Genomic DNA, 71035 nt, shown 5'->3' with positions numbered 1-71035 from the left:
TGTATAGCGCTTTTTACAACTGTTGTCATCACAAAGCAGCTTTACATAATGAGAAATTAGTAAAAGACAGAGACAAAAAAAGAAATAACGTAAGACGAAGAAGGATCAAAGACCCCCAATGAGCAAGCCAACGGTGACAGTGGCAAGGAAAAACTCCCTCAGAGCTGGAGGAAGAAACCTTGGGAGGAACCAAGACTCACAAGGGGAACCCGACCCATCCTCCTCTGGTCAGAACTATTTATAAATTATTGATAACAATTACCAAACCATCTATACTGTTAAACTGCACTGAAGGTTCCTCAAAGGTTCCTCCTGAAATTTAACAGTGTTACAGTTAACCTCATCTAACTTTAATGTCTCTTTTGGCTGAAATGTTAGGTGCTCAGAACAAATTTATGTATGATTCCATCTGTAGGAGAGATATGAATGCTACTTGTGTATAAAGTATATTTCTAAGTGAAAAGTTTCTGTGAACTGTACAGAAGAATATCTGTTTATTTACCCTGCTGTGAATCATACAACATGCCAATGCTAACCCCTGTTCACAGTCAAAAGTGCCTACAGTGGGCCCACAAGCTTCTGGTTTGATGAGTTCAGTTTTCTTTTACATTACTTGGATGGTCGGGTATGTGTGCAATGTCCACCTCCACCTCACCTCAGAGAGTAGAGTAGAGTAGAGTGAGCCGCTTTGGTAGCAAGCAGTTTGGGGCAGTGGTGGCTCAGCGGTTAGAGTGCCGGGATATCGATAACAGGCTTGTGGGTTGGATTCCTGGGTTCGGCAAGCTGCCACTGTTGGGCCCTTGAGCAAGGCCCTTTACCCTCTCTGCTCCCCGGGCGCTGGAGTTGACTGCCCACCGCTCTGGGTGTGTGTGTGTGTACTCACTGCCCCTAACACGTGTGTGTGAGTGTGTGTTCACTACCAGATGGGTTAAATGCAGAGGACCTTTAAGCAGTTGATCATCAGCATTAGTCTTTATGATTAGCTTTAGTTTTAGTCATTAGCTCATCTGTTTATTTAGCCACTATGTAACCTCAATCCGATGTGGCTTTTCCAGTATTATTCCATGCAAACTCATGGTCTGGTGATTCGACTGGGCCAATATAGTAAATTCTGTATTTCACAATAAAGTCCATTTTTGCCCATTTATTCACATAGCCCACAAAGATAAACTTTCTTGAATGAATGAATCTCTTAATCTTTTAGCACTAATACAACTTTCCTGTGAGGTTTTCTGGAAATTAATCACAACCTACTAATCTATTGTTCCTGTTTCCCTCAGAAATGTATGGCTGGTGAGTCACACACACAGTAACCTCCAATGAATGGTGCAGTCACCAACATCGCCTGTACAAGTACATATTTAGCAACCACACTCGATTCCTATATTGGAAGACAATATAGAGTGTGTCATACATGCTAAAAACGAGAATGCCTGAAATGAGTTGCATATTGGGGCCACAATGAGGGTACCCTCATGGCACTTCCTGGGCAAGGCTGTTTTCATAACACTGATTCATCCAGAGTTGCTGGAAAATAGTAAGGCAAGCTTAAACCGCTTCTCAAATGAGCTACCGCTTTGAAAAAATATTGCCAATGCCAGTGCACTTTACTGCTATCTCTATATTTCACCTCACTACATTTCAGTTTCATGGGACATTTCAGTTTAAAAATCCTGTTTTCTCTCACCACTGCTTTCTGCTAAATGCGGCATTATTCACTAATATAGAGAGGGGGAAAACTGGCCCGAGAAACTGGACCTTTCACCAACACAGCCTCTGAAGCTCATGGGGCTCTGTTGAGTCATGCTAAATTACTGTAATTGGTTTCTAATTAATGCCAATTTTTTTTATCAGTGCTTTCACTTTTTATACCTAGCATCAGAGAAGTGGTCACTCTACATTACAAGCTGAAAATTCTGGGGTTTTTTTGGGGGGGGCTAATACCCTTTGACCTTTATGGGGTATGTCAACTATAAAAGAGGATTGTTATTGTGTTTACAAGCAAAATTTAACAAATGGTATGTCTCTTTTTACCTAACTGTAGTCAACAGTGTTAAGGCCAGTCCACAATGTCGGCACACTAGAAGAGAAATGTCTGCCTACGGCAAGTATAACAGTAATGGCCCCAAAACCTGCCCTTTAGTCATGGACTTTGTTAAAGACGGAATGGTAAAACTGTAAAACAGTGTTTACACTTGAGGTTTTGAAGTTATTCGGCGGAATAAACAGCTTTCTAAGCAGATCCTCTCGGCGCAGAGGATGGGCCTGATTTAGGTGGATCAGGGCCCAAAGCTGATCAGAGATCAGGTGAGTTTGTCATGCCACTTTGTTGTTTACAGTGCTGTTAAACCGATGCGCTGCGTGTAGGAGCGTGAGGCTCGATAAGCAAAGTCTTGTTTAGCAGGTGGACTGGTAGCAGTGACGTACGGAACGGAGCAGATGCTAGAAACACTTGTCCTTGGGGCTTCGGACGGAAACCTAGGAACGATTTATCTTATGTCGTGTAAACATGCACACATACAAACACGTAAACACACGTAAACAATACACACACGCACACAGTTAGGGTGTCCATTCACTATGGCCTCCATAGCAACGTATACACTGCCTGTCAGAGATTTGGAAAAGCTACATTTTCCAAGGAATGTTTGATTCTCATTGTTTCCAACCTAATCCTTGAAAGAAAGCCTGCAATGGTTTGGTTAACATAAACAGTATATTACTGCTGTAACTCTCTGCTTCCTGTCCATCAAAGTGTCTTATTTTGCCTTTTATCTTCTTTTTTTTTTCCTAAGGAAAGTCGGTTGTGGTTTAAACAGTGGAAAGGTTTCAGTGCTAAAGCAGGCTGACCGCAATGCTTGGGGGTTGGCATTATTCCCACAAGAGTATCAAGATTGGATCTAAGGATGCATGACAACATCAGAATCGTATCAGTAAAGCAGAATGTTAGGTGACACTGGACTAGGACACTAAAATATCTGCTTTTTATTCTTACTGCATTTATTTCAATTATATACTCTTTATTTATTTATTTAAATATTAATGTTATGGTTTATATTATGTATTTATCAAAAATGGTGGCACATTTATATGTTTGTGTATTTTTGTTCAATATTTGAAATGTGTTTCCATCCATCTTCCTGACCAGGCTTGCAGTGAACTTGGGCACAAGCTGGAAAGGGTGCCAGTCCATCACAGTGTACTACACACAGTCCCACAAGTGTGTTCCTGGGTGAAAACCCACACCCACACAGGAAGAAAAAAGGAGTTGGCATCTCTAAATGCCCATTTAGATGCCCAAAACAACAAACTCCTCACATGCAAAAAGACCAGAGCAAGGATCAAGCCCACAACCTCATGTCCTTGGACACACACAAACACCTGCCGCACCACTGTACCACCCTTATGTTCTGCAATTAACAAGAAATTGGGGTTTGATAGGGTTTGATTCCCTGGCCGGGCAGGCACTACACTTTACACTACTGATGAACTTCCAGCAGGTCCTCTGGTGATAAGCAGTAGCTGGGGCACAGCCCAGAGCTCCTGATAAGACACACACAGGGGTGTGGACAGACATATTCAACCTTTCAAGAAGCTTCATTCCCTAATCAATCCCTGATGCTGTTTCTTTGACAGACCACCAGGCAGACAGTTGCGAACAGGACCTGTGGGTCAGTCATGGAGATCATGGCAGTCTCCGGCCCTGTTCTGTTAAGGTGGCAACCTTGAACAAACTTCTGACCTTTCTGGAGGTTTGCAAACAAAACAACCGGTGTGTGACGCAGGAGGGTCTCTGATAAATCTGTGTACAGTAAGTTTGTTTCATGTCTCTGCTGAACATGTGGGTCAACGAGCATGGAAAAAAAAAAAAGCTCGTAGTCATCTGGACAGAACCGGAAGCATAAACTAGTGGCGTTTTAGGAAGGAGAAACTGGATTTGTCCCTCATGTAAATAACTCTTAAATAACAAGCTGGAGGCTTAAAGTTGCACAAAGTATTCAGCATTCAGGAAACAATTCAGTGTGTTCAAAACCTTCAAATGATTTACTTTAATAAGCCAGAAGAGTTCATCAAATGAGACTGAAGTAAAATAATATCATACATGTTCATTCTAAAAAATTCTAAATATTGTTCAATGTTCAATTCCAAGAATAAACATTTGTTTTACCCAAACCCAGATAAAGGCTAATTCTACACTGAAACATTTTCCAGTGGTGATTCACCACTGACACTGCAATTTAGCCCAAGACAAGACTTAATCAGTGTCCAGAGAACTGGCCTTTTAGACAGTGACAATGCTCATGATGACGAGCAGGAATTTCTAAACGCTCCTTTTTTACATCAGTGAGTTGGTAAGATCTAAGAAAATGTCGGGAAACACTTTGATGATGATGATGATGATGATGATGATGATGATGAATGATTTCCCTGCAGTGTATGCATGCAGTGCCACCTAGTGGATTCCAAGAAGACAAGTAGACAACTTGGGGTAGGGCCATTGTTTTCATGCGTGTCTAGAGGAGGGTATGAATAAATTATTTATTTATCTTTCATCAGGGGATGAAGAGCTGAGGACTGAGTGGAATATGAGGGTTTGCCACATCATCCGGCACATTACGCTAAGCAGAGAGCTTCACCAGTCGCAGTCTAGCACGACCCACTCTACCTCAGACATGCAAAGACAGACAGTGGATGATATCTCCAGTGACTCAGAGAGCGGGTTGTGTGTCTTTATGTATAAGATTATTCTCATGCAGTCAAAAAATGATGATATCTGCCACTGTCCCACTTTCTCACATACACATAGTCAAGTATGAGAGTAAAAAAAAGAAATCTGCAGATCATTACCTTCATTACCTTTTTCTAAATCAGGTAGTTTAGAACTGAGCAGATCAGCTCTACTCGTTATAACACCATGCTCACCACTGCATTGTGGTGTATCTGTATCCCCCTCCATAAAGACAGACCCCAGCTTATATACCTGACCAGTTGTTACTGAAAAACTTATTTCTACCGAGACCACGAAGCAACTTTCTTCGCCTTATTATTAGGAGATTTATGTTCTAACAGATCCACTATTCAGTGGATAGGTAAGCATGCTGGCCTTGCGATCTAAGCCTTCAATCGGATGTCTTGATGTTGTACTACACTGCGTTCGCACTGTAGTACAACAGCAAGACATCCGATTAAAGGTTCCAGGTTCAAGGAGAGGGGAAGGACGATCTCAGACTGAAGGTATGTACTGAGGCAACTTCATTAATGTTCGTACAAACATCAAACAAAAGAAAAACTGTCCATAAGCCGAGCCTTCTAGGCCTTGTCTTGTTGATCTCTTCTGTGTTAGTTTCTTAAAATGTGCCTCAGCACTGTAGTCTCTCCATCTCTCCCAGGCTACTCCAACATAGTGCAGAAAAACAGCTAATGTAGCCCATACCACGTGAAGAACATTGCCTGATTAGCCCACCGGCTTAGCCCGAACACTCTCAGCCTGCTGCAGGCCGCTTCTAATCATGGCCGCCCCCCCAGTGTTTTTACACATTTTTTATGTTATTATTGGGTGTAATTATTACAAATGTAGACAAAAAATTATCTTGCTTTTTATTGGTTCCTGTCCAAAAAAATTGTTGTCACCTAGCTTGCAAACTGCTTTTCGGTCCACTCGCCCACAGCTAATTACTAAAGTGCAGTATACTGTGTTCAATGTAGGGCTCATGTTGATATGGACGGAGCAGATATTCATTATAATGCTGCCTATATTGCGAGGTGTTTTTACCTCGAGTTAAATATGAGGGAACGCACAGCTCTTTTAAGCATCTGTGAGTGAAAATCAGAGTGAAAATCAGTTTGGCCCAGCCCTGAATGGAATGATCAGGGGTGATTATAGTGCTAGCTATGTGCGCCGTCTGGGATTTTGGGCTACCTTCTTTTCCTTGTGAAAAACTGGGTGACCGTCACCTATTCGTTTCTCTCTCTCTCTCCAGACATGTGCTCCACCAGCACTACTCACTTAATTCACTGTTGGCAAGTATTGTGTCGCCTGTTTTAGGGGGCATTTCATTTTAAAGGGGGTGATAAGGAGGCTCTATGGGTGTCTGTTTACTTTTGACTTTTTTAGTTTCATAAGTACATTGTAAATACATCATATTAATGAGATGTAAGAGTTTAATATAAAAAATGTTCTAATGTTTTTAATAGCCCTGTTAGTCACTTTCACCCTCCCCAATACAGCACCAGTAGTGGTAGTCCCAGGTGCATACTACACATTAATACTATAAGGTACCAAGAGGAAGTGATGAAGCATTGCTATGCTAACATACCTTTTTGTAAACCATGATTAAAAACCGACCAGCTCTAAGTATGCATAGTGGATTTTTGAGTATACTAAACTTTGACACTTTTATCTTTGCTATACACTCACACTCATTATTACTAGTAATGTGTAATTGGGACACACCCTCTATTTTGTCATGCACTTTCCTGGATTAGGTTGATTTCCTTGACTCCGTCAGAAAGCTGTCGGTTCGTAGTCATAGTGTCAAGTGGGTGAAATCTATAGCACAATCAGGATTTCAGGAATTCATCACAGATCTGGGGAACAAGGGGTTGTTAGAAGTGCGTGAGAAATGGCAAGTGTGGCGTGAGATTGCATGAGTCTCGCAGCCAATGCATGAGAGCTGGCAGGCCTGCATTAGCCTGTGGCAAATGTGTTAGCTTGTGGTTGCAATGCAATGCAATGCACGTCCAGTCACATGTTGTTTCTTTTCTGTCAGCCAGTGAAAGGGGTTGTTAAGCTGCGTCATATTTCATGTGTTATTTTGTTTTGCTCTCCCACAGCACATTTTAGTTGGATTTTGTTACATTATAAACCACAGCTTTTGTTTAGTGTTCAGATGCTGCTAAGGAACCAGTTTGAAAGGACTCCCCTTTTGGTTGGATGCGCTAGGCCATGAGACCAAGCGGTATGATTCCTGTCCTGGAAGGTGACTTTCTTTTTCTGACAAAACACATTTCATTGTTTAATTATAATCAGTTTTTCCAGTGTTCCTTTGCGATGTGGCACTTAAAACATCATGAAAAGCAGATTATTTTTTTACGTGATTGCCCATGCATCAAGAGGCATGGGGCTTGGCTGTTGTCCTGATCATAGAGCCAAAAAATAGAGCCATCTGTCAATCAGCCCTGTAAACACCTAAGTTCTAGTGAAAAATATATCCCTCAGAAGTAAAGATGGTGGCTTCGCGCACACACACACACACACAGGGGTACTGTACTACTTTTCTGATCGCAATAGAGCAAAAACCCTTCTGCCCTTTCCTTCAACTGTATAACAAACCAAGTGACTGAGTCATCACTTTGCGGTTCAAAAATCACAGTGTTGCCAAAGAGAGAAACCTAATTAATGAAAGCATTCGCTTTTAATCATGGCTGAAACAAATAGCTGTAAGCACTGCAGCCCTTCACGGACGAGTGGCCCTATGTAGAATGATCACAACCCATAGGTTTTTGTTTCCCCGTGCAAGCTCTTAAATGTTTGAAAGTTAAACTAGGAGGCCTGTGCCACTGAAAGTTGCAGGTCATAACATGATTGACATAGTTTTGTTCATTGTGTGTGTGTGTGTGTGTGTGTGTGTGTAGTCAATGTTAAACAGAGGTCACACTGAGGTCAGATGAAGCATGCACCCTTTTTCTAAAGCTTGATCACGGGAAGTGACCCAGCCTTTGTGAATCACTCAGAATAGTGTGGTCGCCGATGGAAGAATGCCACGTGGAAATGTCCATGCTGAGGAACCACTTGAAGGTGTGTAAACATCACTGGCGCATATGAAAATAATCATACTGCAAACTCACGCGATCCTTGCACTTTCAGTTCAGAGGTACACAACACAATGCACTGGTTTTCTGTGTCTTAAGCGAGTTTTGTACCATGATAAATAGCAGACATAGTACTTCTACAGCTTCAGTTCAGATTCCACAAGATATTGGGAACATTCCATTGAGATTCTGGTCCATGCTGACACGATTGCTTCACAGCATTTCTGCAGATTTTTCAGGAGCGCTTTCATGCTGTGAATCTACTGTTCTACCATATGCCAAATGTATTCTACTGGATTCAGATCTGGTCACTGGGAAGGCCACTGAAGAACACTGAACTTGTCGCCATGTTCATGAAATCAGTTTTTTTTTATTTGTGACATGGCACATTATCATGCTGGAAGTAGCCATTAGAAGATGGGAAAATTGTGGTCAAACAATTCCAATTCCGGTTCTGGTTTTGGTGAGCCTGTGTCCACTGAAGCTTCAGCTTTCTGTTCCTGGCTGTTGTATTCCATTCATATATATGTTTTTTTTGGTATAATTTCTTGAAAAATGTAATTAAAATTGAATATCAGGCCAGACTATTCCTCATCTGAAAAACAAAAGCTCTTACTTTTTTACCTCATAAAAATATTATATAAAATTAGCTTGTGGCTATCACATTACTGTGTGGTGGTAATGGTCCACTCACACATATTAGCGCTACTCAAAATTTACATTTAACCTGAATGAAAAAGACTAGTATTTCATAAAAACCTGGGAAATAGAATTAATTTTGACATAATATAAAAACACATTTTTATAGTTTTTTTCCTTCTCCTATAAAATGACTTATTGTTCTGACAGCGATGATGGACAGTTTCAGAAACAGGAACGGTCCCTTTACAAACCACTTCCCTAGACACTGATATTGTGTTACTAGTCAAACACAACCTAAAAACACACTGGTGTCTTCAGTCAGACTCTTCACCAGAACAATGTTTTAGTGCTAATCAAGATGACTAGACTAGCGGTGTAATCTAAAAGGCATTGAGGTTGCTTCATGAGTGCTTGTAGACTAGACCTTGCTAACTGCCTGAGGTCATGCTTGATGATCGTTTGTTTGATGGTCTCCCACAAAGTCACCTGCCAAAGTAACTGTAACAGATGTTGTCATCAGAAACAGATTTTTAACATGTACTGTCATTGGTTTTATCAGATGAACCTCATGAGGCAAATAGACTGAAAGCTATTAAAACCTAAAACAGGGGCACATTTTGTCAGTCAAGCTCAAAATCAGCCCAAATATCCTGTAGTGTGGCCCAGGCAGAGGCCCTGGGACATTTTATTGGGATTAAATTATCTGAGTTGCTGCTTTTTGAAAGATCAACCTGGTTTATTGATTTTGTTGAACCGTATGTTTTGTTGGTATGGTATTACGAGTCCAAAATACGTGTTATGAAACCCAGTTTGCTCTGTGAGAATGACTCATGACTCAAACCCACTACACCTTGATTTGTGACACCGCAGAATGGCTGCGTTTCTCATGAGAATGCATTCAAAAGTTCCGCTGTGCTGGGTTTTTTCCTCTCGCTGCTAATTGATTTGTTTACCCCTATTGGCTCCTCCGTACTCGCCATTGCTTAAGCTCCTGCGGTTGTCTTGGCAATGCAAGCGCGCGTGCCGGTGGGGTTGTAATCGGTAGCAAATAATAAATTAGTTCTAACCATAGGATTAGACACAACACATACTTTGGGGTTAAGTGTGAGGGGCCCCGAAAGGGGAAGAACTGCCTGCGGGAGGAACAAGCTCTACCTCACTTTCCTTTTGTCATTCTTCTGTCATCTCAGCACTCCTCCCACCTCTCTCTACCTCATCCGCCTCATTCTCACTCTCTAACTCATCTGCCTCCCTCCCTCTCTCTAACTCATCCACCTCCTTCCCTTTCTCCAACTCATTCACTCTCCCTCCCTTTCCCCTCATATCCGCCCCTTTGATCACGGCAGGTTTTTTTCCACTCTGTGCATATGGACCACAGTGGAAAACTACTGCATAAAGGGCCTACCATTTGATAACTCCAAATAGGGCCAACCCATGAGGCCAGGGAGCCATAAGCCCTCCGTGAAGCTGATGCGTAAAGTCCGGATAGGCTCGACTCCGCCGTGACTCCTCTAGATAAGGACTCCTCCACTTCCAGACAGACAGTAATACACGAGTTGTGAGGGGATGTCTTTTCAAGCCAGGGAAAGGAAATGAAAAAGCAGATGGGAATTTGTTGGCTCTGACTGTTCTTTAAAGCAATCGTGGACTTTCAGATAGGTCATAATAACTTCAACTTAAAATGTAAAAAGAGGGCGGGGGGAAATATTGGGACATTATGGAAAGAAAGTGGTCTCACTTTCAGCTGATTCATCCCATTTATCCCATTCCCAGTTTTCCAGTTTTCCACTGACTGTGCAGGAATGCTGGTTCTTTTGTGGCCTCTCAAAAAAATCTGGTTTGTTGGATTAGGATTAGGATTAGGGAATCCTATAATTAAGTTTGGGATTTTAGTTACGATTCCAGATAGTCTGCCTAACCCATCGGTACCCTAGCCAGCACCAAAGACCGCCCCTCATATTTGTAACTGCAAGTGAAAGCGGAAGGGATTGCATTGAAGCACCTACAGGCACATAGCCAGACACAAGCTGCAACAGGGCAGTGATTAGGCAGGAGTAGGTGTAACATGGCAACAACCCACACGATACTAGGAGCAGACCGAAGACAGGAAAGACTACTGGTTAAGTATATGGCTGGCAGAAACCCATGGTCTGGCGGCCACTTATCATGGCAGCACCGTAGCAACGCCTGAGAAGAATGTTACTTAAGGTTTACCTGCTACTAGAACACACCCAGTAACAAAGGAGTGACGAATCGCATTGAGAGCGGCATGCTGAAGGGTCACACTCATGGCTGGTGGCTAAATGGCGATTCTCACTTGGGTGTGTCCTGTACACCTCAGGGGTGAGTGGGCGGACATGAATAAGTGCATAAATGCTTACAATACTTGAGTTTCTCAAGCTTCTGTTTAAATGAGAGGAACATAATAGAGTCCTTATCTTTGTATCTATACGTGAGAAGGCCGAATCAATAGGACCTCCGAAACGGTTACCACCATTGCAGAGTTACAGAGTTCTCTGTGAATTATCCATATTTCTAATTGCATGCAAGGTAATTTAGCCATTGCCTCACAACAGCCATGTCTTTAAGTGAAGTGTGCTGAGGTAGCTGAGGTAGCAGACCAAGCTGAGTTTGCTACCTTGGCCCCAAAGGCTTCTCTAAAAAGTTTGGTAGGTAAGATCAATTTATCATGGCTTACTGATATGAGTGAAACATATCAAATTAAAAAAAATACATTATGTTACAAACATTGCATTCAAGGTGCCCTAGAATGGAAGACCCTATTTACTCTGGAATAGTAGAAAATTAAGAATACGCTTCATGGAAGTGACATGAGCATAATCAAAATACAGCAAAAGCCCTGCCAGCCCTGATCAAAGCAGGTGAACTCTGCTAGTTATCGGAGATATAGGTTTGCTAGGCGAACCAGACCTCTGTATCCATGCTAGACTGAAAGATAACTCTAGCTGACTGGCTTTACCATCTCCTCAGCTGACAGCTGGTCCCTCTTCTTTTCTGTATACTTGCTCTCTTGGGGAAGTAATTTCCTCCCATGGATTCTTTTACCACTGCTATGCTGATGACACTCAACTCATCCTTTCTTTCCCACCGTCTGACAAACAGGTTTCTACCTGCATCTCAGCATGTCTCACTGACATCTCGTCTTGGATGGCGGCTCATCTCCTCAAACTGAACCCCAGCTGCTGTATATCCTGGGAACTACTAGACTTCACCATGATATTGCCATCTCCTTTGAGAACTCACTGGTCACTCCATCTACAGAAGCTCAAAGCCTTGGTGTAGTCATGGATGATCAGTTATCATTCTCAAGTCATGTTTCAAATCTGACTCTGTCGGGTTTCTAAGTTCAGCCATGTCACTCCTCTGCTGCGTTCTCTTCACTGGCTTCCTGTAGCTGCTGCCCGCATCAGATTCGAAACCCTGATGCTGGCCTACAAAGCCAAGAACGGACCAGCCCCGCCATACTTGATGACAATGGTCAAAAGCAGATCTGCACCAAGAGCCCTTCCAGCTTCAAGTACAGCTCAGCTTATCATCCTTTAAGGTCCACGGAAGACAAGCGTCTAGGCTTTTTTCTGTCCTGGCACCATGGGTGTCAGAACAGCTGTCTTCGCTCACTGACTGAAGACCCACCTCTTCCGAGAGTACTTGGGCTAAGTGTGGTGTCAAGTATTGTGGTCTCCATACTGACGTTTGTATTAAGTAGCGTCTAAGCTTAGAGGTATCTTTTAGATCCTAGCCAATGCAAACTAGCTAAGGGTATTTTCTGAGTAAACAGTGAAGCTCTTTTATAAGTCCCTCTAGATCATTGCCTTAAATGTTATGTAAATGTAATGGATTGAGGCCTTTTTTCATATGTTTTTTGTATTGAACGTTATGGATTGTGGGTGACTAAAATACTGGTAACATACAGTTCAGTCCCTCAGCCTGTCTGCATTATATTTGAAACATTAGTGGCTGCAGCAGCGGAATAGCCAAACAAGACAACAAGAGGTCGTAGGACCATCATGAGGCAGGATGCTTTTCTATCATGGTGGTAAATTGAAGTACAGTGCCTTGCAACCCCTTTCAACCATTTGCCACATTTCAGGCTGCAAACATAAAGATATGAAATTGTAATTTTTTGTGAAGAATCAACAACACGTGGGACACAGTTGTGAAGTAGAAAGAAATTTATTGGATATTTTAAACTTTTTTTAGAAATAAAAAACTGAGGCGTGCAATATTATTCGGCCCCTTTACTTTCAGTGCAGCAAACTCACTCCAGAAGTTCAGTGAGGATCTCTGAATGATCCAATGTTGACCTAAATGACTGATGATGATAAATAGAATCCACCTGTGTGTAATCAAGTCTCCGTATAAATGCACCTGCTCTGTGATAGTCTTAGAGTTCTGTTTAAAGCGCAGAGAGGATCATGCAGGTCCGAGATACTGTTGTGGAGAAGTTTAAAGCCAGATTTGGATACAAAAAGATTTCCCAAGCTTTAGACATCTCAAGGAGCACTGTGCAAGCGATCATATTGAAATGGAAGGAGTATCGGACCACTACAAATCTACCAAGAAAAAGCAACACAGCTCATCACCCTGAACACACCATCCCCACTGTCAAACATGGTTTGGGCCTGCTTTTCTTCAGCAGGGACAGGGAAGATGGTTAAAATTGATGGGAAGATGGATGGAGCCAACTACAGGACCATTCTGGAAGAAAACCTGTTGGAGTGTGCAAAAGACCTGAGACTGGGATGGAGATTTATCTTCCAACAAGACATTGATCCAAAACATAAAGCAAAATCTATAATGGAATGGTTCACAAATAAACATATCCAGGTGTTAGAGTGGCCATGTCAAAGTCCAGACCTGAATCCAATCTGTGGAAAGAGCTGAAAACTGCTGTTCACAAATGCTCTCCATCCAACCTCACTGAGCTCGAGCTGTTTTGCAAGGAAGAATGCAAGATTTTGCAAAGATTTCAGTCTCTCGATGTGCAAAACTGATAGAGACATACCACAAGCAACTTGCAGCTGTAATCGCAGCACAGACTGTACAGTCCACAACTGCACAAAAACATTTTTGTTTAGAGGGTAAAAACTGTTGAAAATTGCTTTATAAACAAAAAGCATGAATTGAATGTATTGAAATGTATGTTTGGACAATTTATGGACTTTATGGAATATTGTACAGTGTAAATGCCGTAGCTGTTCCCTACATGAAGAACTATTCAAGTTCCATAACAGAATTTTCCAATTAAAAAGATTAAGATTTTTTTCATAATTTGTTTGCAGTTGGAAGGTAACCTAAAAGAAAAAGACCATTGAAGTCAATTATACAGTGAGTCTTAAGCAACAGGCCAGCTTGACACACTGGGTTTTTGCTGAATCTTATTCAGTTTAGGAAAACTGAAGAACACTCTTTTTCTCCGGTTTGTCATTTGACTCACACTTGCCTACTGTAAGTTACAGACATTTGTCTTTACACACATATGCAGAGAATAATACCAGTCATCAGAGTTTGCACGCAAATATGTTGAGAGGGTATATTTAGGTAACTCTATACGGAGTGTTCCAGTAAAAACCTCGTCACAAAGCATGAGTTTCAGATACTATAATATGAAAATTATGCTTAAAGCATGTGGTAACGTCTAAACGCTCGTAGGAAACGTCTATGTCACCTCACACCTAATCAGAATCAGTGAGTCTACAACTTTCAATACTCATGTTTTCCCTCCCAAATCAACAATATTTCCTAGTTACTGACTGAGTGTTTCGTAGCGGGCCATGCTTTTTCTTCAAGGACAAAGAACAGTTTGACGCAGGGCTCATTAATCGTTAAAGAGTTGCAGTAACGTCAAATGGAAATACAGCGGAAGCTCTGATGATCAGTCATCCAAGTACACTATGCAGGGCATTTCTAGGTAAGGCCAAGTCCCAGGAATCGGGGTGGTATAGCCCCAGGGTGGTATAGCCCCAGGGTGGTATATTGATGACATCAGACATCACAGCTATGTAGAGAATCCTGAGTATGAAGAATAAGTGTAAAGGTTGTTTAATACTCTAAACCTTCTCAGCTGTTAGGCTTGAAAGGAATTTCCTTTAAGAAAAAAAAATCAGACACTAACACACACTAACACCCACTGTAAGCACACATTAGTTTCAGCAATGGTCTCGGAAATATGTTGGCATACACCGTGAATAATTGCACACCTGTGTCCTTTAAAACCTTGAGCAGCCATCTATTACATCCTCTGTCTGCATGACCGATGCTTGTTTTCAGGGGAGGAATTGGACGCTGTTACTGTAAACCATTTACACTGCCTGTATTATTGATGCCAGTAAAATATACAAAGGAAGTGAAGTCTTCACGCTCAAGAGTGTTTTTACATTAATGAGGTCAATCCTATTTATAGACCATCTGTATGCCTACATTCAATTTGCTTCTGCCGACAGAAAAGGCTGGGGCATTTCAGCTTCTCTTACTTTCGCTGCCAAACCCCTCCAACCCCAAAATCATTTCCAAATGACCCATCAACCAGGTCCAATGCATCAAAAAAATCGAATAAAGATTCATCCATTTGCCCTTGACCCATTCAGCAAATGTTTTTGAGCTGCAGACCAGATTTGATATTTGAGTGTGGTAAAAGGTCAAGCACCCCAATCCTCCCATATTCTTGTAGAAGGCCTCACTGTTGTTGCTTGCACTACAGACTACAGTACTTATGGAGGACTATTGCTTCGCATGACTGCCCTCTTTTGGCCATTTAATGAATGAACAGGGCAAGCCAGTCACCAACATTAATGCGCCTCTCAATGGCTGTGTAATGTAGGCTAACTGGCAGGACCCTCCACAATGGCTTATCTGTTCCCTCGTGCTTTGTCTCTCAGTTCTTGCCTGAGAGACCACAGTGTCTGAAGTGGGCTAAAATAATGTGCACTGTTAGGACACTTATCCCAAAGCTAAACATATAGCTCTTTTTAAAGTCAATTGAACTCTCTGAAGCTCTGCTAAAGTGGCTTTGAACAGGATTCAGCTGTGAATGCCCTCAGTGCTCTTTCTTGTTCTGGTCCACTTTAGAAGTGGTGGAACTACTACTTACATACATGGCATTTGTCTGATGCTCTTATCCAGAGTGACTTGAATAACTGAATAATGTTACACAGGTAGATGAATGTTAGGAGTCTTGCCCAAGTATACTCTCATTGGTGTGGTAGTCAGCCACAGGGAACGGGAAAGTGCTGTTACCCACCACGACATGGTGTTTGGATGCCTCAACTTCTATTGAAGTCAGACCCTAGCTAGATGACATTGCATTGCTAGATGCTAGATGCATTGATTAATATGATATAATATGTTCTACTTTTTAATGTATTACTAAATATTGAATTATATTACAGCTTATTATACTTTAGATTATATTGCTTTTACCTTTGTAACTCATAACTGAATGGGCCTTCTGAGGTGATGCGTTTTGCTGAATGAACACCTCTGCTGACACCATTGCTCACGCTGCTGCTAACTCAAGCCATGTTAAAATAGCACTCTTTAAGCCATTAAGCCGATACACAGCCCAAAACAGCTGTGAAGACAGCGCTGTAGTAAAGTGGCGGCCCTGTTCTTTTTTCAAAGGCACTAAAGCATTCCATCATCGGATGCAATGTTTTGTTCTGTAGTGACTCAGCACAGGTGTTTCTGTCACAGGATGTCTGTGAGGTATTTCACAAAGCGGACGTCAGCGCTGTCCAATAGCGAATCAATAGGGATTCCATCTTGAGCTTAAGTTATCCAGCTCACTCAGAAACCCTGCTCTGTGGGTTTGTATAGCCCATGTTTTGTGGCCTTTTGTATTTTAGGTTGAGGTCATCTAATAGCCTTCAAATTCAAACAACTGAAAAAAGATATGCACACGTCTTAAAAGCTTTTCAACAGATCAAGGTCTGAGGCCCTGACCAACCTTCAGCCCTGACAGTTTACTGCCTAACTTTGTACTATTTGAGGTCTCAGGACTTTGTACCATTGCAAGCTATTCACTACAATTTTAAATGACACATAAATGTCAATAAAAACAGTGGAAAATTGGGAGTGTTCTAAAACTTTTGACCAGTACTGTACATACTGACATTTGGGTTTCAGATCAGACCAGATTTATCAGGATTTCCAGTTTACATCTCCATATGTAAATGCACAAAATAGCAGCTTTGTTAGCAGGCCACCTAATTGTTTGTTAAATAAATGTATAGGGACAGAAAATGACTTTATATTTGTCTGTATATGCTTTAATAATATTGTATTATTATAATTATTATTATTATTGATAATGATAAACTCATTGCATAATGCCAGTTTTGCACCTTGATTATTGATTATTATTTTGCATATGCTGACCACTCATTTACTAATTAACAATAAATCCATACTAGTCAATAGTAAAATATGGTATTTGTTGTTTGGTCTGGAAGAGAGTGTAGGAAGAGAGCCCACTCTCACATTCTGTTACTGAGCTTAGACTGCGTCTTGATGTTCCAGTACTTTTGCTGGTCTCTTGGATTTTTCTTGAGCAAATGTAAAACATTTATGTTCACAAACTTTGAATTTCTCTCACTAAACAGATCTGCCAAACACATTCTTTTGGAAGATTTTCTTTTTCAACAAAAGTTTTATTTGCATTATATATCATCATTAAAAACATGAATTAAAACATATTTTTATTTCATTTTGAGTTTCTGGTGTGTGTGTGTTTTTGTTTGTTTCTTTTTTTTGTTGTTGTATTTTTATCATCTACACTATAAGACTTAAAGTTAATCTTAAGGCTTAGTTTAGTTTTGTGCTTACATTTAATAAAATATCCTCAAGGAAAAATGTATTTTATTTGTGTGAAGAGAAATAAAGCAGATTGAAAGAAAGAAATTTCTGATTTCTGAATTCCTACTCCTATGGGTATTAAACTCCAGGTGCTCCTAGAGAAAATGGGAAAAGCATTAGATCACTGCTAGTAGATTTATAAGAACTATAATAACAATTATAACTAAATTAATAAACATATTTTACACTTTGTTTGTGTGAATGTTACGACACTGAGGGAAAAAATCTGTTTGTTTGACAGTATCAAAAAAAAAATAAAAAAAATTTGTACTTAGAAATTGAACTTCAAACTGACACTGATTTCAAGCAGGACTTACCTTCCCACACCGAGGGAAGGTAAAATTAAGAGTTTTTTAAGCTTAATGTTCCACATGTCTTCTAATGTCTCATTTAATTTAATATACAATTTCCATCACCAATTATAAGCAGAGTTTCTTTAGTATTCAGTATGGTATGTGCTTCTTGTGCTTAAATGACAGTTCACTTGAGTTGCATTGACTCTATTGTTAAAATTATTTTAAATAAATATGTTTGTTGTTTATTTCTAGATTTAAATAAATAAATAAAAATCCAGATTTTCCACTCACACATCTCTTTTACAAAAGTGCTTCTTCTATGTTGTCTTTTTTATAGCCTTTATTGTTAAGTCTGTAAAAACCTAGAACTTTTGAATTGTCTAAATAATTTTTTACATGATTATGATTTTCTTTTTCTTGTTATTGGCTCTTGACTTTGCCAGTGGAGTATGAATGCACATGTAAAAAGTTCCCTTTGTGTGTGTGAGGGTAATTTTCTCATCCTGGGTAATTAGGTGCTACATGAACCAGACTCTCCGTGCATTCCTTGTTCATAAGCAGACGCTACCCTTTTAAACGCCTCGACTGTTCGTGTGAAGCACAATGCCTTATCAAAAAACCCCGAACATCTTTAACTGTAGATGTAAAGCTTTGTGAAGCTAAATTTAACTTCATTATTTAACTTCAGGCTGAGCCCACTGAACCGAATGTGCGATGTGAGCGAGAACCCGATGAACCCGAAACCAAAGCTTCAATAAATCTTTATTTCTTGTTGTTCACTGAGATGATTATTCAGACTGCGAAGGCCTTGCATGAACCTTCAGTGAGCAGTTCAAGAGGTAAAAATGCATTTACACATTCATGTGATCACTTCCAGAAGCCCACAGTCACCTCAAAAATGTTTTAAGAATCACTGAGGTGTGCTGTCTGGTCGACTCTTCACCTACATGCCTGACGGCTGGATCAATTGCTTTGACAGCCAACCTCCAAAGTGGTTCTTATTGAAATTAATTACAACATTAATGTTATAAATTACCCTTGAAGCGTGACATTCCCATTTGTGAAGTGCCTCTTTGAAGGCAAGCCAATTAATGGCATAAATCCCAATTCATAGCATGCCCCCTACAAATTTCATCTTGAGAAAAGCACTTAAACCATCACACTCCAAACCCTCATTATACTTCTAGAGGTAAATTGTAGCAGCCTGCCAAATGCGGTGGGTTGAAATGCTGCACGGTGTCCAAGACTAACAATCACAGCTCTAACCATGCTCATAATTGGCTCAGTTATGATGGTTCATTGAATGGGTCACGATAACACCGCTGACAGCTCTGCACCAAGGCAGTCTGTTCAGCTTTAGCATTTATCTCAGATTGATCAAAGAAGTAAGAGTTTAATTAACAAAAGGTAGGCTAAACAAAACACCCTTGACCAGTTTGAAGGTGAGTTATCATTGGGTGGATGATTGATAGCAGTTCCTTTTTTACAATATTCTTTTATGTCATTAATGAAGGGGATTTTCATTTTCTACCATATTCAAATTAGCAAATTCCTTCAACATGCACCCATTTCTTACACTGCTGCTTAATCATGCACATGCGGTTTCTGCAATCTCCATAGTATAGTACTGAAAATGAAACGTGATGCTCTAAAGTAAAAACACGTCAGCCTAAGGCCTCCATGTCCAGCGCCAAGCATACGTCAGAGGGGTATGAGTTTGAGTGGAGCCTGGGGTCTAGAACTAATCATCTAACAAGCTCTAGTGACCATCAAATCTTCACTGTCATGTTCCAGCATCTAGTGTAAAGCCTTCCCATAACAGTAGAGGCTGTTAGTGCAGCCCTACAATCTACAGGTATACATGTAGGTTTAACCTGATATTTGGCAGCTAAAGAAGAAGAAGAAGTGTGTTTGGGGAGGATTAGAAAGTTGGCTACCATATTATGCAGGAATTATAAAAAATGGCCGGACAACAGCCTGCCCTATCTGGATGACCGCTCTTGCATGTGTCTTACCCACAGCAAAGCTGATGTTTCATTGTTTAGGATGCCACACCTGTGAAACCGCAGCCACTAGTGACATCACACCACCATAGGTGCACTTCCTTTCACCTACCTGCTCAACTATACAGTTACAAAATACTGCTTATTGTATCAAGCTTCTCTCGCGTGACATTTGTGAATTCCTTCGACTCTTCTGTTCAGGGTAGATAAAGAGGTAAAGGGTGACGAGGCAAGCGATCTAGGCATGCTCACTCTAGTGACTCATGATTACACTGATCCGCAAGTGGAGGTGAAAGTTGACTCTATAGAGAACTATAGGATTCTCTAAGACTGCTAATGCGTTTCTAAATCGGGATTTATCTGGTCACAGGTCAGTAACCTTTCACCTAGCGCAGATATTTCTGTCTACGGTGCCTTAGTGTTTTAGGGATCTTTTATATCCATCCAATTAAATTAACCTTGGCTCATATTGGTGGACATGTGAGTTGGTTTAGAGCAAACTATACAGTCGCATGAATCACTTTCGTTCATTTATATTCACCAGTATCTATAGTGCCTATTAAATATTACAAGTACAGTTATTACCATTATTAAATTCTACTATTACATACTGAGAATCATTTTCAGGCAAGATCTCTTCCCTGAGATTTGTTTAGCACTTTTGAAACATCAGGCACTCTGGATATTAATTCAGCTTCATTTTGTAAATGCTCTACAGCTCTATTTGAAACCCGTAAAGGCACACAGATTGCAATATGGTGCAATCATTTATACACAGCCAGACCAGACACACTCATTCCAAACTTTTAAACGGTAGGGCAGTTTACACAATGATGGAGGCTGCTTTAGCATATGAGACTAATCTGGAATTATATTACAGTGCATTTCTGAGTGTGGGTTCCTTTAAGGCCTCAGTTTCACTTCCAAGACATGTTTGGGTCAGTTGTGATAATACCCAAATTGTTTACGTCTGGTGTCTTTACAAGGCTACGCAGCACAGGCAAACAGCAGGAGGAATTCAAAACTACTGATTATCTTACTTGTATTGCTTCAAACCTCATGTTTTCTTATTCTGACATTCCTCTCTTTCATGGGTCATGTTCCAACTTGCCGCTAGGGTCTAATTCCTCCACTTAAATCCTCTTAGGAGCCCTGAGCTACTTCTGCGGACAGCGCAATGTCGTCCAATGTCGTTCATTCTAAGAAAGCCCTTTTAGGCCCTCCCCACACACATTAAAACGCATGAAAGACATGTCGTACTGGACAGTGACCACATAGCAGGCCAGTGGGGGCTAACTTCCAGAGAAGAGACTCTTGCTCATACACAACAGAAAGGTAGGAGCACAGGTTCTTTCTTCTGTTGCCGCTACAAGTTGTCTGGTGTGGAGGATGTCAAAAAAACAGCATTAGTTTTTAACATTTGAATACTTTCAAAGTTGTGGTTGATTGGTAGATCAGATTAGATTAGATTTTTAGATTAGTTTTGACACTCCACATCAGCAGTTAATGGGTTAGGTAGGTCAGGCTAAGGCCTACAGTCTTCTTAGGCCCCCATTCAAGGGTTAAACATAATTTGTTTCATCACTTGTTTCAGATTACTTTTGCTCATCTAATAATAAACCTTGTTCCAACTCATACAGGCAATAGCTTGTGCATGCAACAGTACTTGTTATGTGGAAAATTGTCTGGTTTCAAATCCCAACTGAAACCCAGTTGATTGATGAAGGAGACAGTGGATGACAAGCAGTTTTAAAAAATGCCAGGAAGTTTTGTATTCCACATACATTCTTTAAAAACTCAACATTTTCTATCCATTTGCATCTAAATAAATCATCATGAATTCAGAATTGCTTTAAGTGGTCCTGTAAGTGAATCAACAAGCTCTTAAAGTCATTGACAAGCCTGCATCTGTTATTTGCCACCCTGGAAACCTCACAAAATCTAAATCTATCATATGCTTGTTCTTTAGCTTTGGTGTCTGGGTGGCCCTTTTTAGGCAGGGCTACTTCTGGAACATGTGTGCATGGGTGCAATGTGTCCACACACCATGACCACACTTTTTCCCTACAAATTTAACAGATAAAGGGCCCAAATTTGGACTTGTTTAAAACATGGATAATATACTAAAGGATAATACAATGCTACGACATTTACATAGTTTCAATAGTCGAAGGCCCTTTAAAAGAATTTTATCATAATATAATAAAGCAACATAAAATGTGAGAAATTGTTAGACTGCAATGTCTACTCCCATATATATTACCTAGTTGCTAGCTAGCATTACATTAGCACATTCTATAGCATCTGCAGAGCATGACTGCAGAAAGACATCTCTGCACATTGGCTGGTTCCAATAATGAATTCTCCTTTTCTCTTCTTGATCTGTAACCCATTGCCTCACTAAATATTGGCAGAGCTGACTAGCATGTGTATACACATGGCTACAGATCAGGCAAAACCAAGGCAAGCAGATGGGAAGCTTCATTCAGATTTTGAATGTGGACTCTTCTGCAAAATTAAGCACATAATACACACAGAAATACTTCTCAACATGCTCAGGTGTATGAGACCTCAGAGGCAGCTGTGACCATCAACAACAATTAACAGGAAAGAGTTCCGAGTCATAGTGACAAGTTCAAAGTCAGAGATTAATAGTACCTTAATCTCCCCGGATGTTACGCTCTGGCTTGGGCATGTGATTGTAGATCATGCCATCAGTAAAGATGTTAAATGGGTCAACAGAGGGATCAGCTCAAAGCGACCGGCCCCTTTTCACCATCCCAGTTTACCTGTGAAGTGTTTCAGGAGCAGAATAACAATACCTAGACCAGTTTAGAGGGGTTGGAATGGTAATGGCATTAAAATGAATAACATTAAATGCACTGAAATAGTGAAATATTCCTTGGAACCTGCAGCCGGGGGGGGGGGGGGGGGGGGGTGGGGGGGGTGAATGGGTAACTATGATACAGGCTCCTCAGCACAAATAAGATGCTCTTTTGCTTCTCAGATTCTCTCAATAGTCACTGAGAGGCCGTATCAAAATGCTTAACGGGGTGGTAATTGGACTTAACCTCTTGGACCAAGCTGAGCTGAGCTGGTCCAAGCAGGTATGGCCTACCTGATGACATCATATCCGCTCTTGAGATGATAAAAATCCTTGACATCACAGCAGCCGTTAAAGGGATCCAGGTACCTGCGCCAGGCAAGCTGGCAAATCGGATCAAGGAGTAATCTCCTAATACCTCATCAGCCTAATTTCCTCAAAGAGCAGCAGGCACTCTGCAGAGGAAATGTGCCATGGTGAACTTTGCTGAATTGTAAATGATGTATTACATAATATATTGATGCTTCATGTTGCATAACATCTCTTTACATGTGGATGTATAAATCATGCATCAACTGTCACCACTATTCCTACTGGAAAACGATCAGGACATTTCAGCGTTACAGAAAAGTCCCATGTATTTCACATGTGAAATGTGTAGAAAAACTGAGAGTTTAAGGTTTTTTTAAGGTTACTGTCTGTTTTGATTGGCTGTGCTGTATCTCATACAGTAAGCAGCATGGGCTGACACATTCCTTAGAACTTCAGTGTGAGTGGGCGGGGCTAAACTGCTATAGGCAGAATAGACAATGTACTGTGTGGAATTGCACTTTCCTTTTTTTGTGACACAACATGACCTTGTTGTACATATTATATGAATATTATATATTATATTTTCTATGTATCTATTCTATCTATTTGTTTGTGGATATACACACCCATGTACATATTACATGGAAAATTCAGTTTTAATGAAAAATCTGTTTTAATTACCTTAACCTATTAAATGAAAAATATTCTGTTTGTCCATACAGAAAGCAAAATGTCTGGCAGAGCATTAGATGAAGAGGAGGAGGTGGCTGTGACTCACACGGGTAAGACTGCAATAGTTCAGAGCCACTATTGTGCCAAGCTGGTCATGGCTTGCTGTTGAATAAGGAGCACCAGTAAACAGTGCCGAGCATAGTGATATCCACATTACTGAGGCACAATTCAGATCTACACTGCCATCAGTGCCATCAAAGGAGGCCATGCTCTCCTGCAATGACACGCAAAGCTGCTTTGGCTGTTTCAAGTGTAGTTCAATTGCCAGGGAGGATTTAACATTGCTTCTTTTTTTTTTTAGACCCAAGTTAGCAATGATTCTAGTGGCTCCAATACAGTTGCAGTAACACTCTCTATCAGAAATAGCCAGTGATATATTAAGATCCTGTTTGAAATTGACCTGGTTGGCACGATTGGATGACAGCTGACTAATCAGATTTGTTTGTTCATATGCCCATTCATCCACTGCCTCCAGGACCAAAGGGAGTGATTAATGACTGGCGGAAGTTTAAGTTAGAAAGTATGGATCAGGAGGCTTTGCCTCCCAACAAGAGGGAGCTGCTGAGACAGATGTCATCCCCACATAAGCCAAAGGAGGAAACCTTAGGTAGCCTCAATCGCAAGGTAGGCCTTTCCTTTTCTTGAAGTAGTTTTATGACTCGTGGGTAGAGCAGGAACTCAGATAGCGTTAGAGGGATGGGCAGATAAAATTTCTCTAATCTTTACTGTTTTTTATTAATCAGTATAAATTTAACAACGTGTAATTGTTAATTGTAAAATCCAAATATAGTAGGAAAGATGCATCATGCACAAATTATGTCATTAAACAAATTTGAAGTTTTAGTCATTTTCTGGTGAGGTGTGCTGGGAGCAGGGAAAACACTAAACCATGCAGAACAGTGGACCTCCAGGGCCAGATCTTCGAAAAAAAAAAAAAAAAAAAGTATAAACAAAAAAAATACTATCAATAAAATACAATGCAATAAAATATTGGATCAAACTGATTTATAATCACACTGATAAATAATATAAAAATAAACTGTGAAGCATTTATTTGAACATAGAATTGAATATTGTCTGAATTTACACTGATACTGAAAAGTTTAAATGCAAAACTCTTTGAAATATGCATTACAAATGTGAAAAGCCCGTATTCAATTGTGAGAATAAACTAATTAATGTAAAAAAAGGAACACCCAGGAAACTTGACAGATTTATGCCAACTAAGTCGAAACGTTCTAGAACGTTCTACTAACAAAAAGTTTTCCAACAATGCAAAGAACCTCAAAAATGTTTTTTGAGTTGTGATGGCGCTACCTAGAATCAGTGGCTTTGAACAACCCTTGAAGAATTCCGTACCTGAAGAATCCTGATCATTGAGTGTACTCAATGAAATATATATACTTATCTTTAATATGCATAATAAAGTGAAATATAATGTAAATAGAATAAACCAGATTGATCACAATTATATATATATATATATATATATATATATATATATATATATATATATATATATATATATAATCCAGCTAACATATATATATATATATATATAATATATGTTAGCTGGATTCTATTCTATGAATAATTCTGAGCGACCCCAATGACCTTTGTTTTGAGAGTATAAGGCAAGTTGTAGCATTTGCCCTCGCACACTTAAACAGCTGCACTGTTCACAAGCAGTAGATGCTTAAAGCAGAAATGTGCAGATTGTTAGCTTACAATTTTTGCTCAAATACTCTTTTACTTCAGCTCATATGTCCTTGTCCTTTGTGTCTGTCCTTTCAGATGAGTGTCCAGGAGTATGAGATGCTCAAGGAGGATGATGAGCAGTGCCTGCGAAAGTACCGCAAGCAGTGCATGCAGGAGATGCACGAGCGCCTGAGCTTTGGGCCCAAGTTCGAGGGCGTGTACGACCTGGAGAATGGCGAAGCCTTTCTTGACGTTATAGAGAAGGAGCACAAACTCACCATAGTGGTGGTCCACATCTACAAAGAGAGCGTCAAAGGTTGTGATGCACTCAACAGCTGCCTGAACTGCCTGGCTGCCGAGTACCCCACTGTCAAGTTCTGCCGAATCAACTCAGCCGTCAGCGGCGCGGGGGAACAATTCTCTGACGATGTGCTGCCAGCCGTGCTGGTGTACAAAGCCGGGGAGATGCTGGGGAACTTCCTAGCCGTCACTAAGCACTTCAACGAGGAGTTCTTTGCCACCGATGTGGAGGCCTTCCTCAACGACTATGGACTGCTCCCAGAGAAGGAGCTCAGGTTGGGTGAAGAAGAGGCAGATGTGGAGTGAAGGAAGTTGGAGAGAAGTAGAAGGGATAATGATGATGATGATGCTTGAAGAGAGATGTGAGGACATAAAGAGAAGAAATTTTACAGGCTCTGGCGAGTGGCAGCACAGCAAAATGCTGATCTAGGGAGCAGTCGTCTAGAGAGCAGTCTTAACCTGTGCACTAGTTGTGTTACCACTTTAAGACGAATACCAATTCTTGATCTTCACTAGGTCTTAAACACTTCATTTAAATACCACTTCAGGTAAAAATTGTAATTTATTTTTTATTCTTTTTTAGCACTAACTTATTTTTGCAGGTTGTGGAAATACTTCAAACATCTCATCTCTACAGGAACTGGAGGATTTCAATAGTAAAAGTCATTTAGAGAGCAATGATGTTTGTCTAGTGTCAAGTAAAATAGTCTACTGTCTGCATCTTCTTGTGTTCTTAATGTGATGTTTGTAAAATTTGTTGGTTCAAGCAGCATGTTGAAGGGTATATCGAAGAATCAGAGAAGTCTACAATAAGTTGTACTAAAGACCTATACTTTTAGATCACAATGAGGAAATATAAATGGCACATGAAATACTCTCAAAATTCACAAAAAACAGTCAAACTGAATTTTCTATGAACCATATCTCTTATAAATAAATAAAGCATAACATAGGTCTGACTGAAAATGGAAATACCTTTTGCTACTTGTTTCATTACTATGATTCTGCCATGTCTGACCTCTTTATCTCAAAGCCTTTGTCTGGTGGAACAGCTGCAGTCTTGGCAGTGCGGTATCACACATTTTGAGGTGCAAAAGAAATGGAAAAAGTGGCTGAAAAAAAGAATATGAGAAGAGCTGACTTTTTCCCTCAGTGTGGTTTCAGCAGCAAGACTGCACTTGTCAAGAAGCCTTGCCATCTCAGTGCTTGCCTTTAACATAACCCCATACAGGTTCAAAAGTTCATGCATTACATAAAGTCCCGACGTAGCAAAATAGTGTCTCATTATTTACCCATAATTTGATATGTCATAAACTTAATATATGAGCAGCTTCCTTCTGTAGAAGATGGCAGACTCATGTCAAGAAGCAGTCTATTTGGTTGAACTGTTGTTGAACTCTGTGCAACATAACAGTAACCTGAGTGAATGTGAAGCATGAAGTTGGTGAGATGGAAAAAGTGTTCAACAGTAAGATTCACACATTATTGGTTATACTGGTGATGGTGCAAATGAACTGAAATCAGCTGTAAACATATCAAATATTTACTGTCTGAACAGGCCAAGCATAATGTTTATCGCATTGGATGTGCAAGGTGCGTAATCCCTGTGGACAGGACATGATTTTACCCATGGGAATTTGATTGGATGGTGAAAAGTGGGCATTTTAACTGGAAGCTAGTCTGCAGTCAAACATGGAGGAGCACTCACTTCCTGCTTCACCACATAGACACCCTGGGTGAGAAGCACTGGATGAGGGCTAGAAAGCACTGATAGGGGAGGCTTTGACTACAGACATTACAGAAGGCCATATTTATTAGAGTCTTTGCCTGTGAATGGAGTGTTACCTCCATTCACAGGCAAAGACTCTAATAAATATGGCCTTCTGTAATGTCTGTAGTCAAAGCCTCCCCTTTGGGGAGTTTGCCCCTTTTCTTTGCCCCTTGTACACAACAACATAGCCATATGTCAGAAGCATTATATATGGACAATTTCAAACCTCACAATAGCTCCACCGCCTTCAAGGCTATCAGAAAGGGCCCGTAGGAAACCTACACTTTGTAATCTAAGCTCATGCGTGTTATCAGTGACTGCGCTCACATCAACATGCTGTAAAGCTCTTTGTGACTGTGATAGTTAAGATCTCTTTTGAAAGGCTTACACTGAAATCTTCTTATTGGATTCAGATCTAAGCTCTTGTGTCGGCTACCTCTGCCTGCCTGAGCCTGAGGTCTCTGTAACATTTTGGCGATAGACTTAGATGGATTGGTCTATTAAGACAGATATGCATAAACAAAAACTTAGTAGTTTTGGAGAAGCTTGTTGGTTGTTTATTAATGCTCATTACTCTGTGAATTTAGGATCATTCACTGAGAGCAAAAACACTGTTAACCCCTTAACGCAGCAAGGTGTATTATGCAGTAATTACAGTACTTCTGTACAAACAGGTGGGGCTGTACTCATGGTACTCTGTATCATGAAGGTAGGAGAAACTACAGGGTAAATACTAAGCGCTTTTTAAAATGTCTTTCCTACCCCTTATATATGGGTGAAGCCTTGTCACAGCAAACACCTTATTACCCTAAAACTACAGGCATGACAGCAGAACTGCATTTTTGCACTCTTTCTGTGCACATGTGCAGTTATTATTCATCAATGCTGTATATCATTACACATATCGAAGACCAATTTCTGACACATAAAATATAATCAATTTGATATCACATATCTGCATCAAAGGGCCTTTCAAAAAATAGGCCAATGTATCAACATTTTTGGTAATATCTTCCCAGCCTAATACAAGTCCAAGCACTAATACATAAACATATACGAAGTGGCGCTCTGTTGACGGATATAGAGGAACAAGCAGGCTGTGCTGATAGACATACAAAAGGGCAATAAAACCTGCCTATAAATTGACACTAAAGTGGCAACATGTAATTACCGCAATCCTCAGTTCCTGTAAAGGCTGTTATTAAATCCTATTTCTGTGGCAGTGTTCAGCAAACTTAACAGGTTCCCTAGAGCAATCCTCTTACAGATACTGCTACTCAAATCTGGTACACAACATTTTCATTACCTGGCTCGTCTGCTTACCATAAACACTGGCTCATCTGCTGTATAGTGCTGATATTCTCTATGACTATTGTTTTTAATTACACTAGACAAATAGATAAATGGTCATCTTCAATGTTTCTAAGTTCAGCCATGTCACTCCTCTGCTGCATTCTCTCTTCACTGCCTTCCTGTAGCTGCCACTCGCATCAGATTCAAAGCCCCTGACGCTGGCCTACAAAGACAAGAATGGACCAGCCCCTCTGTACTTGATTGTAATGGTCAAAAGCCGGTCAGTATCCAAGAGCCCTTCCAGCTTCAAGTTCAACTCGGCTTGACCCGCCATCCTTTAAGATCAACAGAAGACAAGCATTCCGACTTTTTTCTGTTCTGAGTGTCTTGTCATTAAAATGTGTCCCCAGTGTGACCAGATCAGATCTGATTTTAGTTTCTCATGCAAAAAAAAACACATCATTGACCTCAAAATCAAAATTTGCAAAACAGTTTAAAGGAACGGTGGGGGTTCTATAAGGTGGTGGAACAATAGTTGTACTAGTTACTTGTGTTACATTTGCTGTGTATTAAGGTTTCTTGTTCTGCTTCTCTGATTGAATCTGATCACAGAAAACACATTCCGAGATCCGTCTCTGACCACTCAAACCGAATGTGGTTTAAGTGATCCGATTATAACCCCATTACAATGCATATTGGCGGTGATCTACCTGGCTTTTCATGCAGACAAGTGAAATTTGGTGACTTTTAAACCAGCCTCACAGTTAGAGCAGAAGGTAAAACCACAGCACACCGTTTTTTATACTATCACTAACATTATTCATGTAGTCTTTAGCAACTAATGTGTCAGTGTTAGTCATGTTCTTATCCATGGTCTTATCCTCTTTATCTGCTATTTGAGTGTTGCAACCCATTGGGATGTAATGATGCGTAAACCTGCATATACTTAGTAAACACTTACATGATAGGCGGCCTACATCTGTATATGTGGTGCAACCGGCTCCAGAAAGCATTGTCTCATCTCCACATTTCCACAATGCACGGCATGTTTGTGCATCCCAGTTTCACGATGTTCCGATACACTGTCACAGTCTTACTGAAAGCTGATAATAATATGCATACCATATAGTATATTATTGACCTGACAAGGAGGTAGTGACAAAGTACAAAGCTTTTTTATATTCATGTAGTGCACAAAAGTCAACTATCATCATTTTCTTCATAAAAACACAGTATGTTATACTATCAAGCGATATCATGGAGGTCAGTATGATCGAGCATGAGCTCTTGTTGTTAGGCCTGAGTTCTTCTTTGGCTAACGTAGCTTTCCACTTCAGCAGCGTACTGCACGTGTTAGGCCTGATGTATGATCATGATGAATTGCCTAAAGGTTTCTCCATCACACCATAGACTAGAAACTATGCAGGCTGATCCCATTTAACAACGCTGACCTGCAACTTCACCCCAACTTCTGCAAAACTTTCCATAAACCTTTTCATTTGGGTGGCCTTTAGCACTTAAACTCCGCAACTAAGCCCTAAAGAAGTTCATTAGCATTAATGTTAGAGGCACGGGCGCATTGAAGCTGCTGAAAAAGTCATGCAAAGTAACGTGACACACTAACACATTTTCTCTAATGCAGACACACCCGCTGAGGGCCTGCGGGTCTCGATGGAGAGATGGTTTTTTTTATGATTATTTTTGTGCTGAACACTGTGCATGTATCACGCCTTGCCTGGGTCCTTCGTGCGACGAGCCGCCTGTGCTTCGAGAAGAGCGTGTTCCAACAGCCTCCACGTATACTGCTCTGACTGCATGGGTGGCGGAGTGGCCCGAACATCTCATCTCTCGTCTGGCCGCCATTTCTCAGGCGTGTTTCTGCGGATCTACTGACACCCGCCTCGCCATGAACTCAGTGAAGGATGTTGGAGAAGAAGCAATGGTGAGGAAAACAGTTGGTGTTAAATTTAAAACGGTACAAATTTACACCTTTATCAGGCAACTGGAAACAAACTCATCCACTCAGCTTGCTCCTAACCATTGTATCAAGGAATTGTGGGTCAAAGGCCATGATGTGTCTGCAAGAATTGCAATTCTCACCAAAGGCTGCACATGTTTGAGACATGACGCACATCACGCTGTGGTAGTAGTTCCACTCCGTTGCACTCACTACAGTAAATATATATTTTTTATTATATATATATATATATATATAATAAATATATATATTATATAGTTCAGTGTGTTTAATGTTGATATATTTATTTCAGTGGTAAACAGTAGTCATTTATATAGTTTAAAGTAAGTTGTTTCCATCCATTCATCTACTTATGTGCTTTTTGCTGGTCAGGATCACGGTGGCTCAGGAGTCTTTGGGAGCCAGGCAGGAATACTGTCTAGATAGTCAGACCAGCCACACTCTGATACTGGCCAACATTCTCCATGAATCCAATCAGAACTAATTTTATCTATTTACCTTCTCCGAGTTAATGACTGCCCACTTACCTGGCCTGACCTGATGGAAGACTGGCCTCTGGGCTCCCCTGCACCTGTGTCAGGACACCTGTCCACCCTCCTGACACTGCTATCTCCCTATCGACTATCTATTATTATTACCACTATTATTATTCTTATTATCACTACTATGATTACGTTAGTTATATTATAGGATAATTATATAAGCAGAAGAACAGTTATGGGGGTTTGGTGGCTCTTTATCAATAATGTATAAATAGTTCTGACCAGAGAAGAATGGGTTTCTCCCAAGGTTTCTTCCTCCAGCTCTGAGGGAGCTTTTCCTTGCCACTGTCACCTTTGGCTTGCTTACTGGGGGTTTTAGATTTTTATGATTCCTGTAAAGCTGCTTTGTGACAATGCCAGTCCATTGCAGGGTATCACACATAACCATTCACTCACACATTACTTTTTTTTAAATTGTAGTTAAACTGTAGCTGAAAGATAGCAATCATAACGTGTTCTACTTGAACTAGCTTAAGTACATAGAAAACTACTGACCTACTAAAGTTTTTTATATGGTTCTATTTAGCAAAAAAATTATTTTATTATTGTTATATTATTGTTATAAAGTCATAGAACCCTTTCTGTAGTACTATACAGAACCCTAAAGTGTAGTGAATATGGAGTTCAGACTATACTTTCAGTTTATGGCATTGGATACGTGTTTTTAATTATTATTCTGATTATTATTATTATTATTATTATTATTATTATATTTTGGTTACTGATACTGAAAACTATGATCACTTTGCTCACTGACATTATGATGACTGCAATGTTGTCCTCTGTCCTGTTGTTAATGAAGTAAAGTACAGCCTGTGAAAAATGGATGAATTTAATTGAGTAGAAATTTAGTCCTCTTTGTACACTTTCAATAATACTTGGCCGCTCCGAGCGGTTAGTGAATGTAATAAAACTAAATTAGGAAGATGCCATTTGCATACAGTGTTTAGCTCTACATGCTTATTCTTGAATTGCTGAACGCCTCAGGTGCTGTAAATTACTGTAAGCTGCATTCAGAACTCTCCCTTTGAATTTAAGCGGTATAATAACTCCACAAATGACCTTATCCATTATGAGCACTTCAACGATAAAATCACTGGGTACCATCATTTGCCATGCTGCAGATTTCCAATATTACAATCATTTACAATAATTGCCAATAATAATGGAAATCTACACCCAATTAGTGAATCTTAAAATATAAGTGCCGGAATACAGTAAAGTAAAGTACAGTACAGTTCGTAAAGTAAAGTTGTACAAAGTGACAGATGCATTTTATGAATTTAATTATTATCAGGACTGCTCAGCTTTTTCCGATGTATGAAAAATCCTGACTACAGAAATGGTTTGAACATAAACCAAACATAAAATGCTACATAAACCAACATTGAGTGAATGGTTTTGTCATTTTCTGTAAAATTACCCTTTTTGAGATATGGGATTATGTAGTATTTTTAGTTGTATTGCTGCACTGCAATACAGGTGAGGGCAATACAGCACAAGTAAATCACAAATAAAAAATCATGGTTGCATGATACTGACATAAAATGTGATATTAAAATCCACAAATTAGAATTTAAAAAGTTCTAAAAGTTTTAAAAATGATAAAAGCAAGCGCTCTATAGCTAAAAATATAATACAAAACAGCAATGCAAACGAAGCATAGGGCTAGCACATTGTTTTGTGCTTTGTACTGTTACTGAGCTGTAAGGGACGAGACTATGACTAGTGCGGGCCTCATTGGCAATAACACAACACTAACTGGAAACTGGAAAGGAAAAACAAAGCTAAATGTTAATGTTACGGCTAAAAACATTTCATAGCTGTAGGCCAGCAGCCTAAGCCAGGGTTAGCCCAGGGTCAATGGCTAAGCAAAGGTTAAATGTAAAAAAAAAGAAATGAAGTAAGTAACGACAGAGCAAGAGCCCACAGGAGGTGCAGTGCTATGCAGAGTAACTAGCAATGCTAAATGACAGTTTTTGGCGCTGGGAAAACCAGCCACAGACGTCAGTGCTAGCTTGCTGCTGAGACTAAGAAAAGCCTGCTGTGATAGAACTGTATAGGAATAGCTACTGTCATATTGCCCAGCCCTACATTAACACATTAGATTTGAGATTAAATGGTGACTATAAGGTAAAAGAGTCTAGCATTCGTTGCATTTTACTAAACAATACTGGAATTATAGGCCTTTTTATAAAGTCTGCCCACATGTCAGAGGATCAAAACTAATTCCACAATTAGCTATTCACATTCTCCTGCATTGCGCACCATAAGTTCACACACAAGTGGACAAAGACGCACACAATGCAGGCATTCTGTCGTTCATCATACAGTTTCATTTAAATGAATGTTAAATAAAAAACACTGAATCTTAAACATGCCTATTCATATAGTGTGAATCAGGACATAATTAAAACTGCTTAATGAGCAGTGTAGCTGTTACTGCTGCTTAACTGTGTTGTGCAAAGTTGTTCTGTTTGTAGAGCTGAATGTTACAGGGAAATAATTGTGTTCTGCAACGCTCTACTTCCTGCACACAAAAGCCTCCCTTATTCAGCTTATGCAATGAACACAAACAGTTTGTCAATATAGTTCAGGACTGCCGCCCAAATCTAACTCTGGCCTCAGTGTTGGAGGGGAGATATGGACAGTAGTTTGTAACAGTATTTAGATTCATGTTGCTTTGTGTAATGCAGAAAATGCAAAAAATAGATAATATAATATGGATACAAAAGCTGTTTAAATTTTAAACCTCAAACTAACTGGACAGTTTATTGCTTTTGTAAAGGTCAGGAAAGCACTGGGAAACAGGTGGCCATCTTTGACTGTAAGTGTTAATAGCCAGCAATATCTCCATCTACAGTACAGTCAAGGTCAGAGTACAGAGTTTTATAAGGTTTTATAAGGAATTTGCCATAAGATTTTTGCCATGAAAGAACCACTGTTGGTTCCATAAAGAACGTATGTTTAATGTTTTAGGGAAACATTTCCATGCATGAGATGTGAGTGGAAACCTTTGTAAAGTTTTTTAAAAATGTAGATGATGTAAAAGTTCTAGGATCTTTCACTCACAAATCTCTTTTTCAAGCATTGTTCCTTAGCATTTGCTAATGTCCGAGTTTTTGTTCACATTAATCTTAGTTTGGTCAGAATTTTGGAGACATACAAGCACCTGGTTACTTCCATGTTTTTACACCAGAAGATCACACCAAAGTCTAGGTCTATTCCTCACATACAGTATATCACTGATAAAATGTATATATAGCCATTATGTCACACAGAAATACTGACCTACGTTTCACCCTCTGATCTAACATCACAGTAATTGATAGCCCTTTTTTGGTCTACATTATAGAGAGTGGTTTCCTTTCCACTTAAGTTTGACATTAACCAGTAACAGTGGTGCTTGAGACAAAATCAAATGCTTCACCATTATATACATTATTATATATGCAGTTACTAACAGCAGATCATGACAGCTGTGAACTCTTTTCATAGAAAACTAATTTATTTCACCATTTGTTTGAAGTAACATAAAAACACTGTTAAACTTTCACAATTTACACTCACTTCTCAGTTCATAAGTATATATATGAAAACTAGACTTCATAAATGGCCTATTTTGATTATTGATTTTTAGGATGTCATGAAAACAAAGTATTTACATATATCCACTGATTCAGCCTACATCAGTTTTCTGAGAAAACCGTAGCATATCGTTGAATAAGGCACAACACAGGGCAGCCAATCAGAACAGAGAACATTGATATACACCATCATATGTCTTAAAAGCATTGTTTACAAAAAATAAATAAATAAAGAGAGTTTGAAAACTTTTTTGGTACATACACCTACATACTGTCGTGAGTGAGTAAAATACACTAAAATGTTAGATAAGACACTAAGAAACCTGCAGCACTAAGATAACTCTCTCAATGTTGTTCAACAGAGTATCTATGTCCATCATTAAGACACTGCATGTTGTGCAATTTCTTCTCATTTTTTCTCAGCACATATAGGTCTAAATCTCTGGATCTATAACTCTGACCTCATTGGATATCTAACAATAAACCCCTCAAAAGCAGAGAAATATTAGATACAATATAATCTCCAAGAGCATTCTGTGTGATATGGGGGTGAAAAGGGGAGTCATTTTTAATGTACTGACAGCCTGGGGCCACAGAGTGTAAGCCCATAGAGAATGAGGAATGCAAAAGGGTAGAGCGGGAGCAGCAGTGACCAAGCAAAGCAAAGAGCTTGCTAACAGGCCACTCTAGCTCTGAGTCACTGTTAGATCTTTAAATGGATTGGTGTTAAGGGTAAGGCATGAGGCAATGAGGCATGAGGAGAGGGAGAGGGGTGTGATGGGGTCGAGGAATGAGGCAACAGGGGGAAATTACAACCCACAAACACACAAACACGCCCTCGCACACACTAGAAAGCCTCCTACATCGCTCCTTATCTAGCGCTCTCACGCGAGCGCATAGCTTCAGAGGTTTACTATTTTTTTATGTGTTGCCATAGTAATGGCCTAGTAGGGAGAGAGAGAAAGAGAGCGAGAGCAAAGGACCATAACAAATGACTAAACGAAAGTTGAAAACACTAATTCCACATATAAACTTTTCCATCAGCAGAAGCACTCGGGATGCTTCGCTCTTTGCTCTGTAAACACATGTGTGTACACTCTGATGGCCTTGTTTGTTTGTTTTAAAGGAATTTGGGTGCTTCCTTACTGTGAAACTAGATCTGAGAATGCAAACGCTGCTAAAGCATCCAGCTAACGGATGCTAGTTGTGGTCAATTGGCATTACAGTCGGCTTATTTTAAGCTATTTTTTAAGGTAGGGTATTGAGTAGAGGTGACCAAAGGCAAATATCAGCCCTGTTCAAACAGTCATGTTCAAAGCATGGTGAGCCAGGCCTTTGAAATGCTGCACAAAGAGCTGCATAGCAGAGAGAGGCGAGGTTACAGTATCTCTCCATCCAGACGGCCTTACTGTAAGTACCTGTCTGCTGCCTGAGGGGCCAATAACTGCATTAACTGCTTGCTCCTTCATCATGTTCTGCCGCTCATTTAGAAATTCCATATTGATTAGTCATCAGCAGACACACTTCTATGTGTTATGACGAGTTTGGACAAGAAGAAAGAGAGAAAGAGAGAGAGAAAGAAACAGAGAGAGAGAGAGAGAGAGAGAGAGAGAGAGAGAGAGAGAGAGAGAGAGAGAGAGAGATGAGGAAAGTGTTAAGAAAGTCAGAGAAATATCAAAGGTTAAACCATATGTGTGGTATCCTCTCAAGAATGCAAAACCAACCAAGGACAGGGTGACCGGATGTAGATAAAACTAGGGGAAATCTCCCAAAATGCCGCAAATAGTTTTGGCAGCCCTAAACATCTTTTTCTAAAGGTCTGTATACCAGTAAACACCTGTCCACCCGTACAGTCACACTGTGCTGTTATAATGCCCCCTACTGACCATCCTCTTTCCACTACACCCACTCTGTAGTTGCCTCACTGATTCTCAGCCTATGGGGAGGTTCACAAAGCAGGATTTCACAGTTGGCTGGATAACTTAATGCTGTTTACAACAACACACACAACATCCAATTGTACAATAACAAAGATATGGACTGCAGTTGTTTTTACTGACTGGTATAGTAATTGGTTGACAAGTCTGCAGCATGTCGGGGGCGGGAGGGGGTGCTATGCTCCCTCAATAGGGCACATTAAGACCTGGAAACTTCAAATGTGACTTTGAAGGTTTCTATGGTCACAGTTCAGACTATGTGGCCAGCTTATCCCATGATGATGCCAAAAACCCAGTGGTCCTCCACCAAGACTGCATCAATATGCACATGTATTGGGAAAGAGACTTATAGGTTTAGAAGTGTCAAAATGCCAAATCTGTCAAGATCATGTTACCAGTTGTAGTTGAGATTACGAGTATAATGCAGTTTAATAAAATTATTAAATTATTAAATTAATAAACACATTTATTTTAAACTCCTCTGAATATTCTCTTTTCCACAGTGTTGCTCAGACAGCTGTAAGTAAAGCCTGCCACTTCTGTAAGGATTTAGTTGCTACATAGCATAAATCTAATATAAAAAAAAAGAAATAATAATAATAAAAATTAAAAAAAAAACATTTTAGTGGCTTTTCATTTTTTGACATAATGTGAATCTGGCAGTTGTTCTTTATTCATTCCAATACACATGCCCAAAAATGATTTCAATTAAAAATTAAGAGGTCCTCATTGGAGATACAAGGTTTTTGCGTGACAGTGACGGTAAGAAACACACTGATGATTGTCCTCCAAGTGTTTTGCCTCATTTAAAAGCTTATATATTGCAGCTGCAGCAGCACTGGCCAGGCAGATGGAACACAATCTTGGAGAGGTGGGATGTCTCACTATAGATGTGTGTGTGTAACATGCATGTGCCAACTTCTTTAGGCGAGAAATCTAAACCAGCAAAAATATAATCATCTACCCTGGCCAGGAGCTGCGGAAAGAGGTCCAATAGCTGGCCTGTGTTTCCAAGAAAGGATCTTAGCAATAAAGACTGCTGATCAAGCATCACACTGCTTCATTAAATTGAGAATAAGAGCAACAGCACCATCTAGAGCACTGGACCGCACACTGCACCCCTGTCCCGCGTGACAGAACAGCACAATCCGTTTCTGAGAGATTTACTGCCTCATTAAATAATAAAAAATAATAATTCAAAAAAATAGTCTTTAAATAGGATTTTGGTTTGTTTAAAAATGACTGACATGTGGAATCGGATCAAAATCTCTGAGATAGATTGGTAATATTGTAACTATACTGGTAATCTAGCGTTAAATTACACCACCTCCACATGTGAAACAATGCCCAGAAATTACTTCGCAATTCTGTCTAGTGCAAATACTAATTCAAGATATTTCTAATTTAATGTACTTAAATGTCGCATTTTAGCAAAGGTTAGGTGCAGTTTTAATTTTAGAAGAATTATATTATTGATATTTAAATTACAAAATATGTTACTAATGTAGATCTCTGAAATTGTGACTGTACTTTTGCAATGAATTGTAGATATCTGGAACTTTTTCAACCAGTAAAATGCTTATGCTTATTATAATCAATGATAACATGAGTAGTCAAAATTACTTTAAGCACGTGTCAATAATAAAACTAGTCAGGACGTCTTTATAAATCAGTGGATCTGATATTATTACTGCACACTTAATAGTTTAGTTCTAAAAAAAATATGTTGAAAACCTGAATCGCTGGTGGCGTGTTAGGCCTGCGCGGCTCGCCGCAGTCAGAGAGGCTCCTGTCCAGTAGGAGGTGGTGAGCGCCTCTCTGTTTTCACAGCGACCATAAAGCAAAGCAGCAGAGAGGAGGCGCTTTCAGATGGAAAATGGCGGCAGTACTGCAGCAGATTTTAGAGCGGGCTGAGATCTCAAAACTTCCCAAAGCTGTTCAGACTAAGCTGGAGAAATATTTTGCCGACCAACAAAGTGAGACAGATGACCTGAAAGCCCACCATGAGCAGTTCCGAGTAGACAGCGGTAAATATCAGGAGTGTGTGAAACGCCAGCCAGCCAGCCAGCCAGCCAGCCAGCCAGCCACCACACAGCTAGTACACATAGCTAGCTTGCTAAAGTGTGAAGTGTTATTGACTGAAGTTATGCTGCGTTAATGCAGGTCTGGATTACTGATCATCACAAATAACTGTGTAACTCTGCATGACCGAGAGAGAGAGAGAGAGAGAGAGAGAGAGACCCAACATTGCAGTGTGCAGATATTCGTCTAATAAGCGGGTTGACCAAACTAAGCAGTGTCGTTGGATCGCTTGCTAACTTAGCTAGCTGATCTCCTCACCCTGAAGTTAATCAATGACAGCCTCCTTTTGCCTTTACTAAAATGATGATAATCGCATGCTTTTTTCGTATCCGTTTGTGCTGTAAATGATCACATGTTTGGGGAAACATAAAAGTTTAACATGGAGGAAACAACAGCTGTACAAAATCGATTGGCTCAGTGCTGGACATCATGGGGTCAATGTTGTCAGGAAAGTTAACGATAAGGTTGCGGAGCTTGAGCACAATTTAGTAAATAAATCCTTAAAAACGTTTTTTTTTTTTAATTAGATGAGTAATGAGTGTTGTAAAATATTAAATTAGCTCCTGGATCTGTTTTGCATTATAATAACTTGCTTTTTTTTTTTTTTTTTAAGATTAAAGGGTGGTAAACGTTAGGAGTTAGCTAGCTAGCTCCAGCGCGTGGTGGATGTTGTGACAAGTAAACATGATTAGCGTTAGCGGGGTGAGTTAGCTGGTTAGCTAGCTAGGCTGTGTCCGCAACCAAACAGGTTACTTTACCATACATTAATACTACTAATAGTGCTGGTATGATTGGACTTGGCTACTATTTAGCTAGTATGATGGTGACTGGTGGACGGAGTTGTGTTTTTCTGCCGGCAACCATGGAGCAGCAGTATTGGCTAGCTAGCGTTAGCGCTAGCTCACTTCTGCACTGAGAGTTGTCTCACTGGCGAAGTGTTTATCCTCAGTGATGTGTACGATGTGATTCTAGTATTTAACATCTTTATGATTTATTATTTATGATTCTAGTTTTAATGGAGTGCTATTGGGGATTTGTTGTGTATTTAGCGTATCCTTTCTCTTTCGAAACCTGAAATTCACAACAGGCTGACCACGATGACCATAACAGAAACACCATTTAGATAGCTAGCACAAAAAAGGATTTATTAAGTGAACAGAAGGGAAAGTATTGTAGAGTATATGTTTAAAGGTGTTGATGATTGGTACTAAAGCAGTTTGTTTTATTTGTTCAATTCAGAACAGCAATGCTTTGACCTGGAGAAGCAGTGCACTGCAAGCCAAGACCAGTTTCTGACGCTGACTAAAGAACATCACAAACTCAAAGAGGATTTTGTTAAGCTTGGTAAGTGTTTCATTCTGTTGTTTGGTGACAGAATTGACAAAGTGTCCATAAATACTGTGTGCTGAGAATTGCTTTGTGTTTGTAGATGAAGAGCTCAAGGATCTCCGTGAGAAGACCAAGGAACAGGAATCCTTGTATTCAAAGCTGGAGTCTGAGAAGGTAGCTAAAAGTACTTGGGCCTTGTTAAGCTCAATGATGTCAAAACTATATATTGCCATGTAAAAGTTTGGGCACCTCTTGTTAATTGTCTTGTTTCTTTTAGTTTGAAGAGTGAGTAGAAGAGACCATCACCTCCAATAGGGAACAAAGTTAAAGATACAATTGTTTCTTTGCAATGTGAGAAAGTAAAAAAAGAAACCATACAATGTTTAGCTTGTAGGGGATCTGACTTGTTCAGTCAAAATGCTTGTCAGACCTTCTTACACTGTGACGATTAAAATAAGTGATAAAGCAGCAGAAAGCAAGAAGGGGGTAGCAAAGTGTTTTTTTTTTTGTTGTTGTTTTTTTTATGCAGCAGTTTCTCCGTTCTTTAAGTAATTTAAGAATTTGCAGTTAACAAGAACTGTTCTTGGTCTGATACTGCTTGTAGGACAGCTAGAAAGGCCAGTCAGAACCACTGTTTGACCATGAAAGACCTTAAAGGTTTAGCAGACTCTGGAATGGTAGCGCACTGTTTTACTGTGCAGGGACATTTGACCTTAATATATATCTTGATGAAAAAAAACCTTTCCTTTAAAAACCCAACATCACAAAACAAACATTCAGCTTCGGATGTTTCAATCTAAACAAGCCTGATCCCAACTTTTCTTTTGTTTTTGTTAAATTGTTAATGTTAAATTTAGCAAATAAACAGTTTAGTATGCATTGGAAAGTGCAGATGTGAAATCTGTAGAGGTCCCACAACAGCTCTGAGCATTCAAGGCATGGACTCTACAAGACCTCCGAAGGTGTCTAGCACTGAGATGTGAGCAGCAGATTCTTTAGGTCCTGCAAGTTGTGAGGTGGAGCCTCCATGAGAATCAGTGAGTCTTGGGTGCACCAACAAGACCTGCCTGAAGACTGATGCCACTATAGATGAAGATAATCAATGTTTTTCACATTACCTCTCAGTTAGGGCCGGGCGATATGGTAAAAATGCTATATCACGATGTTTAAAGAGTTATATACATAATTTTTATCACAATATATGTAATCACAGACTAAAAACATCAGTAGCAACAGATTCTTATAAACTGCCATTCAGATCCTCTTCTGTACTGAATACAGTGATTTTTATTCAACATCTGCTGCACTTCATCTAATTAAACCAGTCTTATTACACTGTTAGTAATGAAACTTGCAGCTGATCAGTGTTTATTAAACACTTACAGAAAAGCATAGTTATCACGATAACAAAATATGAAACGTCAAAAATGTCGTATTGCCCAGCTCCATCATCAGTGGTGCTAATGTTCTGGCTGGTCAGTGTATGTATATGTGTGCACACGCTGTGTTAAAGTACCAGAACACTCTGTATTCTCATGCAGAATCAACTTTCCAAAGCGAAGGATGAGCTGGAGGCAGAGAAGCGAGAGCTTGTGCGGACGCTGGAGAGGCGATCCCAGGAAGTGGAGAGCCAGAGTGGTATGAATGCAACTGTTTATAAAGTCACCCTATTTACACTGGACTAATTGGCTGATGACCTAACATTTCTTTGTGTTTCTTCTTCAGAGGACTTGAAACGACTCAATGATCGACTAGTGGAGGCCAATGCAGCAAAGATGCAGCTGCAACTGAAGCTAGATGATCTGGAAGCCTCCGAAGTCTCCATTAAGGTGTGCTGTGTTTAGCGAGCATAGAAATTCATATTTTTGCATGGGTAACTGATCGTGTTTACAAGAGTTGATTTGACATGATTCTCAGTTGGAAAATGTTATGGTTCTGAGGCTAAAAACTAAACAGTTATATACCCTGCCTGCAAATGACTGGCTAAAGGCCAAATATTGACCCTGGTGCTCTGTCTGTCTCTGCAGTATAAGGAGAAGCGGATGGAGCAGGAGAAAGGGCTTCTGCAGGGTCAGGTGACCTGGCTGAATGACGAACTGAAGGCTAAAAGCGAGGAGCTGCTTGCTCTCTCCCGACAGAAAGGCAGCGAGATCTTGGAGCTTAAGTGCAATCTAAACAACAAGGAAGACGAGGTATGAAAGTGAACAGCCTCGGGTGTAGAGTTAACTTAATGAAGTAAGTTGTGTATTAAGAAGAAATTGGTTCCGATTGGTCCCAAATGTTAAACCTGTTTGTACGTGTTTTTTGCAGGTTGCCAGATTCCAAGACCAAGTGGCCAGTCTGAAAGCCTCCCATGAGAATCTTCAGAAGCAGACAGAGGACATGATCTGCAAACTCAAAGAGGCAAGTCACTGTTGTTGACCCTGTTACCATGTCACATTTACTACTAAGGGCGTAAAGAGTTCAATCGGTGTTTGGTTAAAAGCCCTTTGGCTTCTTCAGGGGGTTTCATTTCAGTGATTAAAAATGGACAGTTGGGGGCTTCAGTTACTGAAGTAACAAACCTTGACTGTGCTAAGCTAACATGACTATTTCTCATTTAGGCCAAAGAACAGCAAGCCAGTTCAGAGGAGAAATTCAGAAATGAGCTCAATGCAAACATCAAGCTGTCAAACTTGTACAAGGTAAAGCCATTTACAAGACAACACTATAAAGAGTTCACAATAAGTTGAGTTGGCTGTGCTACCTAAGGGTTTGGGGTATGCAGTGAGCATTGGCCTTACTAGGTTTATGATTCTGGCAGTCATGTGTTATGTTGGCTTAGTATTGTGGTGGCAATTTTTCAGGGGGCAGCCGCTGATGCAGAAGCTAAGAGCGAGGAGTTGAACCAGGCTGTGGAGGAACTGCACAAGCTTCTAAAGGAGGCAGGGGAAGGTCTGTTCTATCTACTAAGTCTCCCTAAGTGACTGGTCTGTTAAATATAAATGCATTTGCACAGAAAGATATGTGTGGTTAAACTGTTGGTTAGCTTAAAAATGTTCATGACTGTCTACAGTAGCTCGCTCTTTATGTTGCAATAGCATTAGTTAACTAGAGGATGTCTGGCTGTATTTAAGCAAATAAGCATGGTTTTGTTTTTTGGTCTGGGCAGCCCACAAAGCTCTGGAGGTGAAGATGGAAGAGATGGAGAGTGGGAAGCAGAAGGACATTAGTGAGCTGAAGGAGCAAATCAGCAGCTTGGAGAAAGAGCTGGAGAACGCTAATGAACTCCTGTCACACACAAAGCACAGAGGTGAGTCAGTAGCAGTAACTGCATCCTGCTCCTTGTGCTTGGTAACTTGTTATGTGGAAAGATTTATTTGTTTACTTTTGTTTGTTTTTAGCAATTAGCAGCACATCTGTATCCATTCTCGCAGAGGAGCAGCTGACCACCATGTCCCCCACAGCAGTAGCAGTCACCAAGATCAAGCCAGACATGAAGCTCACTGAGGTAGTCCAGCCTGGAACAGATATTTAGAAATAGATGGTTTTAAATGTTTTGCTTGGTGTTTTTCATTGCTGGACACATTATCGCATGCTTTTCAAATAGTGTCTGGAGAGTAAAATGGAAGGTAGTATTGTGTTGATATAAGAAGGCTGAATTGACATGGGTTGTTGAATCAAGTCCTCATAAGTTCCTGCTGTCTGTTTTGTGTGCAGATCTACACTGCATACATGGAGTCCCAGGAGCATCTGCAGCTGGAGAGGCTGGAGAACAAGCGTGTAAACAAGTATCTGGATGACATTGTGCAGGAGGTGGAGGCCAAGGCTCCCATCCTGAAGAGGCAGCGGGAGGAATTTGAGCGCACCCAGAAGTCCGTGGCCAGTCTGTCGGCTAAGCTGGAGCAAGCTGTGCAGGTGAGTCGAGAATCAGTGTGATGCTAAATTAGAAACTGAAAATGCACTGATCAAATACAATTTTGAACGAATACCACCAAGCTTATGGGGAGTGAATTTAAATTGTGCAAGGCCAAAAACTAACCTGTGGACAGCATTATTATTATTGTTTAAAAATAAAATGCCAACAGGTGGTGGTGAGGATTTTAAGGTCCCGCCATTTTACAGATGACTTTACATGACTTATTGTAAGAACCAGAGTGTCTTTAATTCAACTTGATTGTCATTATGCTAATACAGGCTTGTACAGTACAGCAAAACCCTGTTAGGCTAAGTGACCTGTGCGGAATAGGTAGGACATTCAATGCAAGTGCAGTGCAAGGACAATAGACAAAACACTTGACCGGGTGCATAGACAATAAGCATATAGAGTCAATACAATGATATACAAATACAGTAAGTTACTACACGAACAGTAAATGGAATAAATATGTAGCCATGTGTTGTGCATGTAAATGAAGAGTAAAACAGGGAGTTCAGGAGTGCATGCTGAGGTAGGCCCATTCTTAAAATTAAAACCCAAATATTGTAGTTTTATAATATAGTCATATAGGGATTTCTTGAATTATTGCTCATGGACATACATTTCCTGCAAAATGAGCCTGTGAGGGAACAAAAACCATGGCAAATCTTTTAATAAAATTTAATAATTTTATTAATTTAATAAAAACTCCAACAAAACATTTTACATAACCAAAGATAATGCAAAAGGTAACCAGCTGATAGATTCATTAATCCCAGCTGTTTTTCTTAAACTCTTAACTTGTATCATACCTAATGTTTTAGTAAGTCATACTTTTTTTTTTTTGTTCTGGCAGGAAGTGCAGCGCTTGCAGAGGGAGACAGATGAGGCCAACAAACGATCGTCTGTGCTAGAAAGGGACAACCAGAGGTTTGAGCAGCAGTTGGCTGATATGGCTCAGCAGGTAATGCTAATAATATTGAACTGCCTGCCTCTTGTCTAATTGAAATCTAAGGTTCTGTCTTTTCTGTCTCAAAGTGCTTCTCCTTTTATCTTACTGTCAGTCATTATGTCTCTCAAGGTGCGTGTGCTGCTGATAGAACTAGAAGAGGCCCGTGGGAACCATGTGCTACGTGAGGAAGATCATGTGAGCTCAGCGGATGTGAGCAGCACTTCAGAGGTGATCTCCCAACACCTGGTCACCTTCCGCACCGTGGAGGAACTGCAGCAGCAGAACCAACGTCTCCTGTTGGCCCTCCGAGAGCTCGGCGAAGCCCAGGAGAGTGAGGAAATGGAGTCTGACAGCACTAAGTGAGTGACTTGCATATCAATGACCACACTATACAGCCCTGTTCCCGTAAAGCAGTCTTAGGTTTTGGAGGACAGCCAATTAATGTGAATGAGCTGGAACCTGTGCCAATTTAAAAAAGTAGCAGTTCAACTAACCTAAAAGTTTATCCAAAACATAACCATCCTATCTGGTTTTTGTACAGCTGCGTACAGAAATCACAGTTGGAGATTGTTGTTCCTGATCGTTTTTTATGTATAGCATAAATTGCTGTATGATCAAAAAGAAGCTGTCATTAGGAGTTGTCAAAACATCTTTCAAACGATTATTATAATACTGATAATAATGTTTGTGACTCTTTAAAAGGGTGTAATAGCATTGTTATGCTATTATATCAGTGGCATTATATCAGTTGGTTCATTTTGCATGTTTGTGTGCGTGCACACTTGCTCAGGCGCAGTGAGCTGCAGAAGAGCCTTGAGAAGGCCCAGGGTGAACTAGAGCAGCTAAGAGAGCAGCGTGCTCACCAGATGCAGCTGGCAGAGTCCATTGTGCGGCAGCGAGACATGTACCGCGTTCTGCTAGCTCAGGCCACAGGGGTTAGCTTCCCTCAGCAAGGTAAAGAGACCAGCACTCACTTATTTAACACACACTGTTGAACGAGCTGGGCCCTTGGGTTTAGATTGACTGTGATGTGATTTGATGTTTCTATTCTAGGAGCCGCTCCAGAGGAGTTTTCCCTTACCTCCACACCCCGGCGATCCCCTGCAGTCACACCCACCGCTGCCACACCCACTGGACTTGTCGCCACGGCAATGGAATCTGCAGAGACTGTGGAAGCCAAGGCTGCCCTGAAGCAGGTAGGCCCGGGAGAGTCTGTGAATGGATGCATCTTGTTTTAGTAGGAGTAAGGGCAGCAAAAAGTGATAAATTATTATGGTAATAGATGATGATTATGGTATATAAATCTGTTTCTAAGCTCAGTATACACAGTTCCTGTACACAAGCACTGTTTTTTAGCATCATACACGTGTGCTCACACAATCATGTAATCAAGCCCCAATGTATTATAAAAGCTACAGAATCGTTATGTATGCATGTAAGGAATTAAGTTGCTTGACTGCCAAAGCCGTCTCTTAACAAACGGTACTGCTCGTCATTAGTTGTTGTAATTACTATTAATAATTTAGTTATTGAATATTGGTGTTTTCATAATAATGTAAGTTTGATGTACGTTTAATTATTAACTTTCTTGATTTTGCAAAAACTCTGTGTTTTTGTCTGTAGCTGCAAGAGGTGTTTGTGGCCTATAAGAGGGAAAAGGCTGAGGGTGCAAAAGCTCTAGGTGAGCAGTGTGAGAAGCTACAAGACCAAGTGTCAGATCTGCGCTCTCAGAACTCCAAGATCTCCACTCAGCTGGAGTTTGCCTCCAAACGGTAAGTTTCAAAACATCTCCAAGCTTTGTGATACAAACATTGTCATTGGACAGCCTGTGCATTGGACAGGTGGTTTATTTTAAATGTACTTAATGTTACTTTTAAATGTACAGGTATGAGATGCTGCAGGATAATGTGGAGGGTTACCGCAAGGAGATAGCCTCTCTGAGGGAGAAGACCCAGAAACAAGCCACAGATGTCCAGAAAAGTGAACAAACCATCCACACCCTCACACAAGACCTACGTGCAGCTAATGAGAAACTTGCCCTGGCTGAAGTGAGTAAATGCAGCATAACAGCAATAAGGTATCCTATGAAGCTTGAAAACATTTTGAAAATACAAGAAATTACAGTTCTAAAACTCCTTGTGCTGATATAAGGGTTGTTTGAAGGATTTCGGAGGCTTGACCATGTGACTAGGTCACTTTTAAACCATCAGTCTAACAATTGCTAATTGTTAAGCAGTGTTGTTAAACAGTGCTTGACACTAATGAAGAACTCTAATGAATCGTTCAGAACCATTTGTGTGTTGCATCTATTTTTAGTCACGAGTAGAGAGTCTGCGGAAGGAGAGGGACATGCTGAAGATGGTGGAGTCCAGACTGTCCCAAGAGAAAGAGTCCATCCTTTCACAACAACGCAGTCAGAACCTCCTGCTCACCAACCTCAAATCAATTCAGGTACCAGAGTTCCCCACAGTTCTGAAGCTTACAGTAGGTGGGAACAAAGTAGAGCTGGGCTATATGGGGGGGGCATATTTTGCTACTCAAAATATGCTTCACAGCATTGGATTAAATAAGACTGATTACACTCTTTGTAATGAAACAAGCAGTTAATCAGTGCTCTTTAAGCACTGACGATATCCACAATACACTCATAAAAGCATATTACGATAACAAAATGTATCACAATATGATGAAATGGTCATATTGCCCGGCTCTAGAACGAAGTCTTGGTCTAAAAAAATGTGTTCATATTTCTTCTGCTTTCCAAGGCCACTCTGGAGCGTTCAGAGACTGAGACCAGGCAGAGGCTGACTGTGCAGGTGGAGAAGCAGGAGCGAGAGATCAACCAGCTGCAGAAGAGACTGGAGCATGAGGTGGAGCAGAGACACCTGCTGGGGCGCAACCAGGACGTAAGAATAGTTAATTTTGATGTTTCCTATTTTAAAATCCCTGTTTATAGGACCACTTGTACTGTTCTCTTGCTGATAATGGATACAGCTGCATTTATCTTTAGAGGAAGACTTGGTCGATGTAACACGTGTTGCTTTAAGGTAGTGGTTTTAGGATACACTTTCCGTGGTTTTTCAAGGGTCTGTAGCATACGCTTACTACAATGCTGTTTTCCTGTACTTTATAACGTGGCTTTAGCGGACAACCTCCGAGTCACATTTGATGCTCCATATATTAATACATTTCTTGAAAAACACGAGGAAACAATTTTCATTGGATGACAAACAAAATTAGACATAACTGTGATATGATTTAACAAGAGTGTGAACATGTATGCATATTCACACTGGGAACAACAAGGGAAGAAACTTGTGGGCTTCACACCTGGTATCTTCTAGATGAGCTAACCTTGCACATTGATTTACTGTAGCTTCTCTCAGCTTACTAGACATTGTTAAAGGGAAAAAAGAGAAAACCTAGACACAGAGTGTGAGGAGTAGCTGAACTATGGACTTCCTGTGCAGTCAAATACCCATAATAGCTGACACTTAAATTTGAGTAACCTCAGTGTGCTCGGCCATGTAAATCTCATTGTGAGCGAAAGAACATGGTTACGTATATGTGACCTTTTTGGGGGAAACCCTAATTTAAGGTGTGTTGAGGAAATGTGGACTAATAGAGTAAAATAAAGTGGTCAACCATATCAGTCTGAAACCTAAATGTGAGTCACTATTCACAGATGCAGCTGCTGGATGCTAAGAAGCAGCTTGAAACACAGACTGCGCTGCACCAGAGGACCAGAGAGCAGCTGAATGCTGCCCAGCAGGAGCTCAGCACACTGCGGCAGCAGCTGAGCGGTGGAGAGCGTTATCTGGCCTCTCCCACTGCGCACACTAGCCACACAGGTTGGTTTATTTACTTATGACCCAGACTACATTATACTGTTGTGCTTCTGAAAAAAACTACTAGAGTGAGCTGGATCTTTACAATGGGTGCAATTCAATTATTGGTGTTTGTTTCAGCCACAAAAAGCTATTAGTTGTTTTTTTCATGAGCCAGAAATTCCATTCTGTTACATTCTCAGTTTTTGTTAGTCTAATCAACCATCAGTGGGATATTCCACCCAAAAGTAATAATAATAGCTAATAATAAAGTGTTGTGTGTTTTATTTATTTATTTATTTTTCTTTTCCACCGTCTCTGTGCAGCAGGACTGCAGAGTTCTGAATCAGATGGGGAAGAGTTGCGTGTCCGTTTGAAGCAGGCTGAGAGCAAAGCGGAGGATCTGGCTGAGCGGGTCAACAGCACCACTGCCTCTGTAGAACAGTACAGGGCCATGTGCCTGAGCTTGGAGGAAGCCCTTGAGAAAGAGAAACAGGTGATTGGATGGATTAGACTTTGAAATGTTTAGAGTCTAAATGTATCTGTAATAAAATGTTTTATTATTTAACATGTATTCAGACACAAACTGGACAAAAGACCAGCAACTGAGGCTATGTACATATAGGGACAATCTATCTTGGGAAATGACTAGCCGTTTGATCAACACTTGTGGTCTTTCTGTCTCTTTCTCAGGTGACTGAACAAGTGAGGGCTTCGGTCGAAAGCCAGGTGATGGAAGCTCAGGAGCAGCATCGGCAGCTGGAAAAGAAGCTTCTAGAAGCTGAGAAAGAGAAGCAAGAAATTCAGGAGGAGAAACAGAAAGCTGTGGCAGCTGTTGAGCAGCAGGTAAAGCTCTCTTCCAGGTGTAGTACTACTACGTTAAATGGCCCAGGACCGCTTATTTTTGTGCAAACCATCGCGAGTGGTAATCATTAAGATCCCAGCACTGTGCACCATTATGGAGACAGTAGAGCACAAATAACGGGCAACGTTTTTAAGAGTTGCGTCCTTAAAAAAAACATGCAGTGTGTCCATAAGGAGATCTGGAATAATCCCCCTACTGACTGTTTGTCTGTCCCAGGTGAGTGAGCTGCGGAGGAGTCTAAACAGCTTGCAGGGTGAGCATCAGGATGCTCTGCAGAGGGCGGCACTGGCAGCATCTCAAGAGCAGCAGGCCCTGCTGGACGGGCAGGAGCAGGCACGACTGGCCGCTGAGGCCCAGGACAAGTACGAGCGGGAGATGATGCTGCATGCTGCTGATGTGGAGGCTCTGCAGGCAGCCAAAGCTCAGGCCCTGAGAGCCTCCCAGCTCCGCCAGCAACTGGAAGAGAGTGCCCAGAGAGCCAGTGTACAACTGCTGGAGGCCCGGGTGTCCTGGGAGGAACAGGAGAGGATCCTTAAGGTATGTGCTGTACTACTTTTAAAAATTGTAGTTTTAATGCTAATTTATGTTAATATCTGCTTGTCTGAGGTCATACATTTTCAAAAGTTTGAAGCTGCCCTTTTCTGTCCAACAGGAGGAGCAGAGTAAGGTGGAGGCACGCTGTGTTGACCTGCAAAAGCAAAATGAACTCCTACATGAGCAGATTCAGAGCATGAGTGGCAAGATGGCCACACAGCTGCAGCAGGCAGCCAGTGAGAGCTCCCTGAACATTTCTTTGACTGAGGAGGACAAGTCTCAGGAGCAGCTCCTTGAGATTCTCAGGTGACTATTTCCTGTTACCTCAATATTTGGCTTCGGCTGTAACCACCATGTAACAACCACTCATTACTTTGTCCTCCCAAGACCCTTGTGAATAGTGTAATTGCTGTAGGCTATGATTCCTGTTGCATGTCCTGGTGTAATTTTCTTCTGCATGTTTGGGATTTTTGACATTTTAATTAAAAGTTCTGTGTAAGTAAATAAATATTGTACTTTGTAGGTTTGTGCGTCGGGAGAAGGAGATAGCGGAGTCACGTTTTGAGGTGGCTCAGGGTGAAAGCCTGAGGCACAAACTGCGAGTAGAACACCTGGAGCGGGAACTAAAGGAGGTACAGGAATCGCTCAGTGCTGAGCGGGAGAGGATGCAGGTATGTCGGCAGAATATATAATTGCTCCAAATTCTCTTTTAAGTATTTTGTAGTATTCAGGCATTTCCCCCTTCCTCCTTTGTGAAGGTGACCTCTAAGACCTTGGCCCAACATGATGAGCTGATGAAAAAGACTGAGACTATGAATGTGCTGGTGGAGACCAACAAGATTCTACGGGAGGAGAAGGAGAGGCTAGAGCAAGTGCTTCAGCAAGCTCAAGCCAAGGTACAGAAAAGACGACACTGGGACAATGCTGGTTGGCACTGCTATTGTTTGATAAGTCTTGAAGCTTGTTGGGTACTGTAAAGCATTTAGCTGTGGTTACAGGTGTTACATTGACTTGTGAAAAATAGAATATTCTTACTGAATTAAATGATTGTCCAGAAATCTATAGCCAGGAGATTCATGAGCTGATCTACGGTCATGTTTGGGTCTTCCCTCTCTCAGATACACAAGCTGGAGTCGGACATCTTGCCCATGCAGGAGTCCAACTCCGAGCTGAGTGAGAAGAGTGGGATGCTGCAGGCTGAGAAGAAACTTCTAGAAGAGGACATCAAACGCTGGAAAGCCCGCACCCAGGTCAGTACTGTCTTCTAGTTTGATAGCTTTTCGGTTGTTTGTATGATAGTTATGTTTACAAAGTGGTGTAATGTATATCTGTGCAGCACCTGGTAAGCCAGCAGAAGGACACAGACCCTGAAGAGTACAAGCGTCTGCACTCAGAAAAAGAGGCGCATCTGAAACGCATACAGCAGCTCACAGAGGAGACCAGCCGGCTCAAGGCTGAGGCTGCCAGGTACCGTCAGTTCTTTTCTTTTCCCCACCCCCACCCCCTCCTCAGTCCTGGGCTTTTTGATACTTTTTAGATTTCTTGACCTTAAATGTAACTCTCCTGAGTCTTGCTGTTATGTTGAGCCTTGTCTCTCTTCTCATTCTCCTACAGGAGTAGCGGATCAGTTACTACGTTGCAGTCTCAGGTTCATAACCTGCGGGAAAACCTTGGCAAGGTGACTGTGGAGAGAGACGGCCTGAAGAAAGATGTGGATGCCAAGGTTCTTGATCTCCAAGACAAGGTCAAAACAATCACACAGGTCAAGAAGATTGGTCGTCGATACAAAACCCAGTATGAGGAGCTTAAAGTTCAGCATGACAAGGTGAGACTTTGATGTTGTAGGGTTAGAAGATGCATCTCCAAAGCTAATTTTGTTTTATTGTGCAAAAATAAAACAAGTTTCAAAAGACGAAGGCAAAAGGTAGTGTAGGATGCTCGTGTTGGAATGCTTGTTTCTTAATGGCAAAGTTCACCTTAATGGTCAGAAACTGCCCTTTTAGAACAGATTGTTGTGATTAAATGAATTGTTGACTTTTTTTTGGTCTTTCAGATGGTGGCAGAAGTAGCCTTAACTCCATCTCAAGACCAGGAGGCCCAGCGGGCCTCAGCACAGGAGCTGCAGAGCTTGCAGGAGTCTCTGAGCCAGTCAGAAGCCAAGACCAGAGAACTGGAGACCCAATTACAAACCCTCAACAAAGTAAGTCTGATTGAAGCTACACTAGGCTTGTCACAATAACGTGGGTGTGGGGTTTTTCAATTGTCCTAGATATAATTGCGATAAATTATAGTATTGTCATTTTAAGACCAGTTTAGGTTAGTTCAGTGTAACAGCATAATAATGCAATTACAAACTTTTTAAAGAGCATTGAAATGTTTCTACATACATTTTTAAAATAAAAAATAAAAAAATCTACGTACCAGCTTGTTCTCACTTTGGTGCTGTGGAATGCCATGTCAGTCTGACCTTATTGGCTGAAATTGTGAAGTTTTGGGGGAAACGCCAATTAGCTGACTAATTTTCTTACCGGAGCGCTCAGAGTCCAGCATTGTGGTTCAGGCATGGCGTGCGTGTCTGCCTGGAACCTTTTCGCATCATATTTTACAGCATACACTGTGCGTCCTGTGTTCCTACACCAGTAGATGCTGTTGTCTGCTCATTGACTCGTCTTCTCCTCTGACAGACACCACACTGTGCAATATTGAGGTCAGCAGAAAAATGTCAAGGTCATGTCCATATATTGCACGATAAGTCAATGATGTCATTATCGTGACTGGCCCAAGCCACAGCTAATTTCTGAACGACGGTTACAAGGGTGGCTTATGATTGAATTTCAGAACTCCCAGAACTACCAAGCCACTGGTTTAAAAAAAAAAACACAGGACCACTTCCACTCTGCAGAGGATGGCCTCTTCGCTCTCCTTTTGTTGACTACTGGTCTTGGTCACATTAGCCTTTTCTTTTAGCACTTGTTTCTTTCCCAGCTTTTCAAATTGAAAAAGGAGAGTTTTTGGCTTTGCACTGCTCTAAAATGGAAACTTGTGGGGGGGGGGGTTTGCAGACAGTAGGGGAGCGTGAGGTGGAGGCACGCAACGCACAGGAACAGGCCTCCCGTCTCCAGGGGGAGCTGACCCGCTTGCGCCAGGAGCTCCAGGACAAATCGTCTCAGGAGGAGCAGCTCCGACAGCAGCTGGCCGAAAAAGAGGAGAGAACCAGGAAGGCTTTCATGGGGGCCAAACAGAAAATCAAACAGCTTACTGGTAAGAAGCTCAAAACCAGGCAAAGTTCAGTGCTCACAAGGTGCTAAAAAAAAAAAATTGATTGAAGGTCAAGATACTCTACCCTTTCTGTTTCTTGCAGATGGGAAGGGTCAGTTGTTGAAAGAGAACGAGGAGCTGAAGCAGCAACGTGAGGAGCTGGAGGTTCGAGTGAATGCGCTCCGATCTCAGTATGAGGGCCGTTTGAGCCGCCAAGAGAAGGAGCTACGGGACCTGAGAGAGCAGCAGGAACGGCACGGAGAGCAGAGAGATGAGCCTCCTGAGCAAGGAACTAGCAAGGTAAGCTCTGACAGATAGTTTTAGGGCTGAAGCAATTTCAGTAAAAGAATGTTCAATTATTGTTCATGTTCTGTTTGTTTTTCCAGACTCAGGAGCAGCAGAGGACTGCAGAACAAAGACAGATCTCCCTAAAACCCACTCCAGTCACTGAGAGGGGAGGGTATGTTGATCTGGAAAGTCTTTTGGTCACATTCTTTCTATCTCTCTTAAATGCAAAGGTTTGTTGTCTTAAAAAAAAAAAAAAAAAGAAAGAAAAGTTTCATCTTTCATTCATGTTTTTTTTTTTTTTTTTTTTTTTGTATGTGTAGTGCAAGTACTTCTGAGCCTCCCACTGCCAATATAAAGCCCACTCCACTGGCCGCAACCCCCAGCAAGCCTCCGGCCATTCCTGTGAACAAGCCCACTCCAAGAGCAAGCATTAAGCCAATGATCACCCCTGCCCCAGTACCCATTCCAACTCCTACTGCTACGGTCATGCCCACCACCCAGCTGGAAACCCAGGAAAGTAAGTTATAAGTTATAACTTTATAAAATTAAAGTTTTAAGACTTTAATTGCACATGCAAGCAAACACTTGAACTGTGAGTTTGCTTGGGAAATAATTAAGGTGGAAGTCCAGGCCTGGAGGACTGGTTTCCTTCACATGTTTGTAGCACCGCTGCTCAGATACACCCAAATTAAGACTGCAGTTACTTTTAATTTAAGTTTAATTACCAAGCATTTTCCAAAAACCAGAACATAATTTTATTCCCTAATTATGCACCCTACTAGCACTGGTGGGCTAAGCATTAGCTAAGCATTTTAATCTCAATTGCCTCTTTCTTCCAGCCCTACCGTCGTTGTCTGTGCACCCCACCAGCCCGAACGTGCCGACCACGTTAGCCCAGACCATGCTGAGTGTCCAGCAGAGCCAGAGCCAGACCACTGCCTTCGTCCAGCCTACACAACAACAGAGCCTTCCTCCTGCTGAACCAACTAATCAGGAGCCTGCAGCTCCAGTTGCAGTGATGATGGAGGCTGCACCTAGCACCTCCCAAATGGAGAGACCTTCCACGTCTACAGCCATGTTTGTAACAGGTGGGCTTGAAAGCTTTCATTTAGTAGGTGGTATAGTAGAAGAGAGAACTTTTTGGTTGTTGCTTAATAAGCGTTTGAGCAAATGACCCTTTTTGGAGAAAATTTGAGGAAAGGTCAAGTTTTTCAGGGTGTTTAACATACAGTAACACTTGACTTGTGCATTCTGTAGTGTCAGCTACTCCTAGCAGCTCTTTAAGCAAGCGCCCTCGGGAGGAGGAGCAGGAGACTGTGCCTGTAGACACAGAGCCTCAGGAGGAGCCCACCGAGCCTCCCATATCCAAGAAGCTCCGCATTCAGAGAGTTGGATTAGAGGTGAGTGGTCAAGAGAAGCCTGCTCTACAACACGTGATGCTACTGCGATCATGTTTCAGCTTCAGAATTAATGAACTTTTTTTTTTTTTGTGCCTTTTAGGAGGAAATGCTTGCTGAGGACAGCACCGAAGCTGAGTGTGTCGTGCCAGGAGAAAGCCAAGAAGCCCCTGATGCCAGTGAAGTAAGTCTGATTGTGCACTCGTGCCCCACTCTGGTGCCCCATATAAGTGTGCTGTAATAAAAAAAAAAATGCATGTTTTGTGTGTGTGAAGGAGCTGGAGCTGAACTTCCCCATCCTGGAGAGGGGCAGTGAAGAGTTTGGAGTGTCTCAGGAATTCTTCCTACCTCAGGAACCTGAGGCACTGCACACACAGAGCCAGGATGAGCCCGACGAGCCTGTAATTGTTATAGTCAGTGATTCAGAAAGTGACGAAGAGCAAGAGGAAGAAACTGATGAAGAGGAGCAGGTAAAAGAACTCGAGGGATAATTCTTGAGGGATAACAAACCTGAGCATCTCCACTGTGGCTACCTGTAGTTTACCGCCATGATACAGAAAATGTAGAAGTGCAAAAAAAATGTAGGGGTTGCTTATTGACTTACAAACTTAAGCCCATAGAAATTGCTGCTACATATGCAAAAACGTAGCTACCATTGCATATATTTGCTGGGGTGGAGGTCTTTTCTCCTTAGCTTCACTTGGAGGTGGAGACGTGAGTCATTGACTCAGTCTGCTGCAGTGTTCTTTGCAGTAAATCATTAGACTCCTCTGAAATGCTCTGCTAAACACGCACCCCAGATTCGACTCTCATAAAGGGACAGTTTTGTGCTTTTCCTGCTCAGGTAAAACTACAACTAAATCTCATTTGTTGAATGCCTGGTTTGGTAGGTGTGATGGAGCAGGGAAATTGGCAAACTGAACAGAACTCTGGCCCCCACACCTGATGTAAATGATAGGATATGGAACTACACTATTCTTCTGCCTTGGGTACATTGTTATAACTTGACATGTCGGTGGTTTTTCCTTGTCACAGGATTATCAGGAAGAAGAAGAGGAAGAGGAGGATGATGAGGATGATGACGGAGGAATCGGAGAGGAAGGAGAGGAGAGCAATGAGGGAAGCGGCAGTGGTGATCCTAACGAGGCCTATGAGGGAGACGACACTGAGGTAGAAACGCTGACCTGCTTTGAGCCTGTAGATGGACTGTAGTGGGGTTTTTTTGTTTTGTTTTTTTTTATGTGGATGTTATACCATGTGCTCCATGTGTTCACTATTATTCACAACCACACGGCATAAACATCAAGAAAGGATGTGGTTGGGGTACAAGGTTAACACGAACATACTTCACCATTGGACACTCCACCCTGTGTGGAGAAAGATTGTAAGGGAACAGAATGGGGAAACTGATTGCCATTACATTATTGCACAAACACAGTAATGTATCATTCTACTCCATCTCTTTTTCTCCATTTTTGTCAACCTCCTATTTCTCTCTTGTGGTCCATTATGCCATTTATAGATAACAAGCATGTTTCTCACTTTGTCTCTTAGGGTCCTGATGCCACAGACCCAGGTACTGAGACAGAGGAAAGTCTTGGCCCATTGGACTCGCAGGCTTTTGACAGTAAGCAGTGATAATTCACTTTTATATCTAGTAGTTTTAGCCTGACTGGAGAGCTAGTCTCTTAGTCAGTGACCAGTAATGAGTACCTAATTATTGTAGATGCTGATACTATGAATTCTGTAAAAGAGATGATCAAAGATTATCACCTGAAGCGTCGTCATGGCGTTCCTTCTTAATCATTACTAATGTCTGACTATATTTCCCTATCTGCATCTGATTCTAACCCTTTAGTGGCAGATGGCCTATCTGAGACCTTCTCCAGTGACCAACCAATCAGCAGCTCTGTTCCTCGCCCTCCTCCCTCACCACGCAGACTGCAACACTCGCTGCCTCCTCAGCTCAACATCCTTGCCCCGCCCACACAGGAGCTGGGTCCACCAACTCAAGTCCAGGTACATGGTTGCATCAGTAACCAGAGCTTCAATAGTCAGAAACTGCAGAGTTGACAGTTTTTGTGGGCGCAGGACTGGTTGTCTTCAGTGAAGGGGCATTAAAGCATGTGTGATGGTCAAATGAGTGTGTTTCCACAGCGCATCCCTGTTCGGCGGCAGGCACCTGCACGAGGCCCTCAGCTAACTTCTGGAGTGGCCAGTAGTGCAGTGAGTAGTCCTCCCCTTTTGTATGTTTGTGCATGTTCGTTGATTTATTTGGTTTTCACTGTGCATCTACACTCATGCAGCATTTTACTGCTTCCTTGTCTTTATGGTGGGTGTACTTGGTGCAGTTCAGTGGTTTAAGTTTCATGGTTCTCCCCTCCAGCAACTGCAGCAGCACTTTTATGAGGAGGATGATCGCATGGTTCCTAGCACCCCCACTCTGATCGGACCTCATCGGTCTGACTGCTTCACGGAGTCCATCAAGTAAGTTGTACTATTAAAGATAAGAATCACATTTCTATTGCAGAGCTTAATGCTCTATTGCTTTAATGCAGAATAGCAGAGTTGAAATAGAGTAGCCTTGGAATGATGGTTGATGTCTGTTTCTACATTCTGTAACACTCATGAGCTGCTTAATAATCATGAGATTTCTGTGATGAAGCAGACATAAGCCGAAGTAGAGTGTTGCATTTAATCACAGCCGTGCTGCTGTTTCATGATAACAGTTGACCTTTAGTGTTCTATTGTTTTTATATTGCAGTTTGGGGCAATAACTAAATTCCCTGGGTTAATTCCTTACCAAGCAGTTTTGTCACTGCAGTTCTTTCTTCAGCTCCTTACTAAGAACCAGCAAATCCTATTAGTTTTAGGTCTTGTTTTCTTTAGCGCAAGGCATTTGCATTACTCCTTGGTTTATTATCTGAACCAGTGACCGTGATTGGTAATGGAGAAATTACAGCAGTTTTGTGTGCGTTTTTACTGGTTTAGCTTGATGGAACGTGATGGTTAGTGTAAATATTGAAGTATTAAGAAATGTTAAAGGTTTAAATGTATGCTTTTGTGTCTGTTGGAAAATCTTTAATTTTACCACCTAATAATTCTCACATTTGCTTAAACCACATTTGCTAGTGCATGAGGTCACATGTCTTTGTGGCTTCTGATACTAATGTACTTTAGAAATATATAAAACAAGTCTCATAGCTTAAGAGTAGTCAGCTCTGTCTTGATACTTGACATCTTGAGTTATAAGTATTTTTGTCCATTTGTATCTAGACAAGAGGTTCTGCAGTCATTGAGCAGTCTTGTTTTGAAGAAGTCTGATTGTTTCTGCGATTGTTGCTTATTGAGACCATATTGCTGTGTTGTAAAAGTTCTCCGCAGGTAGCAGGCGTGCCACGTTTTGGGTTGAGCCTTCCGGATGACGTCCCACAGTCCTCTCACTCAGAGCTGGGCCAGCTGGCCTCTCAAGGAGGTAGCCTACACACTCTGACCCCTACCTTCTAGTGTATATTTACAAAATGAAGATGCAGATTAAATCTGGTCATTGTTAGTCCAAAAAGATCAGGCCAATGAATTCTTTTGCTCTTGAAGCCACTGTGTTGAAGATGCACAAATATAATATGACCGTCTTTGATGTGGCTTTATTTGCATCTGCTTGAGCAGTTGGCCTGTTAAAACCTATTGACCAGGAAATCTGTGCTCTCATGCTTTTTCACAGGTCTTGGTATGTACGATGGCCCCCTGTTCTTGCCTCCTCACGAGGAGGAGTCAGGGGGGCGCAGCGTTCCCACCACACCTCTTCAAGTGGCTGCCCCTGGTATGTGTTATCAACAACACTCTTGTCCACGCTAACAACATTTTTTTTTTTTCTTTTTTTTTTTTTTCTGCTTTTTTGAGCCTTTGCCTAGACCCCAGAATGGCACTAAAGCATACTAATGCACATCAGAAGAAAACAGTAACACTGTTCTTTGTAACCTAGAGCCTCTACATAACATAAGGGAGAGTGGTATGGTATGATTTGCTTAATTTGGCTAAAAAGCTGCCAAAGAGGCGAGATCCTAATTTGAAAGAAAACATGTTAATGTCATTGAGGTGAAATAACACTGTACAACCTACTCACCAGTTCTCTTGATTTTTCTTTTCTCTACTATCAGTGACTGCATTTTCAGACACACTCCCCTCAGAAGTAACAGAGCTTGCCTCCCAATCTGTGCCCATGGTTAGCACATCCACGCCAGGCCTAACCACTTCGGCTGGCCAAAGTACTGCGGAGGAACGAGATGACCTCCTTTTGGAGGCAGGAGAAGATGGGTGAGCTTATATCAGTTTCTACAATGCATTTTCTCACATTAGAACACTCTGAATGATATTTTTCTGAATTACAGCTGGTATATATATAAAAGGATTATTTGGGAGGTACAAAAATGGTCACCGTACAAATAGTTATACTCTGACTGGCTAAAGTGTGGTGAGAACAGGTTAAGTCTTTTAAAAATTAGTCACTGATTTAAAATTAGTTTAATGATATGTTCTTATGCAAAGCTGCTTGCAACATTAGGTGCATGTAACATTGAGTCTTACCCCACTGACTTATTGGGGTGTCTTGACTACACATGCATGCCAAAGCTAGAAAGGGCACTAAAATATTGATGAATTTTCAGCTGTAGTTGGTTTAAAGCAAAAAAAAAACAACTGCATATCGTGCGCTCCGAGTGGGACAGTGTGTTAGCTTGAGGTTTGCTAAAAGTGCTTTGATCCTAAAAACTGTGTGTGCAGGAGCAGTGCTGAGGCAGCGATGGAGCCTGCATCTCAGACAGAGGCTGAGGAGCCAGCCCAACCTTCAGATGAGGCCAGTCTTCCATCCACCAGTCAGGAGCCCTCTTCCAGCTCGGCAGGTATAAAAACACCCACGCCTCACTTTGGCCAACTCTGGTTTCTCTTGTTAATTTAGTTAAGTGATCTCAAATTGACTGGCTGTTGACTCAGGATGGCAGTTGCTTTAGCCACATCATGTTGCAATGTGTAAAACCTTCAGGCCAAAGAAAACCTTCATTCATCCCACCTGAATACACAACTTTTGCTGACTAGCACACTCCCAGGCTCAGGCTTTTATTTTTAAAGGGCTGTCCAGCTGTGTTGATGTAACCAGCTTGGTCAGGTGGTTTTGCTGTTGACCTTCACACTTAATCTTATTTAAAACATTTTGCCCTTCTTATTCTGTCTCACTTGTGTAAACTTTGATTCCATCTCAGACACAAGCAGCAGTCAACCACCCAAAGCCAGGACTGGATCAGGCAGGCAGTGGACTCGAGGACGGGCCACTAGAGGTTTCGTTAAGAGGGGTAAAATTGCAATAATATTATTGTTAATAGAGGCAATAAAGACAGAAGGCAGACATATGTAAACCGGCCAAGATGCACTTGAGTGCAGTTGTATATGGTTTAATAATTACAAAACTGTCAAATAAAAAGCATTTTTATATACATGGTTTTTAATAATCAATGCTGTTTCTCTATGCAGATGGATTAGGGGTAATGGGAGTGCGAGGTCGCTTTGCTAGATGAGGCAAATTCCAGATGCAGTGCTGTTATTCTGGCCTCTACTGCAACACAAACTGGACGACAGCATTGGTGTTCCCATGCGTCTTCATTTGTTGGGTTATAACAATATTGTTTTTTATGTGGATACAATAAAGACTTCTTTTGGTAGAAAAACTGATGGTCATTCATATTTCTATGTTCATCATCGCTCTGCCAAAAAAAAAAAAAAGGGTTAATGAAACTCTAGCGATTTTCTGGGCATCTGAACCAGCTCTTTGCTGGTTTTTGCTTTCCTGGTCCACCCCTGGGAGTTAGAATCACTGGTGTATCACCCTCCATCTTTAAACTGTAGTACTTGGCTGGAAAAAAAGAGAGCACCAAGTTAGCAATAGTAGTACAAAGTGTAAATTAAATCTTAAATATTAGGAAATTAGGCTATTTAATCAAAATCAATTGTTTGTTACAAACCCCTTAAAAACAAAGTAGACCCGGGGTGGAGTGAATAACATGGAAAGATGTAGGCTATGGGCCTTCTAAAACTAATATAATCAGGCCTACATATTGCCCATGCGTGGGTGAGAAACATTTGGGGTATTGCCATGCACTTTTGGAGAGCCTGAGACCAAATTATCTTGTTTTGTTAGTGACCGCATGACCAGACACTATTGGCCCAGGTTCTTAGAAGCTGCCAAATTTCTGACCCCACCCAAGCCCAATGGAGATCCCAGCTAGACATGATTTCAGAAAAGGTCTGGTACAACCAAGGCTGTGTGTAATGCTCATACTAACTTTAAAGTAGTCATGTTTGGGAAACCGTAGCCCAGTTGTGCAGACCTAGAGTGGAACTTACTTCTTGAGAAGATGTAGTATTTGTAGCCGTCCCCTCCTGTAGAAGCAACTGACACGGCAGACGACACCATAGTGGGAAAGCCTCTCCAGCTCTTCCTAATGTCGATCTCTTGCCCGAGTTCAGGCTCTGAAACAAGTTTTCATTAAAGAGCTGATTAAACAAAATTTCTTTTATCCATAACCTAATTAGCCTTGTCATCTTGATGTGGTTAGGTATTTATTTGTATTGTATCCAAGTCACCATTTTTACACCTATTTTCCTGTCCAAAAGATGCCGTTTTTGTTTTTTAACCACTGTAAGGTATACTTGCTTGTGTACTGGATTATTGTCATGTTGCATGACCCAACTGTGCTTCAGCTCGCAGACAAATGACCTAAAGATCTCTTGAAAAAATGTCTTAAGACAAAGCAAAAATAATAGTTCCCTCAATGGTGGCAAGTCATCCCTTAACCTTCACTCTACCACCACCATGATTCATAGTTGGTATGTGGTGTTAAGCTTGTGCCAGAGACAAAGCAGGCAATGTTGGACAAAAATCTCTCTAGATTCATCTGTCCATAAAACATTGTTCCAGAATTGGAAAAACATTAGCTAGGTGTTTTGTTTTTTTGTGTGTGTCTGAAATCCTTCTTAGTTAGCAATGGCTTCCACCATGCTAGTCTGCCAGAAATTCCTATTCTTGCCCTGTGTTTTCCTGGTGGTTGAATCATAACCACTGACCTTAGATGAGGCAAGAGATACAATTTTTTTGTTAGTTTTTGTTTTTGCCATAAGTAGAATTTTAGCATAAAGACAGTGGCTGAGAGTGTTTAATTTTATTTAGTGACCAGTATCGTGTTACATTGCTTCTCTGTAAATAACCTGGTTTGTCCAAACTTTAGACTGGCAGTTGAGAGTACGGGAGGGCACAGCAGCTGCAATGTCTTCTTTCAGTGTATTTGCCTCATTTGTTTACCCAATGGCTTATCTACACACATACCTTGTTCACTCACTTTTGCAATAGTGCCCTCCATTTCAAATACCTCTTAGTTCTTATTGAATATGTTTCCCTGAAGCTGACTTGTTCTAAGAAAAGCACTGGCTGACCCATGTGTATTTACATCTGCTTTGAATGAGAAAGGAATTGTATGGGGAATTTAATTACCTGCTTGCCTCTTCACTTTCTTCTTTGTTGTGTACACAGCAAGGTTGCGGCCACACTGGGGTGTAATGCGGTAGCTGTATCTTTGAGCCAATCCACCTGCAGACGACAAAGACGGAAAATGCTGTTACCCCACCATGTATTTTGCTATAATATAAAATGTACCAGTGGTTCCAACACAGAGTGGCTTAAAATGCCACAGTGTCCTCAGTAGTTTTCATAAACCGGGTTCATAATGGCAGGATATCTTAATATGACACCATTGTATACAGTTCTGGATAAAGTATCCCTTTAACCCTGGTTTTATAAGTGTATCACTGATGGAAGTAAAAGTGTTGTTCAAACCTCTTTTGAAGAAGAATACAGACTCCTTCCTGCTTCGGTACTGAGGCATGGACAAAGCTGCAGTGATCTGACCCCCCAAGCCAAAGCCTGCACTGACTGGTTTAGGGAAACCAGGGTCCATAACATCATTCTCAAATCTCCAGTAGTCATTCCCCTGTGGGATACATGTTGCGTACACTTAAAAATCCAGGAGACATTTATTGTACACGACCTGCTGTGACTACTAACACTTATCACAGATGATGGCGATCGTACCTTAAAAAAGTAGGTCTTGCCCTGGCAGTTACAGCGTGTAAAAACAGTATCAATAGGAGAGGGAATTCCCCACACATCTGTAATTCCAAGAGGAGGCCCGGGGTTCCTTCTCGAATCCAGCATCCAAAAGTAGTGACCTTGTGTAGGATAGAGTAGAACAGAAAGGGACACTGAGCAAACCTGAGAAAACACTTGAGATTCATAACAGCACAGCGACCAAGGCTGTGAGGCAACACTGAATGTTGCGCTAAAGCTTAAGGGCAGCTGCCTGGCACTCACCTCGGAAAACCATGATGGTGCCATTTCTAAGCGTGGTTAAGCCATTGACAGGGCGCCCGCTGCAGAGATTTGTGTCGTTGTTGGCATCTATAGAAAGGGAAAAAAAAATTCCCCCAAGCTTTCACAAGCAGCACTATAAAGTGTGGGCAGTTTAGTTTTTATGATGTTTCCTGACACATTTATCTCAGATGTAACCAGGTTTTGAGTAGTGGGTGCCCTTCACATGACCGGGCTTCGATTCCTTATTAACAACATACCATAGCTGTATGCAACACCAATAAGAGTCCTGGACTGTTGCCAATCTCTGTTACCAAATATATTTCAGTGGAAATGTACGGCATAATTTACAAAACCAGATGTTTTGTCTCTGTAGATCTTTTATTATGTCATCATGCTGCTAGCATTGTATGTTTCCATTTAATGTAGCACTAAATTTACACTGGGGGCAGGGGTGTGCAGCCCTCCCGTTTCACGCCCTCATTGCTCACTAGCAACTTAATGGTTTCACAAGGTTGGGAACAACGTATGTATATTAATAAATATTATTATAAAAAAAAAAGATTACAAAAACAAAATTTTATTTAAAAACATTTTTTAAATGCACCAGACCATCCAAGCAAATTGTAAGTGGTAAATGTGTCCACGGTAGCTGAGTCATGAAATAAGTCGTGAAATGGCAGTAACTGTATTAGTGATATTTTATATTATCCAAAATTATTTTAACACATACTACTAGACAATGATTCAGTGAGTAATGCCACTGGTCAAGTTTTGATGACCATCACAAACAACTGGTAGCTGCAGTAGCTTCAGCTCAGCCATTTATGTCAAAACATTAAAACTCTACTGTTAAATAGCTATTTAGCTGACAGCCTGAAAGCACCACAAAGAGGAGTGAAAGAAACTTGAATCCCTTACCTGCCTGGTAATCCTGAGGGTTGCCCCCATCAAGAACGTCTTTACCGTCTGACTTAGGTTTAGTGGGCTTTTCTATGTCCCCCTTTACAGAAACAGGGGTAATGGAAGAATCTTTTGTTGTTGGGGGATCCTTTGTATTTTCTTGTGCCTTTGTTGTTTCGGGTGTGCTCGGTTTTTCTGTTGGGTTCAAGTTGTTGGGCTCCACTCCTTTCGGGGGTTCATTTTCAGTGGGCTCTGACTGAGACTGATCTGTCTCGGGTCCAGGGGTGTTTGCCGGGGCCAGCGTGTCTTCGGGTTGGGTGGGGTTAGAGGGTTCAGGCTCAGTTGAGTTAGAGGCAGAAATCTCAAGATCGGGAAGTGCAGTGGTTGTAGGAATAGCTGTGGTCTCCAAGGTACTCTCAGGATTTGTTAGGTTCTGGTTCTGGTCAGGCTGCTCAGGCTGCTCAGATGCTGAAGTAATGTTTGGATGAGCTTCGTGTGCTGGACTTGTGGGGGCTGAAGGCAGGTCTGTAGGTGTTTGGTTGTTGTTGGGCAAGGTGGGGGTTTCCTCAGGAGGTAGAGTAGGGGCTGAGGAGCTGGTTGAAAGCACCTCAGATCCAGATGCGTCAAGGTCTTCCTCAGGCACAGGAGGATCCTTCTTACCTGCAGGGGAGAACACTATTACAGTTATATTTCTCACAGCAGTGGTTCCTGGGAACCCACCCCCTTGTGTAGTTTTGCCCTATTTGACTGTAAAACTGTGTATATTAGAGTCTTAAGGAGTACTGACAGGAGGATATAGTGCTGAGCAAAGGTCAGAAACTACCCTTTATTTATTTATTTAATTTCCAACCAAACAACTGTTAAGAGCACATTCTTATAGATTTGGGCCCCCTAACAACAATGCTAGATCTTGTAGATCCCCTAAACCTCTTTATCAGATGAACATCATTTAGTTTAAATCTGTCAGCTATAAGAGAGAGGAGAAATTCAAGCTCCACTCTTGCTCTGAACAAAGTCCACATGTGTTTTTGTCCATCCCTTCACTGTGAAAGGACACTGTGGATGTAAAGGAACATGGAGCTGATAAAGAAAACATTTTCAATTGAAACAATGACTATTGGGTACTTAGTATTTATTCAGGCTGGAAATTAAGTAAATAAAGGGTAGTTTCACAGTGCTGAGGGAAACTCTATTGACTGTATTGACTGTATTGAATCTCTATTGACTGTTGATAGATGGTACAGGATAGTGGGCGAGAATGTATGTTCTTCTGGTTGTTTGCCCAGATAGAGGCTATTACCTGTGGTCTCTGTAGTAGCCTCAGTGGCTGGTGGTATGGAGGAGATGTTTGTGCTTGGTTCTGGAGGACTCAACTCTTCAGGGAGAGAAGAGCTGCTTTCTTCTGTCTCAGACAGCTCTGGAGACGCCTTCACTGTGTCATTTATCTCTGTTTCAACCCCCGTTGGGATAGGGGTAAGTGGATGTTCGGGAACAGTGGGTTCCAACAACTTGTCTTCAGGAACATCAGTTGGCACGGACTCACTGTCACGAGCAACTTCCGGACGAGGGGTTGTGTCAGTGATGGCTGAAAGTTAAAAAACATGCAAGGTAGGCCAGTGAGTGTGATAAATGTTACTGGTGTTCTTGCATAAACTATACTGACACAAGTAGAAGATTAATGCTGCATTACTGTGGAAAATGGAGTACCCCCCATATGGCCAGTGACATGAAACTGTCATTTTAAGTAGCTTTGGTATTACATAAACGAGGAAAATGCTAGAAATAAAGTCAGTAGAGTTTCAATAGGCTAAAATAAATGCAAAAATGCCTAGAACACACATAGACCCTCGTAATTTATATGGTTATAGTAGTCTTACTAGTAGTCTTACCTTCTTCCTCTGGGTCATAGTCTTCTAAACCAGTTGGCAAGTGAAAGTAAAGAAAAAGTAAAAGTGAAAAACATTAGAAAACATAAAAACATTAAGAGCCTTACAAAAATTATAAATATGGATCTTATGCTATCTATGTTTTATTTAAAATCATTATAAAAATGGATATTACATCATAAGATGTAATAAGCATTTTCTGCAGTATTTTAAATTTGTACTGTGTGAATTCAGTCCTCTTCCTTTGCAGCGTCCCAAATATTTGCTAGTTTCACTTGATGACATTTACAATGGCTTCTGGTTGAATTAACAGTTGCTGGTGCCGCATACTAATGAATAAACAGTTCAGATCTGTTGAACTGCCGTGACACAAGACATAAAAGCGAGAACAGAGTTAGACATTCCCGACAGGAATGTTACCCCAACTCCCAGGAACGGTTGACATTACTTCCTTATGCTAGCTTTGGCACGTAAAGCTGTCTGTCACTTCTGCTGCTAAAGTAGACACATTCCTCATGACAGGTTTCATGACAGAGCCTGGCTCCTCATTAGGACTTTCACAATTACTCGATTTAAAACAGTCTGCTTAGTGATGAGTTTGGTACTTTAATGAAAAGGTAAGTGTAAATGAGGGCTTTGTTTGACAAGGCTCATACAAAGCTCAGCAGACCAACACACGGCTTATTAAGTAAAGATTTCATAATAATATGCAGGTGTGCTCAAGCTCTGAAACTGGCTAAAAGCAGCCTTTTTCCAGTTTAAAAGGACTTCGAATCAATAAAGTTCAATTTCCTGATATATCCTGATTTCCCATACATAGCATTAGTATAATGCATCATATTAATTAGGGGCTGCTAGCTTTCATTCACTGATACCCTAATGCATTAGCATTATTGGTGGAACTCTTCTTTTAAGTGTGTCATATGTGAACTTTCTTGATGTATTTTCCCTTTGTCCCCAAAAAATCCATGACACACACCCCCTTTTTAAAGCAAACAGAAGAGGTCACCTTCAGCGGCAGGGCTGGTTTCTGAATTGCTGAGGGTGGTCACTTCAGGATCATCGGTTTCTTCTTCTGTGGAGCATTCTATCATTAATATATGAAACCACACATCAGGAATGGTGATTGGCTACGCACATAAGGTATCACATGCCCCCAAAATAACATGATTAGTGCATGATTAAGTGATTGGGTGACAAAGCTACAGTAATTATACCTGCAGGTTTGTTACACAGTGAGTTTAGGCATAAGTTAGTGGTCCTTTGCGGTGAGTCTGCTGTGTTCTGTGGCTTTAAGGCTGTGCCTGTGACAGTCACACAGATACACACAGTCAAGATCAAGAAAACAACTGAAGCATGGCCTTCAACTTCAGCGATTCGGTGCACTGCATGCATACCTACAGCAGAGTTTACCAATCCAGTTTTTATCCAATCCCATTTTAGATTTTTTTCTAGCTCCCAACACACATGAGCCTGCTTCTACCTGTGCTGGGTGCTATCTGAGATTGATCAGATTAGAAACCTCTAGGCTGTAGTATCTGAAACAGCTTTATTAAGTATTAGTGAGCACATCCATGTGAATTATCATCATTATTGTGTTATTGCAATTAGTGTGTATTAGTGCCATAATGTTTGGGACATAGTATATTGACAAAAATCATATGCAGCAGTCATGATTAAGTCATGAGGAAGCTGGAGGCTTACCCTCAAGCGTGCACTGTGTCTCATAGTCAGGACAGCACTGGTTAAATTTAACACACTCAATGTCACAGTGACATTGTCGTCCTCTCTTAAAGCCTTCCCCGCACCGCCCTTTACATGAATCACCTGTGATCACAACACAGAACATCCTTTCATTAGTACAACAGTGTTCTAGATATGGAACTTTTTTTTTTACACCTTTGAGATATCATTTCAGGCACATATTCACACTTGTCATAGTGACCACATATGTAATTCTACTTGATATCATTTAACATCTAAAAAGCTCCAGTGCAAAACTAAAGAGGAGAACTAAGAATGGCTGCTGCTAATAAACATGTCTTGGTTGATGTGCTACATTTGGGAGATCTCATCTAACAGGACCATCTTCATATCTATAGCAAGCATATACAGTCATGTGATAAAGTTAGGACACCATATGAAAAAACATCTGGATCATACAGTTCATATTAGGAGATGGGAGTAATAAAGAATAACAATAAGAAGAAAATTCCTAGTGGATTCTATGTTGGAGAGCTCTCCAGACCCTACTGCAGAAAAGCAGCCCCAGACTACGACATTTCTACCTGCATGCTTCACAGATGATATGGTGCTCAAATGATCACAACAATCCAACACCTAATGTGAAGCTTCCTTAAAAAAAAGGTAGAAGCTGTTACTGCTGCAAAGGGGGGGCACCCCTCTACCGTCATTATCACCCTTGATTCTGAAGAGAACACTAGATAAGCAGGTGTCCACAACACAGTGGATCACCAAATGCGAGCGTCCACTGTATGAGCACAGGAGAAGTGCTGCTGTTCGCAGGAGAAAGCAGAGGAAGCTTACCTGTGGTACAAACAGACTCGAAGTTTTTGCAGCACTCGTTGTGTGAAAGGCACTCATAGTCACAGTGACACTTATCGCCTCGGTTATAATCCTCTCCACAGCGGCCTCTGCAGCTTTCTGGAAATCACGTAAGATGAATCACGGAGCTGTGCATATATCCAGAAATGTGTAAGCTCCATTTCCCACTATTTTATTACACTGAAAGTAACAGGTAAACTTCTATTTTATACCCTACTACCCTCCCATTATAGACACACCTAAGCCTTGGTGGTCATATAAAAATTGCCAATGGTTTTTCGACAATCTGAAGGACACTTCAACCAGTCAGAAAACAATTTAAGCATCCAAACGATTCTTTGGGTTGTCATAGTCCTATTTACTAAAGGACCCCTGAACATCGCCAAGCTGACATTACCAACACATCACAATGCAAAACAAGTAATGAATACTCACTTTGGGCAGACGAGCATGTGAAAAAAACACACGCTAACAGCAGAAGAAATGAAGTGCTGCTCATCTCTGCAGTGTCCTGTGCAAATAGAGTGGACTGGGTGAAGGTTTACACAAATATGCCAACAGACCTGCTCACACTTAACAAAGTAGAATGTCCTACCTTCTCTCCCTATATCTCCCTTCCTCTGTGGCAGATGACACTTGCTCCTGGGCTTTTTATAAAGGAAAGGTTGTGGTGTAATTCCCTCGGGCTGGCCCAAATCCGGTCCAATTAGACCATTAGTGTTACATTTGTAATGGTCTGGCAGGCGAAGGAGAAGAAATCCGACAGACAGCACCGAACGTTTTCCCCCCTTTTCCTTTTTGAGCAACAGCTGGCATAGATCTGAACACATTTATTTGCAGAGAGAGATCACAGGCATAGCAGACTGGTCTAGTCCTGACGTGGTTAAAAACAAAATGTTCCAGGTCTGCTGGCATGCCTTCACAACCTTACAGAAAACATACAGCTCAGCCATTAGGCTCCAATAAATTGTTCAGATTAGTACTTAGTAATGTAAGGTACAGTAGGCTTACGGACAGGCCATGAATTAAAGGAAAAACAGCATTAGGTATCTCATTAAGGTGTTGGACACCACACACCACCTTGGCAGGCCGGGCAAGTTTTGGGAACTGTACTGGAGGGATGGAACACCGTCTTCCAAAAACACATTCTCTCAGTTGGTGTTTTGATGATAATGTTGGAGAGAGCTGTCTGACACAATGGACAGCCAGAATCACCCATAACTGTTCAACTGGGTTGAGATCTGGGGATCCTTTTCAGACTGATCGAACCATTCAGTGACCCCCTCCCTGTAGATGGGGGCATTGCGACACTTGAAGAGATATCAATAGGACAAAGATGATCATTCAGAATAACTTGCAGTGAAGTTCCTCTCGGATGGGGCAGGTGTACCCAAACCATGCCAAAAACATGACCTCCTCACATAAAGAGGCAAGCGTTCTGGCCTGTACTGCTCTTTTGGTGTAAGTCACTTGTGGATAACATGATGAATAATGACTAATAGGACGAAAGCACTCTTTTCCACAGCTCTATAGAAATGTGCCTTTACATCACTGAACTCTCAAACACGTGCCCGTCTTTGTAATGGGGGTCTATGCACTGCAGCCCAAGAATAATCTAGATCTACTCTTATCTAGCCCTAGATAAACCTCCTGAGATCTGGAACAATGTGTTCTGGACAGATGAATTTAAAGTGGACTTTTTTATGTCTTGCCTAAATATTGCAACCCACATAGGTAGTCTATTATAAACATTTAGGTTACAGTTATATGCTAGTGGGTGGAGTGGATGCATGTCTAAGAAGCATCATCTTGTTCGGAGACATAACAAAATAGAATAAAAAAATAAATTACATATATTTTTTAAACTGGTATTATACTTTTTAAATGAATTGAGTCATATATATATATTTATATACATATACAGTCATGCCCGAAAGTATTCATACCCCTGGCAAAGTTTGACTTAAATTTACTTTTATTTAACCAGAAGTTATATTTTTGCCTTGAAACGACACAGGCATCTCCCAGGAGATAACACGATGATGTACAAGAGGCATCATTGTGGGAAAAAGTATTTCTCAGCTTTTATACACATTTGAACAAAAAGTGGCATGTCCAAAATTATTCATACCCTTTGAAAACTGTCACAGTATATGGGAAAATCCAAAGTTCTATACCATTCCAAATAGTCCAAGCTGTTTTAAAGCATCCTAATTACCCTGATTCATTGGGAACAGCTG

The 71035-nt window shown here is 41.1% G+C and overlaps 3 protein-coding genes across 7 annotated transcripts; 2 read left to right on the top strand and 1 right to left on the bottom strand.

The window, feature by feature from the left end:
* The first annotated feature begins 20906 nt into the window (after positions 1 to 20906).
* On the top strand, positions 20907 to 26465 carry pdcb (phosducin b). Of its 2 annotated transcripts, XM_072680880.1 has the most exons (4): positions 20907 to 20962; positions 23486 to 23545; positions 23971 to 24119; positions 25290 to 26465. In XM_072680880.1, exons 2-4 carry the CDS (start codon positions 23494 to 23496, stop codon positions 25797 to 25799), a joined length of 711 nt encoding a protein of 236 aa, XP_072536981.1. In that variant the 5' UTR covers positions 20907 to 20962; positions 23486 to 23493; the 3' UTR covers positions 25800 to 26465. The 2 variants fall into 2 exon arrangements, with proteins under 2 accessions (XP_072536981.1, XP_072536973.1); XM_072680872.1 differs by lacking the exon at positions 20907 to 20962 and having other exon boundaries at positions 23349 to 23545.
* A 12012-nt stretch (positions 26466 to 38477) lies between these two features.
* tprb (translocated promoter region b, nuclear basket protein) lies at positions 38478 to 60748 on the top strand. Of its 4 annotated transcripts, none has more exons than XM_072680806.1 (50): positions 38478 to 38628; positions 39923 to 40027; positions 40113 to 40186; positions 41554 to 41650; positions 41738 to 41841; positions 42040 to 42204; positions 42323 to 42415; positions 42616 to 42696; positions 42859 to 42946; positions 43164 to 43304; positions 43396 to 43502; positions 43712 to 43909; positions 44767 to 44874; positions 44992 to 45221; positions 45653 to 45816; positions 45916 to 46058; positions 46486 to 46634; positions 46748 to 46910; positions 47179 to 47313; positions 47628 to 47768; positions 48548 to 48713; positions 49019 to 49185; positions 49383 to 49535; positions 49771 to 50091; positions 50207 to 50394; positions 50612 to 50759; positions 50847 to 50984; positions 51207 to 51338; positions 51425 to 51555; positions 51703 to 51913; positions 52142 to 52288; positions 53151 to 53349; positions 53450 to 53646; positions 53733 to 53806; positions 53955 to 54151; positions 54474 to 54722; positions 54892 to 55034; positions 55135 to 55215; positions 55307 to 55501; positions 56067 to 56201; positions 56586 to 56658; positions 56890 to 57050; positions 57189 to 57257; positions 57418 to 57518; positions 58406 to 58506; positions 58753 to 58851; positions 59189 to 59345; positions 59817 to 59929; positions 60287 to 60376; positions 60555 to 60748. In XM_072680806.1, the coding sequence occupies exons 1-50, from the start codon at positions 38478 to 38480 to the stop codon at positions 60596 to 60598; spliced, it is 7017 nt and encodes a 2338-aa protein (XP_072536907.1). In that variant the 3' UTR covers positions 60599 to 60748. The 4 variants fall into 4 exon arrangements, with proteins under 4 accessions (XP_072536907.1, XP_072536890.1, XP_072536898.1 ...); XM_072680789.1 differs by having other exon boundaries at positions 59811 to 59929; XM_072680797.1 differs by having other exon boundaries at positions 49016 to 49185.
* prg4b (proteoglycan 4b) lies at positions 60446 to 70194 on the bottom strand. The gene is made up of 14 exons (XM_072670994.1): positions 70186 to 70194; positions 69231 to 69306; positions 68778 to 68894; positions 67935 to 68057; positions 67240 to 67317; positions 66234 to 66257; positions 65645 to 65929; positions 64363 to 65004; positions 63445 to 63531; positions 63166 to 63302; positions 62911 to 63064; positions 62569 to 62664; positions 61425 to 61550; positions 60446 to 60933 (listed from the first exon to the last, which is right to left on the bottom strand). The coding sequence occupies exons 1-14, from the start codon at positions 70192 to 70194 to the stop codon at positions 60818 to 60820; spliced, it is 2070 nt and encodes a 689-aa protein (XP_072527095.1). The 3' UTR covers positions 60446 to 60817.
* Positions 70195 to 71035: the final 841 nt, after the last annotated feature.

Source organism: Salminus brasiliensis, chromosome 1 (assembly GCF_030463535.1).
Source record: "Salminus brasiliensis chromosome 1, fSalBra1.hap2, whole genome shotgun sequence".
Classification (NCBI taxonomy): domain Eukaryota; kingdom Metazoa; phylum Chordata; class Actinopteri; order Characiformes; family Bryconidae; genus Salminus; species Salminus brasiliensis.
Note: the sequence above shows the minus strand (reverse complement) of the source record. Positions and strands in the feature narration are given on the sequence as shown.

Bases quoted from the DNA above. Each gene is read 5' to 3' on its own strand.
- tprb (XM_072680781.1), top strand. From the start codon at position 38,478: ATGGCGGCAGTACTGCAGCAGATTTTAGAGCGGGCTGAGATCTCAAAA. The intron at 42,205-42,322 runs GTATGAAAGTGA...TGTTTTTTGCAG, and splicing joins TAAACAACAAGGAAGACGAG to GTTGCCAGATTCCAAGACCA. The intron at 55,502-56,066 runs GTAAAAGAACTC...TCCTTGTCACAG, and splicing joins AAACTGATGAAGAGGAGCAG to GATTATCAGGAAGAAGAAGA.
- prg4b (XM_072670994.1), bottom strand. The intron at 68,895-69,230 runs GTGAGTATTCAT...CGTGATTTCCAG, and splicing joins CACATGCTCGTCTGCCCAAA to AAAGCTGCAGAGGCCGCTGT. The intron at 66,258-67,239 runs GTGACCTCTTCT...CAACTGGTTTAG, and splicing joins AACCAGCCCTGCCGCTGAAG to AAGACTATGACCCAGAGGAA.
- pdcb (XM_072680872.1), top strand. From the start codon at position 23,458: ATGAAAAATATTCTGTTTGTCCATACAGAAAGCAAAATGTCTGGCAGA. The intron at 23,546-23,970 runs GTAAGACTGCAA...CACTGCCTCCAG, and splicing joins GGTGGCTGTGACTCACACGG to GACCAAAGGGAGTGATTAAT. The intron at 24,120-25,289 runs GTAGGCCTTTCC...CTGTCCTTTCAG, and splicing joins TAGGTAGCCTCAATCGCAAG to ATGAGTGTCCAGGAGTATGA.